This window comes from Dendrobates tinctorius, unplaced genomic scaffold (assembly GCF_039654945.1).
Source record: "Dendrobates tinctorius isolate UK_male_01 unplaced genomic scaffold, ASM3965494v1 ptg000025l, whole genome shotgun sequence".
Classification (NCBI taxonomy): Eukaryota; Metazoa; Chordata; class Amphibia; order Anura; family Dendrobatidae; genus Dendrobates; species Dendrobates tinctorius.
The window spans coordinates 18523975-18596063 of record NW_027361693.1 but is presented as its reverse complement, the minus strand read 5'-3'; positions in this window follow the sequence as shown (position 1 = coordinate 18596063).

Genomic DNA, 72089 nt, shown 5'->3' with positions numbered 1-72089 from the left:
TCAATGATGAAGGGGAAAATGAACTCACAACAGGCATTATTCTTTACCAGGTTTAACTTTTTGTTAATTTAGGCCGGGGAACAAAAACTTTAAGACAGATGCCTTGTCCCATTGCTTTCCTATTCTTCAAAAAGGGGTAGTGATGGCATCTATATGCTCCAATCTGGAAAGTAAGGTTGTTGACACTCAGGGGGACACCCCTGCTACCTGGCCACTTGGTAAACTGTTTGCTCCAGTCAATTTCTGTCTTAAAGTCCTCAGTGAACATTATGATACAGTGTTGGCTGGACACTCTGGGAATAAGGCCACCATGGATCTATTTACTTGGCTTTTTTGGTGACCAGATGCTCATAAGGGTGTTTGAGAGTATGTGGTTGCCTGCAGTATTTGTGCGCATTCTAATACCTCTCATACTTGTCCATCAGGTGCTCTCCAACTATTGGAGATTCCCAACAGACCTTGGACTTATTTGTCGGTCAATTTTATTACAGATGTACCTTTGTCTGTAGGGGACACTGTAATCCTGGTGGTGGTGGACAGATTCCGTAAAATGTCTAATTTTATTGCTTTATCAGCTTTGCCTAACACCAAATCTCTTGCGCAAATTTTTGTCAAGGAAATAAATAGAATGCATGGGATTCCTACTGGTATTGTTTCTGATCGGGGGTGCAGTTTATTTCCAAATTTGGGAGGGTGTTTTGCACTCATCTGGGGATCCATTTGTCCTTTTCTTCTGCTTTTCACCCGCAGTCTAACGGGTAGACTGAACGGGTCAACCAGAATTTAGAAGTGTATCTCAGATGTTTTGTGTCTGAGAATCAGGAGAACTGGGTTCCCTACTTACTGTTTGCTGAATTTGCGGTAAATAAACATTGTCAGGAATCAACCCGATAAGTCCCCATTTTTAGGGGCATATGGGTTTCATCCTCAGTTTAGTTCTTTCAATAGTATTTGCCCTTCTAGATTGCCAGAGGAAGAACACTTTTTATCGTCCATTTCCACAATATGGCAGGAGGTGAATAATAATTTGCAAAAGATGGGTACCAAATATTAGCGTGTGTCTGATCGGAGATGTTTGGAGGGTCTGGATCTGTGTGTTGGTGACTTAGGGTTGGGGTCCTTATAAGATCTTAGCTGTCGTCAATCTGACAGCATTCTGTTTTTCATCATTTGCTTCTCATGAAATATCTGGCAACTGCAGTGCTGATCACTTCAATATATGATATATTGGAAGGGATACGATCCCAAGGAGAGGATGTGGGTACCAACTTCTGATGGCTCATGGGCCAGACTGGTTCAGGCCTTTCATATGGCACACCCTGATAAACAGGGCCTTGTGGTTCCGGAGGTCCTGCGTAGAAGAGGGATGCTGTCACAGGGTTACCGCAATGGAACAAAGGCAGAGTACTGCAGCATCTGGTTGCTCCTACTCTGCTGCTGAGAAGAAGCACTTGTCCGGTTTATTAAATGTTTTTTTTTCCAGCAGAACAAGGGTTAATCATCCATGTTGGAAATTCCTGTGTTCAGCAGTGCTCAGTTAGCCACTCTTTTTCCCTATAAAATCTGATCTCTACTACTTAGACCTTGTCAGAGTTAGCACTTGCTGCATGACAATAGGAGGGAGAGAAGTTGGTTTGAGAAGGAGTATTGGAGGAGTTAGAAGCAACTTTTGTTTGGTTTGTATGCTTGGTTATTCCTTATCCTTTCCTGTATAGCTTTTTTATCATCTTGCATGCCCTGGTGGATTCATCTGCTATTTGTGAGTGAATATTTTTTGTGTGTGGAGTTTTCATTTTACTCTTGTCTATGTTGCCCTGTTTGTTGTGTTGGTGTACTGCAGTGCACAGTAGCACCCTGCAACCCTTGATGTGGGAAGGGGAGGAGTAAGGGCAAACTTAGGAGATAAGACAAGGGCGGAGGCCCCAGCGTCTTCATCATCTAAAGTATCCCTGGGAACAGGGAAAGCTAGGGTGCCCCCTAGTGTTAGGGAAGCATAGGAGCCCCTGGTACCAGGTCATTTGACAGCTGTGCCGTGACACTGGTGCAATAAAATTCACAAATTGCCAAAGGCAAAAAAAACCCCTAACTAAACTAGTTGGGTTTTTTTTTGCATTTGTCAATTTGTCAATTATGTTAGTATTACCCTACGCTGACTTAGTTGGACAGCAATTTTGTTGTTATACTGGTGCAACAAATACTCTGTCTTATGAATTTTTCCTTCATATCCTAATGTGATGAACATAGTTGAATTGCCCTTTTTATGATAGGACATTTTGAATAAAGGGCATAAAAACTGAACTGAACAGGAGCTATAAGCTCTGCCTAATATGTGGACAGACCACATAGAGTCACTGTCCTCGACACTGTTGGTGGCACCAGCAGGATAAGAACAGTGGCATCTGGCTGCACTGAGGAACAGGTTACATACAGTTGTGTGAAAAAGTGTTTGCCCCTTCCTGATTTCCTTTTGCCTGTTTGTAACACCTAATTGTTTCAGATCACCTAACAAGTTTAAATATTAAACAAAGACAACACAAGCAAACATACAGTACAGTTTTTAAAAGAAGGTCCTCATTATTAAGGATAAAATAGATTCAAAATTATCTGTGTGAAAAAGTGATTGCTCCCTAAACCAAATAACTGGTTGGGCCACCCTTTGCAGCAACAATTGCAATCTTGCGTTTCTGATAACTGGCAATCAGTCATTCACAATGCTCTGGAGTAATTTTGACCCACCCACCTTTGGAAAATTGTTGCAATTGAGCCACATTGGAGGGTTTCCAAGTCTTAACCGCCTTTTAAAGTTCATATCACAGCCTCTCAATCGAATTAAGGTCAATACTTTGACTAGGCCACACCAAAGTTTGAATTTTGTTTTTCTTAAGTTATTCAGAGGTGAAGTTGCTGGTGTGTTGTGGAAAATGTTCCTGCTGCAGAACTCAAGTGCGCTTAAGCTTGAGGTCATGAACGGATGGCTGGAAATTCTCCTTCAGGATATTTTGGTAAACAGCAAAATTCATGGTTCCATTTACCACAGCAATTCTGGCAGGTCCTGAAGCAGCAAAAGAGCCCCAGACCATCACACTACCGCCACCATATTTTACTGTTGGTATAATGTTTCTTTTCTGAAATGCTGTGTTACTTCTATGCCAGATATAATGGGACATATACCTTCCAAAAAGTTAAACTTTTGTCTCATTTGTCCGCAGGATATTCTCCCAAAAGACTTGGGGATCATCAGGATATTTTTTTTTGCAAAACCAAGACAAGCCTTTATGTTCTTATTGTTCAGCAGTGGTTTTCGCTTTGGAACCCTGCCATGCAGAACATTTTTGCCCAATCTCTTCCTTATGGTGGAGTTATGGACACTGACCTTAGTGGAGGCAAATGAGGCCTGCAGTTCTTTGCTTGTTGTTGTTGGGTCTTTTGTGAACAATTGGATGAGTTGCTGCTGCATTCTTGGGGTAATTTTGGTTGGCTTGCCACACCTGGGAAGGTTCTCCACTGTTCCATGCTTTTGCTGTTTATTAAAAATGGCTCTCACTATGGTTTACTGGCATTCCAGAGCTTTAGAAATGGCTTATAACCTTTTCCAGACTGATGGATCACAATTACCCTGTTTCTCACTTGTCCCAGAATTTCTTTGGATGGCGGCATGATGTCTAGCTTTCTAGTTGTCTAACTTTTGAGCATCTTTTGGTCTACCTCACTTTGTCAGGCAGGTCCTTTTTAAGTGATTCTTGATAGAGAACAGGTGTGGCAGTAATCCGGCCTGGGTGGGGCTAGAGAATAAGGACTCAGATTTCCAAATATGTGATAAATCACAGTTAATGCATGTTTTAAGGAGGGGGCAATCATTGTTTCACACAGGGCACTGTAAGTTTGGATTTCTTTTTCCCTTAATAATAAGGACCTTCATTAAAAATTGCATTATGTGTTTACTTGTCTTATCTTTGTCTATTTAAATTTGCTTTGAGATCTAAAACAATTAAGTGTAACAAACATGCAAAAGAGGGGTATAGCATATGGGTAAAATATAACTTTCAATTAACTAAGCGGTAAAAAAGTCACCTAGTGACTTCTAAAAGTGCGTAAGTGCAAGTGAGTAACGTGCAAAATGGACAAAGACAAATATCAAAAATCAATGTGTGGGTTTAGCAGCCTTGCATTTCAATGCCCTGGTGTAGCTCCACTGATAAATCCCACATGATGAAATGTGTCAGGAGACTATGGCTAGGACTTCCATCAGATACTGAATAGGGAACATTGTGGTGTATCCAATCCCCTTACACCCGGTGAAAAAATTCCTTTCACAACTATTTTGATAGCAACAATTACGGGTCTTTCTTGGAAGTTTTATGCACTTCATTTTGCTGCATATATTAAGGAATGAAGGGACACCAGTTCATTAATTATTCTGGATGCCCTCTGATGGATGTGCAAGTGGTCTCCTGTGATATGAGGTTTGATGTTTGTTTTTGTCACTAAACCCTTAGTCTGGACCTTCAGAAGCATGATTTTCAATCTTTCATGCTGACAATAGGTTTGATACCAGTAGCAGGAGAACCAGTATAACCGTGACATTAAAGTTTTGTGTATCAGAGGACTACTAGGCTTCCACTGTACCCACATTTTGATCCTTTGTTATATAGAACCAATGGGACAATGTTAGTAAGTAGGGATGAGCGAGTATACTCGTTAGGATTCCTTACTTGGTGAGTAATGAGTAAATTTCACTACTCACCTCGCAATATTCAGATCTCCCGCTGGCACGTGTTAGCCAATCACAGTAAAGCCACAGCCTCTTTTATTGTGGAGTTACTGTGATTGGCTGGCCGCGCAGCATCACTGAATTGCTGGAACCTCTGGAGAGCGGTCGCATCAGCTGATGCAGCAGCTCTCCACGGGAGAGCGACGTGGGACCCTCGTTATTAATGGGACTACGGTGGAAAGGTGAGTATAGGTTGCTTTATTATTTTATGTTAATTACAGGTGATCGATGGCTTTGGGGAATTAGGTGTGTGCGGTGAGTATGTACTCTATGTCATGTGTTGTATGTTATGTGTATGTACTGTATGTTAAATGTTGTATGTTCTCTATGTCTTTTTTATTTTACATTCACCACATTAGCCGGTTGATGGGAATACTACTTTCCCATCATCCGTTAATGCTGTCACTATAGCGGGCATAGCCGGATGGGACAAGTAGTCCAATCTGACGATGCCCACACAGGCCCCACACACACACAGCCCCACAGACCCCCGCACACACACATAGCCCCACAGACCTCCGCACACATTCTCCAAGCACACACATTCTCTGCCTATTACTCGCATTTCCCATAGACTTGCATTGGACTTGCTACTCGTTACGAGTACCCAAGTATTAGGAGCTACTCGTAACGAGTACAGTGAGTTTGAGTATTTCACTACTCGTTCATCCCTATTAATAAGCCTTAGTGCACTCTATTAGCAAGTGAACCTGTGATATTTGGGCTAAACCCACACATTGATGTTTGTTATTTGCATCTATTTTGCACATTACTCACTTGCACTTGAGCACTTTTCATGAGGTGACTTTTTTGTACCTCTTAAATAATTAAAAGTTATATTTTACCCATTTGCTGTTCCACTCTTACTACTGGGTTATGTTTCCAAGCTAACTAAATCTGCAAAATAATAGGAAATCAGGAAGGGAGCAAACAGTTTTTGACATAACTGTAATTTGTCCAGATAATAAGAATAAATATGCTTCAAAAAAGAGTCCTGGGAAAGAGAAGTTCATTAAGAATGAATTAATTCATAAATATAAATAAATTGGTTGCAAAATATTCAAATAAATTATTTCTGTATTTCATCATGTCATAAAACTTTTATAAAAAAAATTAAAACAAATGACTGGATGTTATTTCAAGTTAATGTGTCTTCAACTGTTTCATTTAGTCCAAATGGTACATCTCCCGTTGTTTGAATAAATCAAATCTATTAGTGTTTCTTGCTGGGATTTTTTCTACTGGGAGACTTTTAAACACTTTAAATTAGAAATTAATGTATCAGTACTGAATGTCTAGATATAATGTAGCCGGTGGATACAGTATGTATATATACAGTATATTAAGACTCATAGTTGGGTTTCCTATGAAGTAGAGCCTACTGATACATTCTGTATGGTAACTTACATACTGAGAAGCACATTTTCGATAGACTGCTATCTAAAATTATTTTTCTGTTACATTACTTTGAAAATGTTATACTTTATTAAACACATTCTGACAACATTAAAACTAGGCTGATGGTAACTTTACCTTCTTAAAACTTGACCTACTGCTCATACTTTTTTTGCTCGCCAACAAGTGAGTTGATAATTTGCATTGCCTGTCCTTGGCATTGATTTCTTGTTTGTTCGTTCGATGCAGTAAATTTGATCTAAAGCAACAACCTTTTCAAGACCAGAAGTTATAAAATAGAGTAGCTTTTATCTGTAAATCTTTTCTTCAGAACCTCATCCTGATTATGAAAATTTGAAGCTTTCATGTGGGTACAATTAGTTTGTGTAAAATGCCCAAATGAAAATTTGCATTACACTGTGTGTACAATTAGGTAATATTTATTTTTCATTTTTCATTTCAATATTAAATATTAAACAACTACAGTGCTGTCACTCAAACCAAAAAGGTTAACAAATCTGAAACCTGAATGTCCAAGTTAGGATTGGTGGAACGCACTAACTAAAAAATAATGGTAAGGTGCGTTCGCAACCCAGGGCCCACCGTGCGGTGATGGAGAAACCGCAGCTAGCACAATGGCGGAGGATGGCTGCGAGAAAACACTTTAAGCACACTGAGTTAGTTAAATGTCACTCAGTGTGCACAGAGTGCAAAGTACCAAGCTCTGTTACACCACAGAGCGACACTATGAAGCAATGCAAAAAGAAATATACCTTGTTAGGAGGAAAAAAGTTGTCGGATCACACAGCTGAATAATTAAAAACAATTCTTCTTTATTTCACACCATTATAAAAACGTGTAGATATATCCACAAAAAGATAAAAACAGAGTCACACTGAAAAGCGTAAGAATGTGACTCTGCTTTTATCTATTTGGGGATATATCTACACATTTTTATGATGATCATCACAAAAATGCCAGATCCAATTTTTAACCCTATACTGGGAAATGTACCACACAACTAATAAACACCTTTTGTGGTAACCTAATTACTTATAAAGGAAGGTTCCACACAATGGTACATAAAAAACAATAATCTTTATTTATCAACAATGAAATTTACAATCATTAAAAAGAAGGTGCTGGACCAAGATGAGAGACAGCAAAATACCATGAAGACACCACATTAACATTTGTCATGGAGACAAAAAACATAGGGTCCCCGCATACAATTTATCACAGTAAGGGGCTAGACTGACTATACTTCCTCTATAACCATAAGCCGACTGTCCTCCGAAGTGTCTGGCAAGATGGAAAGCATGTCACCCTCTAATGTACCCCACTCATGTAGCTAAAGCTGCTAAAGGATCCTCTATGAATATCCCTGATGAAATATATAAAAAACAAAGTAACAGCATGTGGATACCCACTATGACATACCGTGAACTGCTGGTGCTTACTGGAGCGTCTCTCATGCCCCGACACGCATTTCGCAATGCTTCATCAAGGAGGCGTGTCTAGATAGGGGGCCAACCCATTTAAATATAAAGGTGGCTCTCACTATTGGCCAGTACTTAAGGATTTATACCTGATTAAAAACATGAATGCTCTTAAAGTTCGCACCGCGCCTGCGCGCATAGAAGGTACTATGTCAGCTAAATAATACTTGGACAGCGCATGCCCAAAAGCCATGTGAATCTCCTAAACCAATAGACAGACGTTCAATAATCACATGGTCATGAATTTCTTCGGCGTCGGTTTGTCGGCTCGTTTCCATGTCATCGATTGTTGTTTAGTTTCGGGATCAAAGTGGTGGATCCAGGTCTCATCCATGGTCAAAAAACGTGACAATAAATTCTCCTTGTCTGCTTGGAACTTTTCGAGATTTGCTATTGAAATGTCAACTCATTTCTTCTTTTGCTCGTCGGTTAACATTTTTGGCACCCAACGCGCGGAGACCTTTCTCATATGCAATTCTTTTGCAAGGATTCTTTGAATACTGCCATATGAGATACCTGTGACCTCAGCTACATGCCTGATAGTCACTCTTCGATCTGCCAACACAAGTTCTTCAACTTTTTTCACGTTTTCTTCATTGAGGGACGTGGATGGGCGTCCTTCGCGATGTTCATCTTCCGTCGATGTTCTTCCCAACTTAAATTCCTTGGCCAAGCATGCAACTGTGGAATATGGAGGAGAAGAGTCCCCCAATGTTTCCACCAAGTCGCTGTGTATGTCTTTGGTAAACATTTTTTTCAAGCAGAGGTATTTGATGACAGCTCTGAGCTCGTTTTTTTCCATTTTGATGTTCACTCCTTGGCAGTTCATATTCAAATGAATGTAGCTCCCGGGAATCGTGGCCTATTTAAGTGATTTTTTTTTTCCTGGACTAGTGGGTACCTAAGAGAGAAGAAAACATTTTATTTTCATTTCCGTGTGCAATAGAAATAACCGATTATCATTACTTTTGGATCGCCCCTCGTATGTCAGGCAGGTCCTATCTACAATCGCGCTTAAAGTACATACTGCGCCTGCGCGCCTGAAGGTCCTGCGTCAGCCTAAAGTAAGGCATAAACGGCGCATGCTCAGAATCACGTGAGGTCTGTCAACCAATGGGAGAAAGGCTAGTGGTCATGTGGTCCATGTAAGGTCGGGTCCTCGATATTTCCCGGCCATCAAGGAAACACCGCAAACTCACTATGCGTTTCTCAAGCAGCTCACAATTCTGGTATGCGCACTGCCTTAATAATATGTTAACCCGACTGATATTGGCATTAAAAGGAATTCACATTCTAATTGAAGAAAAGTAGGGGAATGCCATGATAGACACAATATTGGCACACCTCATCATAAATATTAAATCCAATAGTATATCCCCATAATGGCATGCAGTTTTCTGATCCAATAAATGTATATAAAAAATAGAAAAATATACAAGGTATAATATAATAAATAATTCACTATTACACAATATCTCAATAAAAGGATGTCATCCTAAGACACCAAGCAACCATCACCCATATTGTAAATGATCACAGGGTATTCTTCATCAGTTTACAAAAATATCTTTTACAGAGATCCCTATGCCCATTGATTATCTTATATATACATTAATCTCTATATAACTATTCCTAATCTTCAATCCCGAACAATACCAAAGGTCCAATTCAGACCAATCCCTATGACCCCCATTATTGGTGCCTATCAATAACATTGTCACAAAACCACAATAAGACAGAGATAATATACATAGTCACTTTTCCAAAGTCTTAACCACTAGGACAAAAAAAGATGAGTCCATCTTGAAACCGAGTTTTCATCCGTGGATTGTCAGAAGATATCCCTCTTTCATGACTGCTGGCAAGAACCTTGTAAATGTGCATTCATCGAGCAAAATGACTAAAAATAAAAGAATAGTTTAAAACAAGTATACAAAAACAATATAATATAAAAACCCCCACTATTCAAACTTGATGGCTATCCTTAAAGGTAGGTGCTAAACCCAAAACTTTCATTTAGGCCCTGAGGTGCAAGCGTCACTAATCTAGAAATCCACTGGCATTCCCTCTTTGATAGTCTGTTTTGCAAATCACCCCCCTAGGACCCAAATCAACCAAGTCAATACCTTTGACAGTCAAAAAATGGGAATTACACCCATGATGTCTCTTAAAGTGCCTCGGGAGAGTTTTTAGGGAAGTCTCATCATTAATAGTCTTTGCTTTCTCTATATCCAAACAGTGCTCACGCACCCTCACTTTGAGTTCGCTCGTAGTCATCCCTATATAAATTTTCCCACAAGGGCACTCGGCATAATAAATAACCCCTTTTGATGAACAAGTGATGTGGGCCCTGATGTCAAATCTCCTGGATTTATCAAAATTGAAAAAGAACAAACTTTTTTCATATTAGCAAAGCCTTTGCACAATCCGCAAGGAAAATAGCCCTCATGTTTGGCATTTCTCCGTACCCTCTCCCTCCCTTTTGGATCCATATGTGCTGTGGACCAGAATATCCCGTAAATTTTGGGCCCTCTTAGCCTCAAAAGAGGGGCAGATTGGCAAACACCTCTTGAGAACAGGATCCGTAAAGAGAATTTTCCAATGTTTTTCGACACTTTGCTTCAATTCATCCCATTTGGTATTGAAGTTTGTAATAAACCTTACCTGATGTTCCGCCTTGTCCTGAATTACTACAGGTGAATTTTTATGGAGCAAATGTTCCCTCGGTGTATCTTTAGCCCTCCTATATACTCTTTGAATCACACGTCGACCATACCCTCGGCCTTGGAAGCGCTTCTTCAGGATTTTCGCCTGTTCCTCAAATTAAGATTCTTCTGAACAAATTCGTTTAGCCCATAACAATTGACCGATAGGTATGCCAGAAATTGTAGATTTAGGATGGGCCATTGAAGCGTGCAGGAGAGAGTTAGTTGATGTGGGTTTTCTGTAAATAGTAGTAGAGAGACGGCCATTCGGAAGAGCTGAAATCGACAAATCAAGAAAATCGATCTTGCGTCCTTATTTGTAGGTCAACCTGATGTTTTGATCGTTGACATTAAACCTACTCATGAAGAGTTCTAAATCATCACTTGGACCCTCCCAAATGAAGAGGATGTCGTCGATGTAGCGAATCCAGTTATGGACCCGATCCACACCGACTACATCCTCCTCCTGGAAAATAGACCACTCCCATGCTCCCATAAAGAGGTGGGCATACGAGGGGGCACATGAGGCACCCATCGCAGTACCCCTCTGTTGCAGGAAGATTCTTCCATCAAATGTGAAGACATTGTGAGTCAAGATAAATCTTAATAAAGTAATAATAAAAGATGCCGTATCCGCGTCAATATTACTTTGTCCCAGATATTTCTCCACTGCCTTTAAGCCATTGACATGCTCAATAGATGAATACAGAGCCTCCACATCTGCTGTAACCAATAGCATCTGATTAGTCGGTTGGACATCCTCCAAATGTCCCAATGCTACTGTTGTATCTTTAATAAAAGAAGGCAGTTGGATGACAAGTGGTTTTAAAAAATACTCAACAATATCACAAAGTATCTCGCATAAGCCCTCATTTGCTGAAATAATGGGCCTTCCTGGGGGATTTAGAGGGTCCTTGTGTACCATTGGGATAAGGTGAAAGGAAGCTAACCTGGGTGAAAGTTTTGGTTGACGGACCTCACGTGATTCTGAGCATGCGCTGTTTATGCCTTACGTTAGGCTGATGCAGGACCTTTAGGCGCGCAGGCGCAGTATGTTCTTTAAGCGCGATTGTAGATAGGACCTGCCTGACATAGACCATGTGATTATTGAACGTCTGTCTATTGGTTTAGGAGATTCACATGGATTTTGGGCATGCGCTGTCCAAGTATTATTTAGCTGACATAGTACCTTCTATGCGCGCAGGCGCAGTGCGAACTTTAAGAGCATTCATGTTTTTAATCAGGTGTAAATCCTTAAGTACTGGCCAATAGTGAGAGCCGCCTTTATATTTAAATGGGTTAGCCCCCTATCTAGACACGCCTCCTTGATGAAGCATTGCGAAACGTGCGTCGGGGCATGAGAGACGCTCCAGGAAGCACCAGCAGTTCACGGTATGTTATAGTGGGTAGCCACATGCTGTTACTTCGTTTTTTATATATTTCATCAGGGATATTCATAGAGGATCCTTTAGCAGCTTTAGCTACATGAGTGGGGTACATTAGAGGGTGACATGCTTTCCATCTTGCCGGACACTTCGGTGGGCAGTCGGCTTATGGTTATAGAGGAAGTATAGTCAGTCTAGCCCCTTACTGTGATAAATTGTATGCGGGGACCCTATGTTTTTTGTCTCCATGACAAATGTTAATGTGGTGTCTTCATGGTATTTTGCTGTCTCTCATCTTGGTCCAGCACCTTCTTTTTAATGATTGTAAATTTCATTGTTGATAAATAAAGATTATTGTTTCTTATGTACCATTGTGTGGAACCTTCCTTTACAAGTAATTAGGTTACCACAAAAGGTGTTTATATTTTAATGATGGTGTGAAATAAAGAATTGTTTTTGATTATTCAGCTGTGTGATCCGACAACCTTTTTCTTCCTCTCATAGTGATCCGACAATCAGATGGAATTTTTTGGATCACTGCTGGCAAATTCAAGGCTACCAGGCACATTGACACGAGTCATTCCGTTTTTCCCTGTATTTTTTGACTATAACTTGTTAGATTGCACAGGCGTATAGAAAAATACTAATTGGGGTCCCTATAACTTAACCCCACAGGGAAGACTAAGCTGGTGGTTGAGCCTGCTCTGACACATGGTGTGCTTTCGGCACACATGCCTGAGGATGCCCGCTGCAGATGCTAAGTTCAGGCAGGAGTTCCCACCCTTCACTGCCTGTCTAGACAAACATTTGCAGTGCTATTAGCGGCACATGAGCACACAGGGTGGTAAGGTAGCCACCAACACACCAAACTCACATGATACTAGCGCACAGGCATGAGCTCCAGAGGACCTTTTATACATACAGCTCAGTTCCAGACAGACAGGACCTGTGGACCAATCAGAAGTTGCCACATAACCGAGCACCAATGAGAAGGTGCCACATCCCAAACATTCAGCTGCGGTGCCAAACAGCTGATCATCGGTATCGCTCCAGGTATTCGGGTTTCCAAAGCAGCTTCTGTAAACGCTTTAGCTTGCCGTTTAGGGAGGGAGCTGATGATGTTCCCTCATCTACAATGATGATATGGTAAAAATACTACCTTACCCAATATTTGTATACACACAGTTTAAATATATATATATATATATATTATTTCTGCAGGTTTTAAAGTTTAATAAATGTCTAAAGAGGACTGTTTAAAAGTTTTCTTGATAATCTTTTTTTTTCATTCATACAAGGACATAGAAAGCAATCCTCTTGTCTAACGATAAGTTTGCAAGCTATAGCCAGCCCCCACTGTTTCTTATTAAGATACAAATAAAAAAAATGTAGACACATGAGTATCAACAAAATCATCAGTTTTTTCTACTATGTTATAATTGTTTAAGACTAACTTTTGTCAGAATTTATGTATGAATTTTCAGTCATCAATAAAAATGATAGCAAAATGATGTACAAAGCAAATGCCCAAAGTGATGTCCCTACTTGATAAACAGTTTGCCTTTAAACTATCAGATTTCAAAATGAACCGTGGAATGATTGGCATGAGATGGTCGCCAGCAAGGCAGCTGATGAAAAAGGGCTACAATGTAGCTAAGAAAAAATAAAATAGATTGTATATTGTTCTTATTGCTTTTAATTATAGCATAATTATTGTATTAAATTAAAAATGTTGTTAAGGAAACAAGTGTTTATATACATAAAGAATTTACAGCTCTCTCTTGAGAAGAGATTTTTCTTTACTAATTCCTCAGTTGATCTGGGAGTTGCAGGTAGAGAGTTGATATTCCTCTCACTGCATTCAGAAATCTTTAAAATCCAAGTTAAGATCATTAATCCTTATGCAACAACTTCAGTGAGCTAGGATTGTTTGATGCTTTAGGGCCATATTTAAGACACAGCAATTAATATTTCTCTTTATACTGCTATCAATTTTCAAATATAGTTTTATCAATAATATTGATTAAAATGCTTTTATGAAAGACACTTATTTTCTGTTTTTCTAAATTTTACATGCACTTGAACAAATCTCCTCTGCACCCAATAGGCCCAATTAAGAATCAACTAGGAGTCTGTTTTATTCAGACAGAAAATTCAAAGATATCACTAAATTTCCCTGTCTAAACAATTAAGCAAGAATTAGGGATCCAAAAAGTTTTAGCAAAACATAGTAAATTTTATTACACAATAATTAAAAACAGAGCATCATTGCTAGTGCAGGCAGTGATAGGCATAATTGACACAAAATCACACCTAAATAAATAAATCAATGCATACAATCAATAGTGAGGAATTTTTATCCCACAAAGTGCATAGTAAAGAATCACACCCGCTAATTGAATTAATCTACAGGGTGCTGTGCTAGTCACATTTGCATAATTAGATGGTACACATAGTAGCAGGAATTAGCCCGCTAATATTAATTTCATAGTAAAGGGCCTGTCACACTAAGCGATATCGCTAGCAATATCGCTATAACTTGTGACGTTATAGCGATATTGCTGGCGATATCGCTGTGTCTGATACTTACCAACGACCGGCTCCCCCGCTGGTTATCGCTGATCGCGCGAGAACGTCCTGGACCGCGTGGATGCCGGCGGGAGGACGCAGGATCGCCTGGTGTGACAGGTAAGTAGCGACCCCCGTCCCCAGCGATGTCGCTGGTGAGATCTGCCTGTGTGGCAGCTCACTAGCGACCACTTAGCGATGCACCAGCGATCCTGACCGCGTCATATCGCTGGTCGGGATCGCTGGTACATCGCTAAGTGTGACAGTACCTTAAGAGTTATCCCAGCAACTACTAGCAGGGATTAGCCCGCTACTGTAACCATCAGAGCAAGGGCTAGCCCGCTGTTATATAGTATACATAAAGACGTGAATGTCATGAACAGTTTTCATTGCATGAAAATAATAATAATAATAATTTGAAGGTGCTGAGATACACTTACAAGGAGTGACAAAAGTGCTGCCGCTCCCTGCCGCCCCATTAATTGAATTAATCTACAGGGTGCTGTGCTAGTCACGTTTGCATAATTAGATAGTACACATAGTAGCAGGGATTAGCCCGCTAATGTTAATCTAAGAGTAAGAGTTATCCTAGAAACTACTAGCAGGGATTAGCCCGCTATTGTAACCATCAGAGCAAGGGCTAGCCCGCTGTTATATAGTATACATAAAGACGTGAATGTCATGAACAGTTTTCACTGCATGAAAAAAGTCTAACTGCATACATATAAATAAAACAAACTTTGAATAATTTGAAGGTGCTGAGATACACTTACATGGAGTGACAAAAGTGCTGCCGCTGCCTGCCGCCCCTACGCGCATTACGCCGTAGCTTCTTCAGGAGCTTCTTGCTTAATTGTTTAGACAGGGAAATTTAGTGATATATATTGTGTTTTGAGTTGTGCTATTATGTGTTTCCAATGAGTAGGGGATATTCTTGTATTTAAGGAAATTCAAAGAATAGGGACGAGTTGGACCAAAAATGTTATTGTTATCAGTTATCTCTTTTGCCCTGTTGCTGTTTCATCATGCTAAAAAAAGCACTGTTCATCACCAAAATACTCCTAGATTGTTTAGAAAAACTCATTTTGTAAAGTCTTTAACCCCTCTTTGACCTTAGATTTACTATTCCGTCCATGTGACCTGGGACTTAATTCTCATGGATGGAATAGTATGTCATGTGCGATTAGCTGGGCTCATGGAGAGAGTGCGGCTGATCATGGCCGGGTGTCAGCTGATTCTCACAACTAACACCTGGCACTAAGTGCCAGGAGCAGTCACGAACCACTTCCTGCACTTTAACCCCCGGAACACTGCGATAAAACATCATCGCAGCATTCCAGAGACAGCAGAGAGGCTGACAGCACATTTGCCTTTGGATCGGTGACCCCACGACATGATGAGGGGTCCCGATCGCTCCCATGGTAACGTGATATAGTCATGATGACATCCAGTTTACCAGAGCTGAGAGACTTCCTGTTATGCGCAGTGCATGTCAGGAAGTCTCTGAGGTCAGTGTGCACAGACAGCAGCGCTGACAGCTTATAAGGCATGCAGATCTGCATGCCATGTAAGCGATTAGCCTGCACAAAATGAGTGTCCCGTAGTGGGACAAAGTGCAAAAGTAAGAATGAAATAAAAAAAATTTAAAATAACTGTAAAAATATTTTAAAAGATAATAAAAAAAATTAATATTTATTCCATCAATAAATAAATATATTAATTAAAAAAATCTAAACAATAAAAGTACACATATTTAGTATTGCAGCTTCCATAATGACCCAACCTATAAAACTGTCCCACTAGTTAACCCCTTTAGTGAACACCATTAAAAAAACAAGGCAAAAAAACAATACTTTATCATCATACCACTGAACAAAAAATGGAATAACACGCGATCAAAAAGACAGACATAAATAAACGCGGTACTGCTGAAAACATCATCTTGTCCCACAAACAACAAGCCACCATAAAGCTGCATCACCGGAAAAATAAAAAAGTTATAGCTGTCAGAATAAAGCGAAGCAAAAATAATTATTTTTTATATAAGTTTTTATTGTATAAAAGCGCCAAGCCAAAAAAATGATATAAATGAGGTATCGCTGTCATCGTACTGACCTGAAGAATAAAACTACTTGATTAATTTTACCACATGCGGAATAGTATAAACTCCCCCCAAAACAAATTCATGAATTGCTGGTTTTTGTTCATTCTGCCTCCCAAAAATCAGAATAAAAAGCGATCAAAAAATGTCATGTGCTTGAAAATGATACCAACAAAAACATCAACTCATCCCACAAAAAACAATACCTCACATGACTCTGTGGGCCTATTTTTGCAATAAAAAGTGTATTTTAGTGTATGACAGATGCAAAACATAAAAACCCACTTTTGAAACACGCTATAAATGGTAAATTAAACCATGTATCACCCCTTTAGTTAGGGAAAAATAATAAAATATATAAATGCATTTATTTCCATTTTCCCATTAGAGTTAGGGTTAGGGTTAGGGCTAAAGTTAGAGTTAGGGTTGGGGCTAACGTTTGGGTTAGGGTTGGGGCTATAGTCAGGGTTAGGTTTGGGGCTAAAGTTAGGGTTAGGGTTGGGGCTGAAGTTAGGGTGAGGGTTGGGGCTAAAGTTAGGGTTACGGTTGGGGCAAAAGATTTTGGTTGCGGTTGGGATTGGGGTTAGGGTTGGGATCAGGGTTGGGATTAGGGTTAGGGATGTGTTAAGGATTGATTTGTGTTTAGGGTTATGGCTAGGGTTGGGATTAGGGTTAAGGGTTTGTTGGGATAAGGTTGGAGTTAAAATTGGGAGGTTTCCACTGTTTAGGCATAAAAGGGTCGCTCCAAACACAACATGCATCTGATCTCAATTCCAGCCAATTCTGCGTTGACAAAATCAAACGGTGTTCCTTCCCTCCCGAGCTCTGCCATGCACCCAAACAGTGGTTTACCCCCACATATGGGGTATCAGCATACTCAAGACAAATTGCACAACAAATTATGCAGTGCAATTTCTCCTGTTACCCTTGGTAAAATAAAAAATTGGAGCGAAAAGATCATTTTGCAAAAAAAATATGATTTTTTTATTTTTACGGCTCTACATTATAAACTTCTATGAAGCACTTGGGGGTTCAAAGTGCTCACCACACATCTTGATAAGTTCCTTAGGGGGTCTCATTTCCAAAATGGTGTCACTTATGGTGGTTTTCCACTGTTTAGGCACATCAGGGGCTCTCCAAGTGCCACATGGCGTCCGATCTCAATTCCAGCCAATTTTTCATTGAAAAGTCAAACGGTGCTCCTTCTCTTCTGAGCTCTGATGTGCGCCCAAACAGTGGTTTACACCAACATATGAGGTATCAGTGTACTCAGAAAAAATTGTACAACTTTTGGGGTCCAATTTCTCCTGCTACCCTTGGTAAAATAAATAAAATGGATCTGAAGTAATTTTTTTGTGAAAAAAAGTTAAAGGTTCATTTTTTTAAACATTCCAAAAATTCCTGTGAAGCACCTGAAGGGTTAATAAATTTCTTGAATGTTGTTTTGAGCACCTTGAGTGGAGCAGTTTTTAAAATAGTGTCACTTTTGGTTATTTTCTTTCATATTGACCCCTCAAAGTGACTTCAAATGTGATATGGTCACTACAAAAAAATTGGTGTTGTAAAAATGAGAAATCACTGGTCAAATTTTAACCCTTATAAACTTCTAACAAAAAAAAATTTGGTTCCAAATTTGCACTGATGTAAAGTATACATGTGGGAAATGTTACTTAAGTATTTTGTGTGACATATCTCTGTGATTTAAGGGCATCACCAAATTTCCAATTTTTTCACAAATAAATGGAAGTCGTATCAAAGAAATTTTACCACTATCCTGAAGTACAATATGACATGAGAAAACAATGTTAGAATCACCAAAATCCATGGAAACGTTCCAGAGTTATTACCTCTTAAAGAGGCAGTGGTCAGAATTGTAAAAATTAACCTGGTCATTAACATGCAAACCACCCTTGAGGGTAAAGGGGTTAAATACCATTCTTAATTGTGACAATGTTCTTAGGCAAAATTGTGAGTGATGAAAAGAAACATTGCCCATGAATGGTCTCAGAATGCTTTATTGTTGGCATGACACAGAATTCATGGTAGTGTTCATCTATTCTTCTCTGGACAATCGTTATTCCAGATATTCAAAACAGTCTGATGGGTGCTTCATCAGAGAAAACATATTTACCTCCAATTCTCTGCAGTCAAATACCTGTACTTCTTGCAGCAATATATTCTATGATGAAACCTCTTTCAGACTTATTGGAGGATCTGAATGAATGATTGTCTGGACTAGAAAAGGTGAGTGGTACCATGGTACAGTACCATGTACACCATATTGTGAGGTTGCACCCAAAGATACAGCAAGACTTGAAGCTTCCATTTATTAATTTCCTAATTAAGTGTGTTTATTTGTGCCAATGGTTTGCCCAGTAATTGAAGGTGAGAGCATATACCATTAATAATTTCTCCCAATAAGAATTGTGTCTAAGATTCAATGCACTTTACTACCTAATATTCCCTCTTTTTCTCTGCAAATGTATTCCAAGTTGATCTTGATTTCGTTTATTTCTGTTGCGGCCCAAGTTTGCCAATCATATCATTTACAGCATATAAATAATTGTTGCTCACCGTGCTTCTCTATCCTACTTGCATTTTTCCCTGAAAGTCTACTATCCTTATGTTTGGGTATGTGGGCTTCTTACCTCTGTAGACATTGAATGCATATAGCAGTTATGTGCTACCAAATGAGACTGTTGGGGGACTCAGCTAGTGTGATGGAGAATGAAGTGAGTATATTTGAGCCATAATTAAAAAATAAAATAGGGGATTGGAAAATCCATTTGAGAAAAATTGGACAAGTTTGGTTAAATATTAGAGGACAGAGGATTGAATTTGCATGAATCCGTTTATTTGAATTTGTTAAATTTTTCCAATTCCCCCAAAATATTGATTATTTTCTGGTGAATTGCTTAATAGACTTGCCCCATATTACAGATATAGTATGCAACAATTCACTGTCTAATTTAATTGGAGTAATAATAAAATATAACATTTAATAGTAACAGCATATAAAATGATAACTAAATACGAAACTAAAAATTTAGATATATGTTTTTCCATTTTTGAGTGTCTGTTTTTTTTCTCCCCTTCTTCCCAGAGCCATAACATTTTTATTTTTCCGGCAATATGGCAATGTGAGGGATTATTTCTTGTGGGATGAGTTCGTACTTTTGAAAGACATCATTGCTTTTACCATATTGTGTATTGGAAAGCGGAAAAAAATAAAAGTGTGGTGAAATTGCAAAAAACGTGCAATTACAACAATAGTTTTTTGTTTTTCATTTTTGCCATGTTCACTAAATGCTAAAACAGACATGCCTGTCATGATGTGTTTTGAGTTTTGGGTAGGTAATGTAGGAGTTAACTTTGAGAGCCTCTCTGTGGATCTGGGGAGGGATTTTATAGCTTCAGGGGAGAGCAGTCCCCTGTCACTTATACTCCTATATGAGTGTGCCCGACCCTGCTCTGTCCATGTGTCACGCCAATCATTGTCTGTCTGCCTGGTATTCTGACCCTGCTCTGTTATGGTTTACGTCTCTGGTTTGCTGACTCAGTACCTGCTTTGCCTGTGCTGTGTATGACCCTTGGCTTTGTCTGACCTCCCTCCTGAATATCCCTCCTGTACCGTGCTTGCCCGTACTGTGTATGACCTTTGGCTTTGTCTGACTTCCCATCTGTATATCCCTCCTGTACCTCGCTTGCCCATACTGTGTATGACCTCTGTTCATATGTTCAGGTTTTAAATACATTAGATAGGGACTGCTTCAATACGGGTTACCTTGACGAGGTGGAGCAGCATGGCATACATTTTTTTGCAAAAAAAGTATCGACTAAATACAGTGTATTTGTTTTTACCTTTTATCAGCACTTGCTGACTACTGTCATATTTCTTACTGCAAGGTATTTTTGCACATTTGTCATTCTGTGCTTTTTGTTTGTGTTTCAGTCAGGGTGGTGTGAACATTGTCTAACAGACTTGTTCACATTTGTGCATGTCACCTGTGTGTTTTTAATCCAGTTTTTTTCATGTTTATGCATTATTTGAGAGACCATACCCCTCTCTTGTGTGACATGCACATAAGGAGCTGTCTTGTACCACGTGCCCATACCAGAAAGCGCCTGTCTTAATCCTGCTCATTTAGACACTGTTCATATGTTCAGGTTTTAAATACATTAGATAGGGACTGCTTCAATATGGGTTACCTTGACGAGGTGGAGCAGCTTGGCATACATTTTTTTGCCAAAAAACATATCGACTAAATACCATGTATTTGTTATTACCTTTTATCAGCACTTGCTGACTACTGTCATATTTCTTACTGCAAGGTATTTTTGCACATTTGTCATTCTGTGCTTTTTGTTTGTGTTTCTGTCAGGGTGGTGTGAATATTGTCTAACAGACTTGTTCACATTTGTGCATGTCACATGTGTGTTTTTAAACCAGTTTTTTTGTGCTTATGCATGATTTGAGAGACCCCACCCCTCTCTTGTGTGACGTGCACATAAGGATCTGTCTTGCACCATGTGCCCATAATAGAAAGCGCCTGTCTTAATCCTGCTAATTTAGACACTGTTCATATGTTCAGGTTTTAAATACATTAGATAGGGACTGCTTCAATACGGGTTACCTTGACGAGGTGGAGCAGCTTGGCATACTTTTTTTGCAAAAAAACGTATCGACTAAATACCCTGTATTTGTTGTTACCGTTTATCAGCACTTGCTGACTACTGTCATATTTCTTACTGCAAGGTATTTTTGCACATTTGTCATTCTGTGCTTTTTGTTTGTGTTTCAGTCAGGGTAGTGTGAACATTGTCTAACAGACTTGTTCACATTTGTGCATGTCACATGTGTGTTTTTAATCCAGTTTTTTTCGTGCTTATGCATGATTTGAGAGACCCCACCCCTCTCTTGTGTGACATGCACATAAGGAGCTGTCTTGCACCATGTGCCCATACTAGAAAGCGCCTGTCTTAATCCTGCTCATTTAGACACTGTTCATATGTTCAGGTTTTAAGTACATTTGATAGGGACTGCTTCAATACGGGTTACCTTGATAAGGTTGAGCAGCTTGGCATACATTTTTTTGCAAAAAAAGTATCGACTAAATACCCTGTATTTGTTATTACCTTTTATCAGCACTTGCTGACTACTGTCATATTTCTCACTACATGGTATTTTTGCACATTTGTCATTCTGTGCTTTTTGTTTGTGTTTCAGTCAGGGTGGAGTGAACATTGTCTAACAGACTTATTCACATTTGTGCATGTCACATGTGTGTTTTTAATCCAGTTTTTTTCGTGCTTATGCATGATTTGAGAGACCCCACCCCTCTCTTGTGTGACATGCACATAAGGAGCTGTCTTGCACCATGTGCCCATACTAGAGAGCGCCTGTCTTAATCCTGCTCATTTAGACAATGTTCATATGTTCAGGTTTTAAATACATTAGATAGGGACTGCTTCAATACGGGTTACCTTGATGAGGTGGAGCAGCTTGGCATACATTTTTTTGCAAATAATTGTATCGACTAAATACCCTGTATTTGTTATTACCTCTTATCAGCACTTGCTGACTACTGTCATATTTCTTACTGCAAGGTATTTTTGCACATTTGTCATTCTGTGCTTTTTGTTTGTGTTTCTGTCAGGGTGGTGTGAACATTGTCTAACAGACTTGTTCACATTTGTGCATGTCACATGTGTGTTTTTAATGTCTATATGTATGTATTGTGTGAATGTATGAATGTATTGTATGTAGTATGTATGTTGTATGTCTGTAGCATGTTTTATGTATGTTGTATGTATGCGTTATGTACTATGTATGTATGTTGTATGAATGTAGTATATATGTAGTATGTATGTTGTATGTATGTTGTATGAATGTAGTATATATGTAGTTTGTATGTAGCATGTAGTATGTATGTATGTATGTTGTATGAATGTAGTATATATGTAGTATGTATGTTGTATGTATCTTGTATGAATGTAGTGTATATGAAGTATGTGTGTAGTATGTATGTATGTTGTACGAATGTAGTATATATGTAGTATGTATGTAGTATGTATGTTTTTTTTTTTTTGCATTCAAGACATTAGCCGGATGATGGGACTACTAATGTCCCATCATTGGCTAATGTGTCAATTACTGTCATTGCAGCAGGCATAGCCCGATGGGACTTGTAGTCCCATCGGACGATGCCTGCACACACACACAACCCCGGCAGGCCCACACAGACCTCTGGCAGCCCACACAGACCCTCGGCAGGCCCGTACAGACCCCCGGCAGGCCTGCACAGACCCCCGACAGTCCGCACAGGCCCCCGGCAGGCCCGCACAGACCCCCGGCAGGCCCGTACAGACCCCTGGCAGCCCGTACAGACCCCCGGCAGGCCTGCACAGACCCCCGGCAGCCCGCACAGACCCCTGAGAGGCCCGTGTAGACCCCACCCGCACACACAGACACGCACAGTGTCCGCCCACACACCGCCCACACTCTTCCCCCCTCCCGAATTGGATGTACAAATAAAGAAAGGGTTTTTTTAATTCCGATATTTCTGTCCCATTTAATTGAATGGGGTTTCCGGTATCGGAATCGGCGATACCCGATACTTTTTGGGTATCAGTCCGATCCAATCTGATCCGATATTTCTCAATATTGGAAAGTATCGCTCAACTCTACTGAAGACGTAAGACCCCGCCAGCAACAGCAACACCGGGTTCGGTAAGGTGTTGCAGAGATCGCGGTATGCGTTCAATGCTTACGCATACCTCGATTTCCTGGGGGGATGCATCACTCTGTGGGGGATGCGTCACTCTGGGTCCAGACTGTGCAGGCACTTCGTGCTTGCGCAGTCTATAAAGGCTTCAGACAGAGTGACGCTCCCCCAGTTATATTACAGATGCCACTTTAATACTCTCCAAATAGATGCATGAATCTTTCACCCCAATATAGTCACATAGATTAACATGCAATAAAGCTATAATGGATCAATATCTCAATGAATGACTCTTACCTGAGGCCATATTGGAGAAGGATGAAGAGCTACTGCACAACGCGATGTGCGTTTCACCGCCTCCTGTGGTTTCATCAGGGGGTGACAGAGCACATTGTAGTTGGTGTTATATGGTGTGATCTATTAAGCTAATTGCCATACCTGTAATACAGTGAGTCCCCAGCATGATGCCGTGTCACTGATGAGTCAGCGCTCAAAGCAAACATCACTTGAGCACATGACAAGGTCAGCTGACCTGGCCTGTTCCCCAGGGCAATGCATCACACTCCATAAGCACCAAACCATGGCATATGAAGCAGTACATGTGTGGCATGCGCTAACAGATGGCAGTCAGTAAGTAGAGTCATGTCAGATAATCTACCATGATTGCATTGCTTATAATACAAGTTACATTGTTCTAATGATTTGGGATGAATACAGGATTATAGTATTTTGATTATATATTTTTCTTGCACATATTTTTCATAAAGTTGTTGTGCAGCCACCTACATGTGATTTTGGCAAAGTTCATTGTCACATTGAAGTTTGCTGTAGGTCAGCAATGACTATACTTTCACATATCTATAACCATTATATAGATCTATTTATTAGCATTCCAGCTTCATAAATGTCATTGTTCTATTCACTTTTGGAGCTATATATGTCCAACCATCATTCCATAGACCTAGATACCATGTAGCATATATTATTGTTTGAATGGCATATGCAAACCAGGTACAAAATTGAAATGTGGAATAAGTCTTCTGATTTGTATTTACCATCTAGAATATTACTGCAGTCCCTGAGGTCATACTATTGCTTTATGTATGTAGGCACACGGACACCAAAAGTGTCATATTTATTATAGGAAGCTCAGCGATCAAGCCTTCAATAGTATTGTCAGTACAAAGATATAGTTGACAATCCTAGATAACATATCTCATAGTTTATACCATATATTAATCAGATTAATTGGTGACAGCCATTTAAAAGCAACAGGATCACATAGTACAGCACAGATATATCCCTATCTGCAGCACGGCAGCAGAATGATCCTGATAGAGCCACAAAACTGCAGTTCATGTATTAGTTGGAAGCAATGATCTTGTACAGATCAAGTCCTCCTATCATATCACAGCAGATTTACATAGACACATAAAGGTGTGCTATTTAACAAGGTTCCCAATGACAGGCAATCATAACCCCTTTACACCCCAAAGTGATAATGATGAAGCCAATTTTTACTTTTCTGACCAGTGTCAATTTATGAGGCAATAACTCTGGTATGCTTCAATGGATCCCACTGATTCTGAAGCTGTTGTTTTGTGACATATTGGATTTCATTATAGTGAGAAAAATTCTTCTATGTAACTTGCCTTTATTTGTAAAAAAATGGAAATTTGGCAAAAATTTGGAAATTTTTTGCAATTTTCAAACTTTGAAAACATATGTCCTTAAATAGAGAGATGTGTCCCATAAAATAGTTAATAAATAATATTTCACACATGTCTACTTTACATAAGCACAATTTTTTAAACAAATTTTTTTGTTTGCAAGTTATAAGGGTTAAAATTTGACAAGCTATTTCTCCTTTTTACAATAAAATTTACTAAACTTTTTTTTAGGTACCACCTCACAATTGAAGTGAATTTAAGGGGGCTATATGATAGAAAATACCAAAAAGTGACACTGAGCATGCCGATACCCCATATGTGGGGCAAAACAACAGATTGGGCGCATGGAAGGGAAGGAGAGACATTTGACTTTTTGAATGCAAAATTTGCTGGAACAATTAGCAGAAGCCATGTCTCATTTGGAAAGATGCTGATGTGCCTAAACAGTGAAAATCCCCCACAGGTGACATCATTTTGGAAACTAGACCCCTAAGGAAACTGTTCTATATTTGTGGTGAGCACATTGAACCCTCAGGTGCTTCACAGAAATTTATATTGTAAAGCCAGAAAAATAAAAAAAAATACATTATCTTCACAAAAATGTTTTTTGCCCCAAATTTTGCATTTTCTGAAGGGTAACAAGAGAAATGACACCATACAATTTGTAGTGTAGTTTCTTCTGAGTTCACCAATAATTCATATGCATGGCAGGGCTCGGAAGGGAAAGAGAGTCATTTGACTTTTTGAATTAAAAATTTGATGGAATCATTAGCAAATGCCATGTCCCTTTTTTGGAGATAACCTGATGTGCCTAAAGGGACAGCATTTTGGAAACTAGATCCCTCTAGGAATATATTTAGATGTGTGGTGAGCACCTTGAACCCTCAGGTGTTTCACAGAACTTTATAACGTTGAGCCATGAAAATGAAAATATATTTCTAGCACCAAATTCTGCATTTTCCTAATGGCAAAAGAATAGCACCATACAATTTGTTGTGCAAGTTCTCCTGAGCACGCCAATACCCACGATAGGAAGCGGAATACTCCTTTTGAGGTACAGCTCAAACCTCCAAAGGAAAGAGGCACCATATTGGAGTTCAGATTTTGTTGGAATGTTTTAAGGGTGCCATGTCTCATTGGCAGAGCCCATGAGGTGCCATAACAGCAGAAACCCCCATATGTGAAGTCATTTTACAAACTAAGCTCCCCAATGATTTCATCTAAGGGTGCAGTGATCATATTGACACCAATTGTGCCTCGCAGAATTTCATACCATTGAGCGGTGAAAAAAAAATTACATTTTTACAACTAAAATGTTGTTTTAGCCTCAAGTTTTTAGTTTTTCAAAGGATTAATATTAATAGGAATTATTTTTACAAGTTGAGGGTTCATTTTTTCCTGAGTCCACCAAAACCATACATGTAATCGGGAAATATTTTTCAGGCACAGTGCAAAGCTCAGAAGGGTAGGAGCGCTAAAATATAGTGCAGATTTTACTGTTATGGTTTACGGGTACCATGACCCACTGGGAGAGCCCCTGAGTTGCCAGAACAGCAGAACCTCCTTAAGTGACCCCATTTTAAAAACTACAGCTCTCAACAAATTCATCTAGGTGTGCAGTAATCATAATGACACCACGGATGTGTTGCTGAATTTTATACCATTGGGTAGAGATGAGCAACTTTGCCTTTTTTCGGGTCGAGTCGGGTTTCATGAAACCCGACTTTTGCAAAAGTCGGGTCTAACGTAATCGGCCGATTATTGTGAAAAGTCGAAGGCCGACTGAAACACGAAACCCAATGCAAGTCAATGGGGAAGAAAAGTTGGCAGTGAGTGGAGTACAGGAAACACACCTACAGTGCCCATTTTAATGCCAAAAACATCAATTCTTATTACGTAAGCTTGTCAAACTTAATTTACTTAATAAGTTTGGCATTGAAAACTGGGGGTTATTTGACTAAAGTTGTGGGGGGGTAGGGCTGGCTCCAGATTTTCGTGGGCCCAGGGCCAAAGAGTGTTACTGGGCTCCTTTAACACATGACACAATTCATGATCCTCTGATATGGCAGAGAAATAGCGGTATAGTACAATGAAAAATACTTCACTTCTTACATCACATGACTGATCTCCATTTTAAATTCTCCAATAGCTCCAAAAACGGACAATATATTACTCCATACAGTATTATGGCCACCACATAGTGCACTATACAGAGTAATGAGGCCCATATATTTCTCCATACAGAATCATTGGTCCCATATATAAGTTCGATACAGTATATGATGAGCTCCACATAATGCTACAGTATATGTTGGTCCCCATGGATGAAGCTCCACTGTCTTATCGGCCCAAATAATGCTCCATATATAATGGGCCCCATTTCTAATGCTTCAGTGTATAATGGGCCCTGTAAATGCTGCTCCTTTGTCTGATGTCCCCATATGGAAAGCTCCAGCATATGATGGGCCTCAAGGATGATGCTCTAGTGTACGACTGGTCCAAATAATGCTCCATATATAATCTGCCCCAATTATAATGCTCTGTTAGCGTGGGTAGTCTGGAGCCGGAAACTCCAGGAGTGGACCCTCTGGGCCGTGGCACCGAGGGGCCCCGGGCGAGCTGCCAGGTGGAACCGACCCCTATACAGGGACCGTTAGGAGCAGGCCCAGGGGTTCGAGTACCACGGTAGCCGGTACCGAGAGGGGCGGCTCAGGATGGACCGGAGTAGGACTGTGGGACAGAAGTATAGATGACGGAACAGGAACACTGGAGGCAGGACTGGAGTAGGATGGAACAGGAACACTGGAGGCAGGACTGGAGTAGGACGGCAGGACTGGAGCAGGATGGAACAGGAACACTGGAGGCAGGAATGGAGTAGGATGGCAGGACTGGAGTAGGATGGAACAGGAACACTGGAGGCAGGACTGGAGTAGGATGGAACAGGAACACTGGAGGCAGGACTGGAGTAGGACAGCAGGACTGGAGCAGGATGGAACAGGAACGCTGGAGACAGGACTGGAGTAGGATGGCAGGAACACCGGAGACAGGACTGAGAGGCTGCTGTGGAGAGCAGGCAAGAACAGAACTGCAGGAGCTGAGAGCACATGATGCAGCGAGGCCAGTGTGCTTGGAAACACAACGATCAGGCACCTCCCACAGGGGGAAGCAGCCTGATATGCTCCTGTCTGGTCTGCCATTGGTCAGGGAGGTGCTTCCGGGTCAGGGCATAGCCGGAGCACAAGAAGCAGGAGGGAGGCGCGGCCGCGGCCTATGGCGCATGCGCATTGCATGCAGGGACGCCGCCGACCGTGCACCTGCCAGAGGCGACCTCCGTGGATGTCGGGCGGTGGGAGGCTGTGGCGTGAGAGCGATGGCCGGGTGAGTACGCAGGGACGGTGTAAATGTACCCCCTCCCTTAAGCCGCCCTCCCCGGACATTAGCAAGAAATCTCTTGAGGATACGGGGAGCATTGATATTCTCCCGAGGCCCCCAGGATCTCTCCTCAGGACCAAAGCCCTTCCAGTCAACAAGGAAAAATGTCCTACCTCTAACCTTCTTCATGGCGATAATGTTCTCCACTTCAAAGACATCATCGGCACCCACAGGCTGAGGACCGGAATCAGGCAAGGAATGGAAGCGATTCAGCACCACAGGTTTCAGGAGAGAGACATGGAAGGTGTTCGGGACCCGGAGCGAAGCAGGCAACCTCAATTTGGAGGCGACTTCATTGATACGTCCAATAATTTCAAACGGACCGATGTAGCGTGGCCCCAACTTGTAAGAAGGCAATTTCAACTGGATGAATTTGGATGAGAGCCAGACCTTGTCCCCAACACAATAGGGTGGAGGATCCAATCTCTTCTTGTCGGCAAAATTCTTCATCCGATCAGCGGATTTCTTGAGTGACGTGTTGGTCTCGGCCCAGATCTTGGAAAACTCGGAGGACAAAGCGTTGGCCGCGGGTACCTCGGAGGCAGGAGTTATCGGAAGAGGAACACCAGGATGTCTGCCGAACACAATGAAAAACGGAGACTTGGCCGAGGACTCACCGGCATGGTTGATGTAAGCGAACTCTGCCCAGGGAAGTAAGTCAACCCAATCGCTCTGGTGGGCGTTGGAGAAATGACATAGGTACCCAGTCAACGTCTGGTTGGTGCGCTCCACCTGCCCATTGGACTGTGGATGGTAGGCTGAGGAGAAGTCAAGGGAAATGTTCATGAGCTTACAAAGCGATCGCCAGAACTTGGAGGTAAACTGAACCCCTCGGTCCTACACAATGCGTTGAGGTAGTCCATGGAGTCTGAAGATTTGGTGGACAAAGACTTTAGCCAGCTCCGGAGCCGAGGGGAGACCGGAGAGAGGGACGAAGTGGGCCATCTTGGAAAAACAATCCACCACCACCAATAGTGACGCGAGATAAGATCCAGGGTCTTCTTGATCCCGGCATGGCCAGCCAGTTTGGAGGAGTGCCCCCATAGGAGGACTTTTCGCTTGAGGTTCTCAGGCACAAGCGTTTTGCCAGGAGGAGGAGCCAGCCAGTTCATTGGAGCCACTGTGATGATCCTAGTGGGGTCAATGATATGTGAGGGTTCCTCCGTGGTTTCGTGTGGCTGAAAGACCCTGGACAGAGCATCGGCTTTGGTATTTTTGTTGCCAGGACGGAAACGGAGCTCAAAGTCAAATCGGGCGAAAAACAAGGACCATCTGGCCTGACGAGGGTTAAGTCTCTGGGCAGACTGGAGATAGGCCAGATTCTTGTGATCCGAGAAGATGATAAAGGGATGGACAGCTCCTTCCAGGAGGTGACGCCACTCCTCCAAAGCCAACTTGATGGCCAGGAGTTCCCGGTCGCCGATCGAGTAGTTACACTCTGATGGAGAAAAGGCCTTCGAGAAAAAGCCACAAGGGTGCAGAAGACCGGAGGCGGATCTCTGGGACAAAACTGCCCCGGCACCTGTCGAGGAAGCGTCCACCTCGAGTACAAAAGGTTGGTTGCTCTCGGGGCGATGCAGAACCGGAGCTGTGGAGAAGGCCCGTTTTAGGGTCAGAAAGGCCTCTTCAGCCTCCGGAGGCCAATCGTTGGGAGTAGCCCCTTTACGGGTGAGAGCAGAAATAGGTCTTGTGATGGCAGAAAAGTGAGAGATGAATTGCCGGTAATAATTGGCGAATCCGAGAAATCGTTGAATTGCCCTTATTCCAATGGGGCGAGGCCACTTGAGAATGGCAGACAGCTTCTCGGGATCCATCCTTAGTCCAGCGTCGGAGATAATGTATCCCAGAAACGGCAGGGAGGTCTGTTCGAAGAGACATTTCTCAATCTTCGCATACAGGCGGTTCTCCCGAAGACGCTGTAACACCAAGTGGACACTCTTTCTGTGAGACAAGATATCCGGCGAGAAGACGAGGATGTCGTCCAAGTATACGACCACACAGGAGTACAAGAGGTCCCGCAAAATCTCATTGACGAACTCTTGAAACACCGCAGGAGCATTGCAGAGGCCAAAGGGCATGACCAGGTACTCGTAATGGCCATCTCGAGTGTTGAAGGCCGTCTTCCACTCGTCTCCAGCCCGGATGCGGACCAGATTATAGGCTCCTCTGAGGTCCAGCTTGGAGAAGACCCGGGCCCCTCTAAGATGATCAAACAGCTCCGGAATGAGTGGAAGAGGGTACCTGTTCTTAATGGTAATTTCATTCAGACCCCTATAGTCAATGCACGGCCGTAGAGCTCCGTCCTTCTTTTTGACGAAGAAAAACCCGGCTCCCGCGGGTGACGAGGATTTCCGTATAAAACCTTTGACGAGGTTCTCTCGAATGTATTCGGACATAGCTGTGGTCTCAGCGGGAGACAGGGGGTAGATTCTGCCCCTTGGGGGAGTTGAACCAGGAACAAGTTCAATTGGGCAGTCAAAAGGCCGGTGTGGAGGAAGGACCTCCGCTTCCTTCTTATCAAAGACATCGGCGTAGGAACTGTAGGCTGGAGGAAGACCCGGAAGGTCTGGGAGCGGCTGAGGAGCGGCCACCAGGTGGACAGGAATCAGGCAGCGAGCTTGGCACGGGTGCCCCCAGTGGAGTATCTCCCCAGAAGACCAATCGAGAACAGGCTGATGAGTCCTTAACCATGGGAGTAGAATGGCATGGGAGAGCTTAGGCAAAACGTAAAAGGCTATCTTCTCTCGATGTAAGGCACCAACTTGCAACTTCACTTCCTCAGTGACCAAGGTGACGGTCACCTGTAGCGGTTTGCCATCCACCGCGGCAATCTGGAGAGGGTTAGATAGAGCCACCACGGGAATTTGGTATTTGTCCACCTCTTCTGGCCGAATGAAGTTACCTGCCGAACCAGAATCCACGTAGGCCACCTCGGACCCACGTCTCTCCCCTGAAACCAGAAGCACAGAAATAGTAAGAGGTTGAGAGGAACCATCGTCGCCTAGGGAGGCCTCTCTTACCTGACCTAGGCGGAGGAGTTTCCCTGTCTCTTAGGACAGATGCGGATATAGTGCGATGAAGCTCCGCAATAGAGGCACAGACCTTGTGCCCGCCTCTCTTGCTGACGCAACTCGGTCAAGTTGAGATGGTCAATCTGCATGGGCTCGACTGACCGAGGACTGGCAGAACGGATGAAAAAGGGGGCTGGCCTGGTGGATCTCCTCTCTCTCGCTGACTCCCGAGCGCGCTCCTGGAAGCGTAAGTCAATGCGGGTAGCCAGCGAAATAAGGTCCTCTAAGGAGTTCGGGGTCTCTCGACCTGCGAGTTCATCTTTTATTCTGCCTGAAAGACCGCGCCAGAACGCCCCTACCAAAGCCGTGTTATTCCAGCCGAGCTCGGAGGAGATAGTGCGAATAGCGTACTGACCGACCGTGAGAGAACCCTGATGTAGATTAAAGAGTGATTCAGTGAGGACAGCTAACCGGCCCGGCTCATCGAAGACCCTGCGAAAAGTATCCAAGAAAACCGGAAGACTCGAGACAATGGGATCGTCACATTCCCAGAGGGGATTCAACCAGGACAGGGCTTCTCCCTCCAGATGGGACATAATGAAGGCTACTTTGGCCCGGTCAGAGGGATGTTGCTGTGGCAACCATTCAAAGTGGAGACTACACTGATTTAAAAACCCCCTGCAGAGGTTAGGATCCCCAGTGAAGCGAGGCGGTTTGGCGAGGTAGGGTGTTGGGAGAGCTGTAGGAGCAGGGGGAGGAGTCAGAGCTGCGGCGGCAGAACATAGGGCCGACAGGCGGCTATCAAAGGAGGCCATGTGAGACAAAATATGGGCTTGGGTATCTTGTTGCTGAACCAGCTCCTGTTGAAGACTGGTCAGTAACGTGGCAGTTCCAGGATCGGTCACCTGCAGGGCCGACAAACGGGTGTCCATGGACTTCATGACGGACATAATGCGTCCCTGATTCTCCCGCAGGAAGAGTAACTCTTTCTGGGTGGCAGCTGTGGTAACGGCGGGATCCATGGCCTGATCGTACTGTTAGCGTGGGTAGTCTGGAGCCGGAAACTCCAGGAGTGGACCCTCTGGGCCGTGGCACCGAGGGGCCCCGGGCGAGCCGCCAGGTGGAACCGACCCCTATACAGGGAGCGTTAGGAGCAGGCCCAGGGGTTCGAGTACCACGGTAGCCGGTACCGAGAGGGGCGGCTCAGGATGGACCGGAGTAGGACTGTGGGACAGAAGTATAGATGACGGAACAGGAACACTGGAGGCAGGACTGGAGTAGGACGGCAGGACTGGAGTAGGATGGAACAGGAACACTGGAGGCAGGACTGGAGTAGGACGGCAGGACTGGAGCAGGATGGAACAGGAACACTGGAGGCAGGACTGGAGTAGGACGGCAGGACTGGAGTAGGATGGAACAGGAACACTGGAGGCAGGACTGGAGTAGGATGGAACAGGAACACTGGAGGCAGGACTGGAGTAGGACAGCAGGACTGGAGCAGGATGGAACAGGAACGCTGGAGACAGGACTGGAGTAGGATGGCAGGAACACCGGAGACAGGACTGAGAGGCTGCTGTGGAGAGCAGGCAAGAACAGAACTGCAGGAGCTGAGAGCACACGATGCAGCGAGGCCAGTGTGCTTGGAAACACAACGATCAGGCACCTCCCACAGGGGGAAGCAGCCTGATATGCTCCTGTCTGGTCTGCCATTGGTCAGGGAGGTGCTTCCGGGTCAGGGCATAGCCGGAGCACAAGAAGCAGGAGGGAGGCGCGGCCGCGGCCTATGGCGCATGCGCATTGCATGTAGGGACGTCGCCGACCGTGCACCTGCCAGAGGCGACCTCCGTGGATGTCGGGCGGTGGGTGGCTGCGGCGTGAGAGCGATGGCCGGGTGAGTACGCAGGGACGGTGTAACATGCTCCAGTATATGATGGGCCCCATGGATGATGCTCCAGTGTCTTATGGGCTCAAATAATGCTCCATATATAATGGGCCCCATTTCTAATGCTCCAGTGTATAATGGGCCCTGTAAATGCTACTCCAGTGTCTGATGTCCACCTTTGGAAAGCTCCAGTGTATGGTGGGCCCCATATATCATTCTCCAGAGTATAGTGCTCCCCAAAAATTGCTCCCAACCTTTAAAACAATTAAATAAGTCTCCTCGCTAGGGAATCCCTGTACTAGTCTGGACTCCTCGTTGTCCCCATCTTCCATCTCTCTGCACTTGGACTGTTTAGGCAGAGGGCATACAGACGTGATGTCATCGCGCTCTCTGACCAGAATGTCACTGTCAGGAAACGCGGAAGATGTCACGGCGGTGGAGCAGGGAGAGGTAAGTATTTCAACTTTGCAAGTGCTGTGATCCTGAGCAAGCGGGGGGGCCCACGCATTGGCGATGGCACTGGCACAGGGCCCCTCATATTACGGCGGTGTGTCTGACGGCGGGTGATGGGCCCTCCCACTGGCAGAGACACTTTTGTGCACTATGAGGGGCCCTGTGCCAGTGTCATCGCCCATGAGTATGCCCCCTCCACCGGCTCAAGGAACCTGCACTTTCATCTGCACCTTCCTCTTTGTCACTATGTAAGGTGGTATAGTATGCGGGAAGGGGCACCTGAGTTTCATCAGGGTCAGATTCTGGCTCAATACACTGTGAGGACAATGTAGTGCTCTGAGTGAATGTACCAGCAGAAAAATCTAGCAGTGGCTGTGCATCAGTGCACTCCATGTCAGATTCATCTTGGACTGGGGAATTCACGATTTTACTTGATAACCCAGGCATGGTATGTGAAAAGAGCTCCATGGAGTAATCTGTAGTGTGGCCCGCAGCATCCTTCACTTTTGGTAGGGGTGAAGGACACAAGGAAAGGTGTTGTTCCTGACCAGGAGCCTCCACTGACAACTCAGTGCTTTTATTTTTTGAAACTTCAGAAGAGGAGGCGATAGAGCTGGAGGCTGTGTCAGTAATGTAAGTCAAAACTTGTTCCTGAAGCTACGGCTTTAAAAGCGGTTTACCTACTCCCAGAAAAGGGAGCCTTCGAGGCCTTGTGGAGCCAGATGATGACCCAGGCTCAACACCTCCTGCCTTAGGTGTTATTGTGCTTTTGCCACTACCAGCAGATGCACCACCACCACCATCAGTAGAAGCTGGCATCCCCCGCCCACTTCCACGGCCTCTTCCACCATACTTCCTAATTTTTGGGAAAATGTACCCAATATACCACCAGCTATATGGTACTGTAAAACAAGGTACAAGGTGTGTATAGTATTGGGGAGAATTTGAATCTCCCTAGAGATTTTAGGAGGCTGAACAATTATCTCAGGCCCACTATAGATTACACCTCAATTTAACAGGCTGAAATAGGCTGGTGTATGAGAAGGTACAAGGTTTATATAGTATTGGGGAGAATTTGAATCTCCCTAGAGATTTTAGGAGGCTGAACAATTATCTCAGGCCCACTATAGATTGCACCTCAATTTAGCAGGCTGAAATTGGCTGGTGTATGACAAGGTACAAGGTGTATATAGTATTGGGGAGAATTTGAATCTCCCTAGAGATTTTAGGAGGCTGAACAATTATCTCAGGCCCACTATAGATTACACCTCAATTGAGCAGGCTGAAATTGGCTGGTGTATGACAAGGTAGAAGGTGTGTATAGTATTGGGGAGAATTTGAATCTCCCTAGAGATTTTAGGAGGCTGACAATGATGCTCTCAGTCCAAGTATGGCAGCAGGTAGCCTAATAAGCAGGACTGCTGCACACAAAAGTGTGGAAAAATTAACGCTTGGTAACTGTGCAGAAAAGAGGAAGAAAAGTATTTTTGCTTTTAAAAAAGCAGTTTGCACAGCAGTGTGAAAACAGCAATGCAGCTATCAGGGAGCCTTACAAGGCAGCCTAATAACCAACAGAGCTGATGCACAAAAATATATCCTCCCCTGTCACTGCACACAAACTGTTGTGTTGTACAGTGAAAATTGCTACCAGAAGAAGCAGTTTTTTTTTCTTCTTCCCTGCCTAACGCTCTCCCTTATTCAGAATCAGCAGCAGCAACCTTTCCCTATGCTAAGATCGGCAGAAGTAAGATTGCAGTCGGCGTGCACGCCCTTTTATAGCCCCTGTGGCGCCACACAAAGCAAGCCAATCACTTGCATGCCATTCTCAAAGATGGTGGTGACCACTGCCCATGTCATCGCATTGCCCACAGTGTGCTTCCTCCATCATTGGCTGAAAAAGGACGCTGGAAGCATCATTTGAAACGCGACTTTGGCGCTCTGGTCACCGACCTCATGGCTGACCTCACGCTATGGTTGGGTTTCGTTTCATGAAACCTGACTTTAGCGAAAGTCGGCGACTTATGAATTTGACCGACCCGTTTCGCTCAACTCTACCATTGGGCAATGAAGAAAAATCTGTACATTTTTAACACCAAAGTGTTGTTTTAGCCCCAGATTTGACATTTTTTACACAAGAAGTGAGTAAAAAAGGCAGCATAATATGTCCCACAATTACTACTGAATGTGGCAATACCCCATATGATTGCTGTACAGTACTGCTTAGCTATACAGAGAGAAAGAGCACTGTTTTCCTCCTGGAGTGCAGGTTTTCCTAGAATAGTTTGCAGACTCCATATACAGAGCCCCTAATTACTAGAACAACAGAATACCCCCTCAAGTGACTCCATTTTGGAAATTATACCCCTTTGGGAATTTATTTACAGGTGTAGTGATGATTTTGACTCCTTGGGTGTTTTCCAGAAACAATATTAATGAATATTGCTGAGTGAAATTTTCAAGCTGAGGTTGTAGTGACCAATACGCTGCAGTGACCATTATGTTGTATTGACCAGTACATTGAAGTAACCAGTACGTTATGACCAGCTCATGCTTCTGGAGACATGCATGCGTAAGCTATGTGGACTGTCATTGCTTCAGAAATTCCTAATATGTTGACATGATATGTGGTTTAGGCACACAATGGGGCTCAGAATGGAGAGGAGCATTTCTATTTGGGAGCCCAGAATTTGCTGAATTTCTTTTGAGGGTCGAGAAGCCATTTAACTTTTCCAGAGACTTTGTGCTACCAGTAATGTGGAAGCCCCCTATATTTCCTTTAACAGGTGACAGACCTGAGTGGGGGCTGTTTTTTTGTGGATTGAGTGGAAGCTTTTATTGGGAACATTTTGCATAATGTTTGGGATCACATTTTTCCGGCGCTCTATGCGAAACACATACCTTGGGGTTTCCATCGAATTCTCCGAGGGACATGATTCAGATAAAACCCCCTGAGAGATCTATTCACTGTAATGAGGCAGCAGAGATACTCGGGATTAGCGATGGGTGGATCCATGGATGTTCAGGTCCGATGAGTTCTAGCAAACAGTTAAAAAAGTTCAGGTTTGAGTACCAGAACAGAACCCGGATCCGAACCGGAACCTTGACCCCATTCACTTGAATGGGAGGCTCGAACATCCAGTGTTTGCCATGCTATAATGTACATGACAGCATGGCAAACACTGCTTCTGATCGACAACAAAATCAAATGACAGCGTGAGCCTGCAGCTGTTATTGGTGGTATAATGTTTACCTAAGGTCACTGATATTGGCTGATGGAACTACAGCTGCCATTAATAACAGTGAGAGCAGTAGCGACTGATGGTAGTATTAGCCGGCGCCTAAGCTCTAAATAAGTAATAAAAGAAAAAAAAGCTTGGGTTCCCCTGTATTTTTGATAAACAGCCAGACAAATCTGACAGTTGAAACCTGTTTCTCTCAGCTGTCAATTTCAGCAAAGCGGTTATCAGGACTAGAGGAGTCCCCTCGCTTTTTAAAAAATGGTGTGGGGTCCCCGCATTTTTGACAATCAACCAAGCTAAAGCAGATGGCTGGGGGCTGGTATTATCAGGCTGGTTAGGGGCCATGAATATCGCCCCCCCATCCTAAAAATATCAGCCCCCCAGCCACTCAAAAAAGGCACATGTATTAGATACGCTAATTCTGGTGCTTTGCCCAGCTCTTCCCACATGCCTTGTAGCAGTGGCAAGTGGTGTATTTCAGCTCTGTGTTATAGTTACATAGTTAAATAGTTTTGAAGGCTGAAGTAAGACCTTATGTCCATCTAGTTCAGCCTATTTTTAGTGCAGCTGTTCTGCATTGTTGATTCTGGGGAAGGCAAAAAACCCACAGAGTAGCAGCCAATTTTCTCCATAGGGAAAAAAGTTCCTTCCCCTAAGCTGGGTCAACCATCTACCTATAATATTCTGTTATTCGTAACCTTCTATACTGTTACTCACAAGAAAAGCATCCATTCCTTTCTTAAATTCATTCATTGAGTTGGCCATCACCACTTCCTCAGGAAGAGAATTCCAGAGCCTCACTGCTCTTACCATGAAGAACCCTCTTCTATGCTGGTGCAGAAATTGTCATGGTCATGTGAGTGCTTGTTTTTTGTGAGATGAGTTGATGTTTTTATTGGTACTATTTTCAGCCACATGACATATTTTGTTCACTGTCTATTGAAGATTTTTGGGAGGCAGAAAAAACAAAAACTCAAATTCAGGATTCGTTTATGTTGTTCCACGTGTGGTAAAATTGATAAAGCAGTTTTATTCTTGTGGTCAGTATGATTACAGTGATATCCCAAGCAAAAATAAACTTGGCACTCAAATTGATGAAAGATGAGGAAATTTCATTTATTTTGCATTCAAACAAAAACAGAAGAAATAACTGAACGTTTTCGGTCCCACATTGGACGTTCATCAGAGTATCTTGCTACAATATACAAACATAAAAGAAAACTTATTAATAAAATAATGAATAAAATTAATAAGAACAGTCATATGATGCATTTTCTCATAAATAACATAATTAGAACTATATTGAGTTACATTCTGTCTTAACGGAACAAAATGTTGTCGCCACAGCAGAAAACATATCTCACGATGAGACCTTATTTGGTCCAGATAAAATAACTAGGAGTCGCGAGTATATGGTAGTGTTAAGAAAAGGTGTGTATAGACAGGAGTGCACATGGTATTAATATATTTCTTATAACTGTAAAGGATATCCGTGTGCAATGCGAGGATGCAATTTTCTCGCATCAAAGCATCCGTGTGACATCCGTATAGCATCCATACGGCGAGATTTTCTCACTGGCTTGCAAAATGGACATATAATGGATCCATGGCTTCAAATATTCTTGAAAACATATATACAGTCTATATATACAGTAGCAGGCCTTTGGTCCTGATATATTGAGCAGAAATCATCAACTCCCATGAGCCGGCATTCGTAGGAGATCTACAATGACAAGCATGGGGGTCTTCTTCAGATCACCAGCTGTCATGCCAACTAATTTGTGTCCCACGATCAAATGACACTGGCGCCGATGGGCTGGTCTTGTGACAAGCTTTCAACGTGCTTGCATTAAATGCCGCTGTCAGCCCCACTCTTCTCTCCTCTCCTCTCCTATCTACAGCTCTGACTCTCTTTCCACAATCTTAAGCATTCACTCTCACCATACAACACAAGAGATGCTTACACAAATCCATTAACCATCTGCTCACTCTATTCTCCTTCTCCTAGTCACAGGAGATATCTCTCCTAACCCCAGCTATTCTTGTAATAGTAAGTATAATTACTCCCCTGCAAATCTCATTACTGTTTTATGCATGCCTTCTGTCTTTTTTAACTGTGTCCTTTGGAACTCAAAGTCAGCATGTAACAAATTCTCCATGTATATTACATTTTTCTTTCAACTTCCGTTAGCCTTCTGGCTCTTATTGAAATCTGGAACCAGCAGTTCAACACCACTGCTCCAACTGCTCTTTCATATGATGACCTACATTTTTCACATGCCAACCAATCTGACAATAGAGCAAGTGTAGGTGTTTGTCTGCTCCTTTCAACAAAATGTACTTTTCAGGTTATCCCCCAGTAGCCCCACTTATCTTCCCCTCTTTTGAGCTCCATACTGTCAGACTCTATCAGCACTTCATGCTGAAAAGCTGCAGTTGTATATAGCCCTTTGGTCCCCTCCTGTCAGTTCCTGGATCACTTTGCCACCTGTCTTCAACATTTTTTATCCTGTGACATCCCTGCTCTCATCATGGAAGACTTTAACATCCCTTGTTGATCCCCTCTCCCCATCTGCCACTCATCTTTTATCTCTAACCTCCTCCTTCAGCCTTAGAGAGCAAACAAGCTCTCCTGAGGATGGGAATACGTTTGACCTGGGCTTATCTCGGCTCTGCTCAATGTATGACTTTGCTAACTCCCATCTGCAGCTCTCTGACCACAACTTTCTTTCAGATTTGGTCAAGAACTGTCACCCCAATCAAGAAGAACACTCATAATTTTAGAAACAACAGAAAGGCAATCACTGGTACTAATGCAGAGGTGATGTCAGGAAACAATATGTGTAATTGGGTGTCATCAGTATAGAGATGGTACTGAAAACTGAATCTACCGATTGCTTATCAAATACCTTTGACCGATATTAGTTCTTCTGTGTGTGGTTCTACCATTACTCCCTAGCAACAAGATTGCTGTCTTGAGGTCATATTTGACTCAGATGTTTGCTTGACTCCCCACATTAGATCACTCACTTGCTCATGTCACCTACACCTCACAAACATCTCTAGAATTCAACATATTCTTAGTTTTTGGCGCTGCAAAAACTTTCTGTTGCTCTTATTCATTCTAGTGAGAACTATTTTAACTCTCTACTTATCAGTCTCCCTTTTACTAAACTCTCCCTTCTACAAATAGTCCTGAATGCAGAATCCAAGATCATATTGCTTTCCAACCTCTACACCGATGCCTCTACCCTGTACCAGTTGTTGCACTGGTTGCCCATCTGCTACAGAGTCCAATATAAAATTGTCAGTCTCACGCATAATGTGCTCCATGGTTCCACACTATCCTACATCTCCTCCCTCATCTTAGTCTACCACCCTACCCATGTCCTCTGTTCTGCTAATGATCTAAAACAAACATTTAATACAAACCTCCCATTCCCGCCTTCAAGACTTCCCCCGTGCTGCACCATTTCTTTAGAATGCACTACCAAGGACAATTTGATTAATTGCATTAGTATTAATTGTGTCCTAAAAATGTATTTCTATAGACTGGTCTCACCTCACTTATCTAGCTATCCTTGTTTTGCCCATGCAACAATTATTTACAAATCAAGTCCCTAGCAGTATCTGTTCACATACCCACTATGCACTAAATAACCCTCTGTGACTGTACTTGTAAACATACTGGCTGGTGACTGATTTATGCAGCTTTAAATGAATACACTATTTATTATATTGATGACTGTATCATGCTGGACCATGCAATACAAGCACACTTTTTAACCATTCACCTTTCATGTTTCCCATATTTCCTCATAAATTATAAGCTTGCAAGCAGGGCCCTAACTCGTCTTGGTATCTGAGTTGTGGGTTATTCTCTAATATCTTTATGGTCTGTAAAAGTATCCTCTAAAATGTAAAGTGCTGCAGAATATATTGATGCTATAGAAGCAAAAATTATTATTATTATTATTATTATTATTATTATTATTATTATTAAGTGCAAATGCATATTCTGGTGTCATACAATTTAAACATAGAGCTCATTATCTTAGTGCACATGGGTATTTGGATGCTTTTGCGCCCATGATACTCTCACAAAATGGGACAAATATTTGTATATATGATAGTGCATTCCAGGTTTGAAAGCTCTGGGCCCTTTGTGATGATGTCAAATGAACCGAAAAATGTCCTCACTAGATGTAATTAATTGGTATCATATCTATTAAAAGACTTGGATCTGCTAATGCTATTCAGTTTGGCACATTCACCAAACTCCCACTCGACAAAGCAACAAGAGAAACATATATTGGGTCAGGCACATAACTGTGGTCTTTTGAATAATGATATCCTCTTATTAGCGCTACTACTTAGGCCGTCAGCTGTGCATAAAAACACGTCTGTGTGGAATGTTCCATTTTATCCATCCTTGTGTATGTTTTTCAGTCTGTGTGTCATCCTTGTTCTATCTCTGTGAACATGGGTATCAGTGTGACACGTACTGGAATATAATGCATTCAAGAAATTACTGAATTTCAATTCATAAAGATGTGCAATTATCATAGATAAATGGATAGATAGACTTATCTATAATGTAATCTGTTTTCAAATAATTTTATTGTTTTTTTTTAAATAAACAGGGTAGGGAAAGGAAGGTAAGAAGGGAGGGAAGGGAGTGGGGAATAAACAACCTTGTACAGGTACAGAAAAAAAATTTAAAAACTAGAGAACCCACAAACAGGCATAGAATAATATATATCGAATAACAACATAAAAGAAAAAAAAATCTACAATCCTTATTATGGGGTAACATTCTTGGAAGGAGATACAGCATCCCAGTACTAAAGCTCCCAGGTTTAAACTTCAAAATATAGTGCCTCTTGTTAAGTTTAGTTGATATGAAATTTGTTGTTCCAGGTCTTCCATTTTTTTGAGTATTTGTGAATGTGATTGTTGTTAATCGCAAATCTGCATTCTAAATCGCTGTGTTGGCCTATCTTGTCAAGTATGTCTGAAAACTTGGGAACCTCTGCTTTCTTCCACCATTGTGCTAACATGGTCTTGGTCACTAAGAGGATGTGTATGATAATGTGTCTTACCGAATCATCAAATTGTTCCATGTCTAAAGAAAGAAGTGCTCTTTCGGGTGTAATTATGAAGTCCTTAGCAATGAGGTTAATGTGCTGTGTGACTTGAAGCCAGAGGTTTTTGATTTTTGAACAACCCCAGAAAATATGGTAGAGGTTCCCTTGGTGACCACAATCTCTCCATCTATAATGTAATCTAAGCTATAATATATAGCTTGTAGTGCTTTCTTTTAACCCCTTCACGACCCATGACGCCTACGTAGGTGTCATGAAAAGTCGTGCCCAAACGACCTATGACGTAGGTGTCATGCTATAAATAGCCCCCCTGCGGGTCCGGTGACCGGGGTCACTGAAAGGTCACCCGACCCGCACACAGAGGACACTCTACAGTTAATCCCAGGGGGGTGGCTTAGCCCCCACGTGCCTACGATCGCTCTGATTGGCTGTTAAAAGTGAAACAGCCAATCAGAGCGATTTGTAATATTTCACCAATGAAATTTGGTGAAATATTACAATCCAGCCATGGCCAATGCTGCAATAGCATCGGACATGGCTGGACACCGACACCCAAACCCTCCCCACACCGACTGGCATGGCCGATCGGCCCCTGCCACCGATGGATGGCGGCGATCGGTCGCCGCCTTCATCATCTGCTCCCCCTCTCCTTCCTATCGCTCCCTCCCACCATCCGATCCCCCCGGGACCTCCGATGGTGCTCCCGGTGTCCCGCCGTGGCTCCCGGCATCTGGATCACGGGCGCTGCCATCTTGCAAAATGGCGGGCGCATGCGCAGTGCGCCTGCCATTGTCCAAGATGGCGGCGCCCATGAATTTGCCGGTTGCCCGTTCATTTTTCATTTTGATCACTGTGATACACTCTCACAGTGATCAAAATGAAAAAAAAGTAAATACACCCCCCTTTTATCACCCCCATAGCCAGGCGCAAATAATAAAATAAAAAAAAAATTTTTTTTTCCATTTAGGGTTCGAACTAGGGTTAGGGTTGGAATTAGGGTTAGGGTTGGAATTAGGGTTACAGATAGGGTTAGGGTTAGAAATAGGGTTAGGGCTAGAATTAGGGTTAGGGTTGGAATTAGGGTTAGGGTTGGAATTAGGGTTAAAATTAGGGTTAGGGTTGGAATTAGGGTTAAGGTTGGAATTAGGGTTAGGGCTAGAATTAGGGTTAGGGTTGGAATTAGGGTTAGGGCTAGAATTAGGGATGGGGTTGGAATTAGGGTTAGGGCTGGAATTAGGGTTTGGGCTGGAATTAGGGTTAGGGGTGGGTTGGGATCAGGGTTAGGCTTGTAGTTAGGGCTAGAGTTGGGATTAGGGTTAGGGGTGTGTTGGCGTTAGGGTTGTGGTTAGGGTTATTATTAGGGTTGGGTTAGGGTTAGGGGTGTGTTGGGGTTAGAGTTGGAGTTAGAATTGAGGGGTTTCCACTGTTTAGGCACATCACGGAGTCTCCGAACGCGACATGGTGCCATGATTTATTCCAGCCAATTTTGCGTTCAAAATGTCAAACAGCACTCTCTCCATTCCAAGCCCCGACGTGTGCCCAAACAGTGGTTTACCCCCACATATGGGGTATCAGCGTACTCAGGAAAAATTGCACAACAACTTTGGATGTCTAATTTCTCCTGTTACCCTTGGGAAAATAAAAAATTGGGGGCTATAAAAATGATTTTTGTGAAAAAAAAAATGATTTTTTTTGTTTTCACGGCTCTGAGTTATAAACTTTGGTGAAGCACTTGGAGGTTCAAAGTGCTCATCACACATCTAGATAAGTTCCTTGGGGGGTCTAGTTTCCAAAATGGGGTCACTTGTGGGGGGTTTCCACTGTTTAAGCACATCAGGGGCTCTGCAAACGTAACATGACGCCCGCAGACCATTCCATCAAGTCGGTATTTCAAAACGTCACTACTTCCATTCCGAGCCCCAATGTGTGCCCAAACAGTGGTCCCCCCCACATATGGGGTATAAGCGTACTCAGGAAAAATTGCACAACAACATTGGGAGTCTAATTTCTCCTGTTACCCTTGGGAAAAAAAATATTGGGGGCTATAAAAATGATTTTTGTGAAAAAAAAAATGATTTTTTTTGTTTTCACGGCTCTGAGTTATAAACTTTGGTGAAGCACTTAGGGGTTCAAAGTGCTCATCACACATCTAGATAAGTTCCTTGGGGGGGTCTAGTTTCCCAAATGGGGTCACTTGTGGGGGGTTTCCACTGTTTAGGCACATCAGGGGCTCTGCAAACGTAACATGACGCCCACAGACCATTCCATCAAGTCGGTATTTCAAAACGTCACTACTTCCCTTCCGAGCCCCGATGTGTGCCCAAACAGTGGTCCCCCCACATATTGGGCATCAGCGTACTCAGGACAAATTGGACAACAACTTTTGGGGTCGAATTTATCCTGTTAACCTTGTGAAAATAAAAAATTGCGGGCTAAAAAATCATTTTTTGAGGAAAAAAAGATTTTTTATTTTCACGGTTCTGCATTATAAACTTCTGTGAAGCACTTGGGGATTCAAAGTGCTCACCACATATCTAGATAAGTTCCTTGGGTGGTCTAGTTTCCAAAACAGAGTCACTTGTGGGGGATTTCCACTGTTTAGGCACATCAGGGGCTCTGCAAACGTAACATGACGCCCGCAGACCATTCCATCAAGTCGGTATTTCAAAACGTCACTACTTCCCTTCCGAGCCCAGACGTGTGCCCAAACAGTGGTCCCTCCCCACATATTGGGTACCAGCGTACTCAGGACAAACTGGACAACAACTTTTGGGGTCCAATTTCTCCTGTTACTATTGTAAAAATAAAAAATAGCGGGCTAAAAAAATCATTTTTTGAGGAAAAGAAAATATTTTTATTTTCACAGCTCTGCATTATACACTTCTGTAAAGCACCTGGGGGTTCAAAGTGCTCACTATGCATCTAGGTAACTTCCTTAGGGGGTCTAGTTTCCAAAATGGGGTGATTTGTGGGGGAGCTCCAAAGTGTAGGCACACAGGGGCTCTCGAAACGCGACATGGTGTCCGCTAACGATTGGAGCTAATTTTCCATTCAAAAAGTCAAATGGTGCTCCTTCCCTTCTTAGCCCTGCCGTGTGCCCAAACAGTGGTTCCCCCCACATATGGGGTGCCAGCATACTCAGGACAAACTGAACAGCAACTTTAGGGGTCCAATTTATCCTGTTACCCTTGTGAAAATAAAAAATAGCGGGCTAAAAAATCATTTTTGAGGAAAAAAAAAGATTTTTTATTTTCATGGCTCTGCGTTTATAAACTTCTGTGAAGCACTTGGGGGTTCAAAGTGCTCACTACACATCTAGATAAGCTCCTTGGGGGTCTAGTTTCCAAAATGGGGTAAATTGTGGGGGGTTTCTACTGTTTAGGCACATCAGGGGCTCTGCAAACGCAACATGATGCCCGCAGAACATCCCATCAGTCTGCATTCCAAAATCGTGCTCCTTCCCTTCTGAGCTCTCCCATGCACCCAAACAGTGGTTTCTCCTGACATATGGGGTATCGGTGTACTCAGGACAAATTACACAACAGCTTTTGAGGTCCAATTTCTCCTGTTAGCCTTGTGAAAATAAAAAATAGCGGGCTAAAAAATCATTTTTGAGGAAAAAAATATTTTTTTATTTTCACTGCTCTGCGTCATAAACTTCTGTGAAGCACTTGAGGGTTCAAAGTGCTCACCACACATCTAGATAAGTTCCTTGGCTGGTCTAGTTTCCAAAATGGGGTCACTTGTGGGGGAGCTCCAATGTTTAGGTACACAGGGGCTCTCCATACACTATATGGTGTCCACTAAAGATTGGAACTAATTTTCCATTCAAAAAGTCAAATGGTGCTCCTTCCATTCGGGACCCTGCCGTGTGCCCAAACAATGGTTTATGACAACATATGAGGTATTGGTGCACTCAGGAGAAATTTCCCAACAAATTGTAGGATACATTTTATCCAATTGCCCATGTGAAAATGAAAAAACTGATGCTAAAAGAAAATTTTTGTGAAAAAAAGTCCTTTTTTTTTACGGATCAATTTGTGAAGCACCTGGCTGTTCAAAGTGCTCACTATGCATCTAAATAAGTTCCTTGGAGGGTCTAGTTTCCAAAATGGGGTCACTTGTGGGGGAGCTCCAATGTTTAGGTGCACAGAGACTCTCCAAATGCGACATGGCACCTGCTAAATATTCCAGCATATTTTCCATTCAAAAAGTCAAATGGCGCTCCTTCCCTTCTGAGCCCTGCCGTGCGCCCAAACAGTGGTTTATGACCACATATAAGGTATTGGTGTACTCAGGAGAAATTGCCCAACAAATTTTAGGATCCATTTTATCCTGTTGCCCATGTGAAAATGAAAAAATTGATGCTAAAAAATTTTTTTGTTGGAAAAATTAAAATTTTAATTTTTTCCTTCCACATTGCTTTAGTTGCTGTGAAGCACCTGAAGGGTTAATAATCTTCTTGAATATAGTTTTGAGTAGCTTGAGGGGTGCAGTTTTTAGAATGGTGTCACTTTTGGGTATTTTCTGCCATATAGACCCCTCAAAGTGACTTCAAATGTGAGGTGGTCCCTAAAAAAAATGGTTTTGTAAATTTTGTTATAAAAATGAGAAATCGCTGGTCAACTTTTAACCCTTATATCTTCCCAACAAAAAAAAAATTTGTTTCCAAAATTGTGCTGATGTAAAGTAGACATGTGGGAAATGTTATTTATTAACTATTTTGTGTCACATAACTCTCTGGTTTAACGGAATAAAAGTTCAAAATGTGAAAATTGCAAAATTTTCAAAATTTTTGCCAAATTTCTGTTTTTTTCACAAATAAATGCAAACATTATTGACCTTAGTTTACCACTAACATGAAGCCCAATATGTCATGAAAAAACATTCTCAGAATCGCTAGGATCCGTTGAAGCGTTCCTGAGTTATTACCTCATAAAGGGACACTGGTCAATATTGCCAAAAATGGCCAGGTCATTAAGGTCAAAATAGGCTGGGTCATGAAGGGGTTAAGCCAAATACATAAATAAATGAAAAAAATAATGTGGAATCCCCCCTATTTAATTAAACCAGCAAAGATAAAGCAGACAGATGAAAGTTCATATTGTCAGGCTGGGAAGGTCCCTGGTTTTGGACCCTTCTCTGCCTTAAAATACCAGCCGCCCCAGTATGCTTCAAATCTGGTGCTTTGCCATGTCTCTTCCCTATTGCCCTGGTGCTTTGGCAATCAAAGTAATGGTTTTTGGAGTTGAAGTAACCTGTGTAGTGTCCAAAATCACAGGTGGCATCCTGGCATCCAGCCCTAGTGTAAGTAATATAGAGTTGTCTATCATACACCCCCATTACTAACTCAGCACTCCAAACAAACCACACACAGAATATTAAATATTTTAATTAAATACATAGTTATCAACAATTTCCCTCATTCATGACTTTATGAAATAATGAAAAAATCCCACACAGGTCCATTGTACTCCACTGAATCCAATGAAGTCCAGTGATTCCGATGAACAAATTCTATGGAGCTTTGTTCTGATAATCCATAGTCTTTGCATACAAACAATTTTGGGTTCAGCTGGGTAGCGCGAGAACCAGCGACTCTTAAGAACCTTGATGTCAGTATATCCTTACAGTGGATTTCACCAAATATTTCCCCCTACAGCATCCCTTGCAGGCAGAGCTCAGAGTAACCACATACATTATACTGATGGGGGTTGGCTATGTGGACATCATATTGAGGTATGATATTCTCACAGTCCCCTGCATGATGGCCCACAGCCCCCTATATGCAGTATATTATCCTCACAGCCCCTTTTACACATTATGATGTACCATCAATAAGCCCCCACTTAATTTTCTCCATCGTTGCCGCCCAGACTTGATGATCCCCTCACAATATAATGACCTTTTCCCTCCACATACAGTATTATACAGTATGATTCAGCATTATGCAGTATTATGCTTTCACAGACTACCAAACATGTTGAGGTAGTACGATGTTCTAGTCACCCCCACAAAGTATAGTGCCTTCACACACTCCTATATACAATATAATGGCTTATGCACAGTTTGATGGCTTAATAGACCCCTTATATGCAGTATGATAGCCCAGTGCTCACCTATGTTCAGAATGATGACCCCACAGCCCCACTGAATACAGTATGATAGCTCCACACACCCCTTGAACACAATATGAAGCTACCATATCATCCTTATTTGAGATGTGAAGGCCCCACAGCCCCTATATGCAGCATAATGGACTTTCAACCCCAATACACACAGTATAATGGCCCCTTTACTCTCCCTATGCACAGAATGCTCGCCTTTCACCCCCTTATACACATTTTGAGCCCCCCCACAGTTTCCACAAGTACTGACAGACAAAATAATTAAAAAAACTTCTCACTGATCTGTTTTCCCTGTATTTAGTTTATTTGCAGGTCACTCCTGCAGAGCAAGCTCTCCTATCATACATAATAGAAAAACTGACCTCAATTTCAAAGAAACATACTGGATATATAAATTACAAAGTTTTCACCCAGATGGCATGAACTAAATGTTGGAACAGATATAGTTTGCTTTGGGTTGGGGTATTCCCTACATTTCTATATTGGGCCTGGGGATGTACACCTGTGCATGGAATCCATCTGCATGGTTTTTAGATTTTGGGAGGATGTGAGGGATGGTTGCCGCAGAATTGTTATGCAATAGTGTAGTTGCTCTCTTTCGACAGGTTAGATAATCTGTCCAATTGTTACAACAAACGGAAGATGCACTGACAGTTGTGTACAAACAGGCAACCCAGCAAGATTTCTGTTCCCCGTATGTATGTGAAAAAAATGTATTGTGAAAAATACAAACAGATCACAAACTTTTCATCAGTGGGGTGTATATATAGTCTTATTGCCGAATACTTGCGGACTATCTGTCCCTTTTGTGCATATAAAAAACATGAATACGAATGTATCAAATGTGTGCAAACTAGTCTTTTTGGCAGGATTCACCTATTACTTGGTAGAGAAAGTTCCTCCCATTGATAAATTTTCCTCAGGATATTCTTTACTAACCCCGGGGAACTGTAAGTCACATATGAATTGTAACAGATGACAGTTTAAGGATTCTATATGTATTATTTATACTGGTCAAAAAATAAAGGGAACAATATTCCAGTTGCAAATTTCTGTTTGTTACATAGTGGAATGCACTGAGAACAATAAAACATAAAAATGATTAATGTAAATCAAAATTGATATCCCATGGAGTTTTGGATTTGGAATGATACTCAAAATAAAAGTAGAAAATCAAATTACAGGCTGTTTGTGCTCCCTTTATTTCTTTGAGCAGTGTATATTTTATAGATTTCATTATGTTCACATTTACATTTCCTGTAGTGTGTTTTTTTTCATTTTGTCATCATTTCATTCAAATCCCCTAATAGTTGTTTCATTTTGGGGCAACTGACATAAGGGCAGCTAACACTCTCCTAATTTCAAGACGCTACCTCCTCTAGTTGGATAAATGAGAGGGTTGGAGATACAATGTGGGATCTGTGAAAAATCACCAACACTCACCAGTGAGTTTAATTCCAAACATATAACAATGGTCCAAAAAAAATCAAACAAAATTATTCCAGCTAACAGCCTAATAATTAAAATTGAAAGGTAGATAACAAAGGAAGCGAGCTCCTTGATTGTATTTGGGAATTCATTAGGATAACACAAATATATGGAGAATATATAAAAAATAGGAACATAATTTAACATATCAATAATCCTGTGTTTTATAAGAAAAAATAAAATCTACTCATTTATTAATTACAGGAAACAAAAAGATGTCACATCACCTATCCCTTATGCAAAAGATATAGTTTGCATGAAAATCATGTCTGTATTAGTATTTTATTAAATATTTTATGAAACAAGTCTTTCAACACTCAGAAAAAAAGCTTTTTCTTAAAACCAAATTAAACCAAGGATTGGTACAAAATGTTGTTAATATGTTGTGTAGAGGTGGTGGGCCGGACTAGGGGGGTGATCCCTCGTTATACCGTGCAGAGACATACAGAGACAATTGGAGGCAACATTCGGGTACAACAGGTCCATGTTTATTCGCTTGCCGTCCGCCTGACGGCCTCTGAAGTACACCGCACTTCACTTCAATTCACTTCACTTTAATTCACTTCACTTTCCTGGGCCTCCGTTTCTAGGCCCGCTTTACACACCGTACCTTAGCACCAGGGACGTACATGCACGTATCGTCCCTACTTCACTTGATGACGCTGCTGACAGGTCCGTCACTGTGGCCTCCTTAGGCCCGTACACCAACAGTAATTTTACTGGTCAGACGTCTTCTTCCACACGGTATGTTTCGCCTCTGTCTCATCCTTTTTGCGGTACTTTTCTGTCAGGACCACCCCCCTGACGTTCTCTCTCCTCAGTCCCCCTGGTCTGGATTCTCCTCACAGCGCACAGACTGTCGTAGTCCTCCTGTCACTGGAGCTCCCCCTGGGGACTGGAACTTTCTGGAACCCTCCCTCAGTATTTATAGCTCTCCCGGTCCCCTGTCACTGTAACCTCGCCCCCCATGACCAACGGTTTCTAAAGCCCTAAGCTGTTGTCAAGTCCTTTGCTCACACTCCTCCCTGCCATCTAATGGTCAACCCAAGGTACTGCACGTCCACTACACTTTCCTAGCTGTTTCCCCACTGTAATAACTGACACCTACCTACACTGTGCAAACGTTTCCTTCTTCACTCTGACTAGTCCGTCCGTCCGTCAGGTCACCTTCCCTACAGTTGTATGATCAAATATGTGAGATTAAATCCATGTATGTTGTAACAATTTTTTGTTTTTATTACAATATATATATACACATCTGATGTAAGAAAAAAGGAAAGGTAAAGAAAAAAGAAAAAGTGAGGACAAGTGCTCTGAAAGCAATTTCTATGCAAATGAGCTCCACCCTTTACTAGCACCAGAAAATGTATAAATAAGGCGCATGTTTCATTATTGAGCTATACAACTGATGAAGGCTGACTCAGCCAAAACACATTGTGTTTTTATCTGCACATTATAATAAATCGTATTGAAGAATCCTGGAAACGGAGGGTAGAAGCGCTGATTTCTTGTATTTTTGTATTTTTTTGTAAAAAAAAACAGCTTGTTTGCAGGATTTTTCACCCTATTTTCTGAATGATAAAAATAAAATTAAAAAAATACATAACAACAAAATAAAAAACATAGATAAAAAAGGAATTTTGATGTAGCATTTTTCCTGCCAAGAGACACTTTTTCGATGCAGAAATGTCTGCAACAAATAATTAACATCAGCACATACTTGAAAAATGTAGAGGCTCCTGTGCATGTTTTATGTTTAACTGGTTTAGCTGGTACGCTCCTATATTTATAAAATACAGTATATGCGACCTTGATTCTTGCTTATCTCCAATGATTTCCTTAGGCTAGGTTCACATTGCATTAGGGGCAACCGTTTAATGGATCCATTACACGGATACGCTAACGCTGATGTCATTTTTTACATCTTTTTTACCCCTAGTGTATGCGCTAAAGCATGGTAGCATTTCGTTACCATGCATCAGCAATACAGGTCTATCCACAGCGACCTAATGCATCCGAAAACGCGATAGACTGCGTCCTCAGGTGCGTCACAAAGTAATGCATCATTGCTAACGCATGCAGAATTTGACATGTGTTAGGATGCGTTACTACAATGGAAGCCAATGGGTGCGTGAACACATCCTTTATATAGGGTTAGTGCCGCTAAGTAACGGACGCGGTAAGCGCATGACCATAACGCAATGGGAACCCAGCCTTAATGTAGACTTTGTTCCTTATGATAGCTTTGACTTTGCTTTGCAGAGGAGGGGACATTTCATTACATTGCACTTTGCTGTTTATGTCACTTCTTCAATGGAATAATGTGTCTAACAGGTCTGATGCATGAAACAGACACATATTTATTAGTGCAGTCATAAGAAAGCGTTTGATATGCGTTCCCCTACCAGCTCTTCCAGCCAGAGTAAAGCTACTCTACACAGAAAACTCTAATTAGAAGATTCAAATTTAGTATTATTGCAGTGAATAGACAAGTCAACAAAAAAGTCAGTTCGATTTGCAAAAATTACCAAAAATATTATAAAATTGTTACTCCTATGTTAGCTAAAACTTTAAATGATATATGTTAGTTCCTGCTACATCAGGTAACTCACCTATTTTTTGACCTTATGCCTTTAAAAAAAGAATGATTAGAGGTTGGTCCTGGCTGTATCCTTCACCTATTGACAGTAGTATAGTATACAGAGAAGTCATCAAAATTATTCAAATATATTTGCATATAACTTAGTGCCCAAAGAGTGTTGCTGCAATTTTCAGTTTGTGTGATTATGCAAATACTATGACATAGACTAAAACAATGGTGAATATCATCAATGGCACGGAAAGCTAACAAATGGATCATTGCCAAGTATATCTAAATCTTTCACTGGAAGCACAAATCATCAGTCTAAAGCTATATCGTTTTTGACATATTATTAGATTACCCAACTCATTTATCAAACAATTATGCTCAGAAAAGTTGAAGAGAGAAGTAATGTGATCAGCAGCAAGAAGAATGGGTAATGTCTATGTGAGTAATAATAAACACAACTCCGAGAAGCCTGAAAATAAAAATATTTAACAATGTTTTCTGCAGAGAAAAAAATAATAGTACTATTAATAATAGGAAAACAACAATAAAAAGTTATATATATTATGTTTTAATTATTGAAATCTGTTGTAAAAAAACTGAACTTGTAATGTAAATAAGCTTTATGCTATGATCGAACATTAAGGGGAAGTTCAACCATTATATGGTACAAGGCTAATTAGCATGAAATATAATAAAACTGAAAATCTCTCACTGGAAGTCTTTTGTAGAGCAGTGATAGAGCTCAGTAATATTGCATTTACAGTTAGAAGGAATATAGCTTTTTAATTTCAAGAAATATTTCAATTAGAGATGGGCAAATTTAGTGGAATTGAATTCTATTTGAATTTTACAATAATCCATATTCTCCAGAATACGGATTTTTTGTAAACCACTCTATGCGAATGCAGCTGGCTTTCATTTTACCAAACTATAGAGGGTTTGGTTAAGAAAAAGGAGAAAAACTTCCCTCTCCCGGCTGGAGAAAAGCATCCCCACAGCATGATGCTGGCCATCTGTGGTGGCTCAGGTATTGACCATTACTGTACATGGTATGATAATCATCTTGATTAGAGATAAGCAAACCTTTCAAGGTTCGGGTCAGTTTGGATTGGCGAATGTGCTGATATTCGCCAAATATGTTCACCAAACCAAATGCATAGACAGCACTTTCGGGGGGAGGGGAAGGACATAGCAAGGAATTATCTCACAATGAAACGACCATACTCTCAGTCTTACATTGTGTACAATCTGAGTCAGAGCTTTCTGTGCAAGTGTGGTTGACTCGATGGCGAAGATGGGAATAGGCTTAACTCAGGCACAGCAAGAAAGTCCATGAGTTCTAGCAAACTACGCATCAATCATACTGACTCCAGCTCCACTGTCAACAAACACAGAAATCTCCTTGGTTTTGCTCTGTAGCATAACATCTGCTGTCAGGACAAACTGGGAACTGAAAGTTGGCAATACATACACCTCTTGCTTATTCAACTCCACACCACCAAGGGTTAAATAAGTCTCCTTTTGCTTAGGCATCAAAGGACAGGCCCCAATGAAATTACATTTTTTTCCAAAAAAAAACACATTCCCTTTTTTTTGTGAATCTATGTGGAAATGTATGATGCAGATACAACCCCAAACTACGTGGGTTCCTCCACCTTCCCCAGAACTGGTTCACCCCTAGACCAATCCCCTGGCAAAGAGGCTCCAGATAAGGTGGTTTGACCCACCAATCCCGATGGTGTATATCAATGCGAATAGCCAATGACATAGCAGCCTCCAAGGACTCAGGGTTTTCATGCACTACTAATGCATCCTTCAACCTTTCAGTAAGACCCTGAAGAAATTGGCTTCTGAGAGGCGGTAATTCAATTTAGCATCAGTTACCCATCTGCGAAATTCAGAGATTTATGTCTCCACTGACCGATTCCCCTGCTGAAGGCAACACAATCTGGACTCAGCCAAGGCGACTCAGTTAGGGTGATTATAGATAGGTATTAGAGCTCTGAAAAATCTCTCCACAGAGTTGAGACAAATTGAATCCTGTGTCAAAGAGAAAACCTAGGATTGAGGATCTCCTTGTAGCAGAGAGATCTCAATACCAACTCATAGCTCTTCATTTCCGATGGAGTGAGGACGAAGTTTGCAAGCTTCTCTGAAAACAAAAAACTTGTTTGTCCCTCTGGAAAACCTGTCCGGGAGGGCAAACTTGGGTTCGAGCTGTACCACCCTACCGGCAGAGACCCCAAGATGAGCAACTTGGAGCTACTGTTGCTGCTGCAGAACCACATGGAGGAGGTTTGTCACCTCCAAAGCCAGACAGTGCAGCTGCACTGCCAGCCCTGCAACTGGATCCATAATCAAGGGAGAAAAAGAAAAAAAAAACACCTGGGGAAAAAAACATACACAAATAAAATCATGTGTTTCCGTAAGACAAAGCAAAATGACTGAAGGTACTCTCTGCCAGCCAATCTAAAACCACCATTCATCCAACAGTACTTGACCTACAAAATTACAAGTAACATCCTTTCATGTGCTTGCATCAGAGGAAGGTGTTAGATTTGAGTGTGTAGCAGACAGAGATTGACCATGCCCTCTCTCTCCCTGCAGCATTCCAAAAAATCAATAAAATAAAAGTGATTGCATATAAAAACACCAGCAAAAAAATCTCAAATGTCCATGCTATACGGCAACTCAATATCATACTTCAAACAAGGAGAAACAGCGAGTATATGTTTGCCAAAAATTCAGAGAAAATTGTATCTATCAAAAAATCGTATTTTTAATAAATATTATACAAAAATCATGTAATACATCAATCACAAAAATGCAGGGACATATATAAATATCATGTGACTAATTCCATGGGTCAATATGATGACCAGGAAATACGGGACCTAATTACATAGCAACACATGTGCCAATCAAAAAAGGTTACCATAGAAAATCATGGGTTACTCCAAAACATGTGCTTAGCGATGAGGAAAAGAGCAAATAAATGAAAGTTCACAATGCTAAAATCCCCTAATACATATAAATCACTATACCGCTAGGTGAACACCATATAATAAGAGTAAATAAATATAACCAATGCTCTAAATACCTCCCATTGACAAAACATGGCGTCTTTACATATACATGATCCAGTGCATGGTAAAGGAGGAATTAGTGAGGAATAATTACCCATAATGATGTGTGTAAAGTCCCATCTGGAATCAGGTCATGTACCCCGACGCACGTTTTGCGTACACAGGATGTCGCTTTCTCTTTTCCTCATCGCTAAGCACATGTTTTGGAATAGCCCATGATTTTCTATGGTAACCTTTTTTGATTGGCACATGTGTTGCTATGTAATTAGGTCCCGTATTTCCTGGTCATCATATTGACCCATGGAATTAGTCACATGATATTTACATATGTCCATGCATTTTTGTGATTGATGTATTACATGATTTTTGTATAATAATTATTAAAAATATAATTTTTTGATAGATACAATTTTCTCTGAATATTTGGCAACATATACTCGCTGTTTCTCCTTGTTTGAAAAATAAAAGCAGTGTTGGCTACCTCCTCAACCTTCTGTTCCACTTGGACCTCTGCCTCCTGATTCAAGAATATAATTTTTTCTTTTTTTTATTCTGTGTTATTTAAAGTATATTTACTATCCACATTTGTGTGCAGGACAATTGTTATGCTCTTACTCCCATTTAACTTCTTTTTTGCAGCCTCGCAGCTCTTACTATGACCATTTTACTACCTTTGTAAGCACTGAAGTTTGGGTCCCCATTGACTTGAATTGGGCTCAGGTCTGGCTCATCTCTGGCTATATCTAGTAAGCATAAATTGAATTATGGAATAATACAATCAAACAAGATCAGCCTCTGTACATATCTTCAAATGGGGAAATTACATAGGACACCTGTGCTTAGCCCAACATTTCCAGCATTAAACTCTCATAGTGAGTGTACCTCTTGCTTTAAAGAGCGGTATTGGATGATGAATGTTGTGGGTCTATGCAATTCTGCATTAAATAAAAATGAATATACAGGTACTTATCATGCAAAATCATTTCATGTATATATACTGACATTTTTATGTTCATTAAAAAAGCAATTAACTTGATATATGTAGCGTACATAAGAAAACATATATTTTTCACTCCCTAGAATGTGTTTTATTCCAATTTTTATGTTTTGTATGGACCATCAATATTGTGGAAATTATGTCAGTTAAATTTTTATTTAATTAAGAACCGTTGGCTCTGAAGAACAGTGTAAGTCATTAACTGTACTTTAACTACAGTGTTGTGTTGTACATTATGCACAGAATTTGTCCAGATGTTTGAAACATGCTCCATTTCAGGTAAATTACCTAAACATAATTCTCTCCAGCATTTATTGCTACTAAAATCAGCCTATCCAATTTCAGAAAAAAATGACTGAGCCATTAGTGCTGCTCAGGTAACCAACCATATGCCTCTGTAAGCAGACATTCCAAAATTACAAAATCAAAGATCTTATCTCCAGGTGCAATTTCTCGTCAACCTTGTCACAAGTATAGGTTAATTATTATTTGATGAGTTCTCTGTCAATTTGTCATTGTATGCTAAAAATCAACAACTTGCAGGTGGGCCTAGCCCTTTATTTTACTGAAAAATACTTTGAAATGAATAAGACAAGTGCCATATACAGAAATCTGCTCGCAAGAAGTGAATAAAATAGTCTAATTATGAGTCTAAAATATTGCTAACATTATTTGATCACTGTTATTATTGGTAAAAGAAATATATGCAGTACGATTTTTTAGTGAATATTTAAAATGTATATATAAAATTTCTTCTCACCCCCCCGATGGGGGTGGTCTTTTTTTTAGTTCTTCCTCATCCTCGGGTCCTTTATCAGAGGCCTGGGAGTTTTAGGGTTCTGCGCAGGATCTTAGTTGTTCCCAGCATTGTGATTTTCTGGACAGATACTTCAGATGCTGCTCCTGGGATCTGTTGTAGCCATTCTTCCAACTTAGAGGTCACTGCTCCAAGTGCTCCTATCACAACTGGAATCACTGTTGCCTTCATCTTCCACATCTTCTCCAGTTCTCCTTAGATGCCCTGATATTTCTCCAGTTTCTCATATTCTTTCTTTCTGATGTTGCTGTCACTTGGCACTGCCACATTATCAATGCAGTCATCTGATCCTTTTCTGCTATCACAATGTCTGGTTGGTTAGTCAACACCTGATTATCTGTTTGGATCTTGATGTCCCACAGGATTTTAGCCCTTTCCGTCTCCACCACTTTCTCTGGGATCTCCCACATGGACTTAGGGGGACTTATCCCATATGATATGCAGATGTTCCTGTATACAATTCCCGCTACTTGGTTGTGGCATTCCTGCTTGCATTCTGCATCCTGCCACTATGTGTTGGACTGATTCTGAGGTTTCTTTGCATAGTCTGCATCTTGGGTCTCGTCTTTTGTGGTACATCCTTTCTTCTTTGGATCTGGTACTTACTGTTTACTCTTGTGCCGTGGCTTGCCTATCCATGGTGCTTCATGTTCCGGTTCTTCCTTCCATATTTGTTGTTGCTGCCTTAGGCATTCTCTCAGCATCCCATTTTTTGGTGCCATTTTTCTGATGCATTCCTGGATACTCCTTGCTTCATCCGTGATAGTGGCTTGGATGCTTATCAAGTCCCGACCACCCTCCTTTCTGTTGGTATACAACCTTAGGGTGTTAGACTTAGGGTGGAGACCTCTGTGCATTGTGAGGAGCTTTTGTGTCTTTGCATCTGCAGCTTCCATCTCTTCTTTTGGCCAGCACACTATGCCAGCAGGGTATCTGATAACTGGCAGGGCATATGTATTGATGGCACAAATTTTATTCTTTCCATTGAGCTGGCTCTTCGGACCTGTCTTACGCTTTGATGGCATTCGGATGTTGCTGCTTTCTTGGCCTCCTCATCATGGTTACCATATCCTTGTTGGATGCGAGGTACTTGTAGCATGTCTGAACATCTGCTATGTGCCCTGATGGTAATTCCAGTCCATCAGTCAAGACTACATTGCATCTCTTTATTACCAACTGGCCACACTTCTCCAGTCCTAAGGACATCCCAATGTATTCACTGTAGATCCTTTCAGCTGGATCAGTGAATTGATGTCTTGTTCATTTTTCGCATACAGCTTGATGTCATCCATGTAGAGGAGATGGCTGATTATGCTTTCACTTTTGAATTTGTATCCATAGCCAGACTCTGTAATTAGTTGACTGAGGGGGTACAAGCCTATGCATAACATCAATGGGGACACATTACCACATTTGATGGTCACTTGTGCTAGTTGTCTTGAGTTCACTTACAATGCTGTTCTCCATAGCCCCATTGAGTTTCTGAGGAAGGTTCTTAATTTCCTGTTGACAATGTAGAGAGCCAAACATTCACAGATCCATGTGTGTGGCATAGACTTTCATGTAGTCAATCCAGGCTGTGCTGAGATTGCTCTGTCTGGATCTTGAGGGCGACTACTATATCTACTAGTATCTGGTGTTTAGAGCCTCTGATGTTGGGCCCAATGCTTTTCTGAGCTGGATTCATGTACTAGCTGGATTCATGTACTGGTTCATATGGTTCTTTATCTTGGTGGCTATGATGCTTGAAAGGAGTTTCCATGTTGTTGTAAGGCAGGCTATTGGGCAGTAGTTGGATGGAACTGTTCCTTTGTGATAATCTTTCATGATCAGCACTGTTCTTCCTTGTATTAGCAAAGCTGAGTGGTGGCCTGCTTATAGCAGTGGGTTTATCTGCTTTGCCATGCTTTGTATAGCCAGTAGGTGTGGATGATGTCTGGGCCAGGTGCTGTCCAGCTCTTCATATTCTTGACCCGCTGTTGAATGTCTGTGCTTCATTCTCAGATCTTGCAGCCACATTGCACTGGTGTTGTGCATCTTTTTCTTCTCCCAAAAGTTCCTCCAGTATTGTTCAGTCTCTGATATTGGTGGAGTTGCTGATTTTGTGCTGGAGAACAGGGCATTTATATTCTTGGTCTCAGCTTCTCTAGTGTATCTCCTTTGTTTTGCACCTAGCGCTGAGAGTCTTTTTTCAGCAGTCTCTAGGGCTTCAGCTAGGGAAAGGCCTCTGCACTTGTCCAGCTTAGTCTCGATCTTTACATCTTTCTGTACATCTTGATCCTGTCATGATCTGACAGTTTTAAATTGCATTGGGTGAACTTTTTTTACTTTGGAAAGTTCCAAGGTGTCTTGACTGTCCCCGGTGGTGGTTAGTGGTATTGCACTTTAGGTTTTTGTGCACTTAATTATGGATCAGGTGTGACACCCTATAAAGGTATGCTAGGGGTTTGCAATCACTGCCTGTGATATTGTGAGAGTGTGTTCACTCTGAGTTGGAGAGCCTGGTGGAAGGATGGAGCTGAAGAGGAGTCCTGCGCAGCTTAGCCAGGGGGGAAGAGTGTCAGTGATGTATTGTCTCTTTCCTCATGTGTGTTATTAGTGCAGTGGTGGGATTAGTCTCCGCACCGACCCATTCCCTAGTGAGGGTTTAGGGTCAGGGTGAGCAAGGGCGTTAAGGTACGCGTGCTGCGACAGGTGCGGAGCCTGTATAGGGAATGTAAGGAGTGCAGGGACACTGGCTCAGGGGAGCTTAGGAGGTCTCCACGTCCCCCATTTCCTATCGCAGGGCCCACCATTGTTAAAGTTTCCCAGGTTCCCCTTTATTATTTAAATTCGCCTTACTGGAGGCGGGGTTTCCAGAATTATTGTATAACGTGTGATACCTAAATTCGCCAGGTGGAGGCGGCGTATCCACCGGCACGTTTTATTAGTTAAATGCGCCCCACTGGAGGCGGTGTATCCAGGGTCACGTGTGTCACATGGGTTCGCCTTGCGGAAACATCTGCGTCCTGACACACGTGACCATGACATTTTCTATCATTTATCTTTATTTATATCTTGAAGATGTAAAGATCAAGATATATATATATATATATATATATATATATATATATACTGAAAAAAGAGAGAGGACAGCACCTCCAAAAATCATACAATGATCCAATGCCTCTCGACAAAAATATACAGTACGGTTGTGGCCAAAAGTATTGACACCCCTGCAATTTTGTCAGATAATACTCAGTTTCTTCCTAAAAATGATTGCAAACACAAATTCTTTGCTATTATTATCTTCATTTAATTTGTCTTAAATGAACAAACACAAAAAGAATTGTCCTAAAGCCAAATTGGATATAATTCCACACCAAACATAAAAAAGAGGGTGGACAAAAGTATTTTACATTGTTCGAAAAATCATGTGATGCTTCTCTAATTTGTGTAATTAACAGCACCTGTAACTTACCTGTGGCACCTAACAGGTGTTGGCAGTAACTAAATCACACTTGCAGCCAGTTGACATGGATTAAAGTTGACTCAACCTCTGTCCTGTGTCCTTGTGTGTACCACATTGAGTATGGAGAAAAGAAAAGAAGACCAAAGAACTGTCTGAGGACTTGAGAAACCAAATTGTGAGGAAGCATGAGCAATCTCAAGGCTACAAGTCCATCTCCAAAGACCTGAATGTTCCTGTGTCTACCGTGCGCAGTGTCATCAAGAAGTTTAAAGCCCATGGCACTGTGGCTAACCTCCCTAGATGTGGACGGAAAAGAAAAATTGACAAGAGATTTCAATGCAAGATTGTGCGGATGTTGGATAAAGAACCTCGACTAACATCCAAACAAGTTCAAGCTGCCCTGCAGTCCGAGGGTACAACAGTGTCATCCCGTACTATCCGTCGGCATCTGAATTAAAAGGGACTGTATGGTAGAAGACCCAGGAAGACCCCACTTCTTACCCCGAGACATAAAAAAGCCAGGCTGGAGTTTGCCAAAACTTACCTGAAAAAGCCTAAAACGTTTTGGAAGAATGTTCTCTGGTCAGATGAGACAAAAGTAGAGCTTTTTGGGCAAAGGCATCAACATAGAGTTTACAGGAGAAAAAAGAGGCATTCAAAGAAAAAAAAAAAACAGTCCCTACAGTCAAACATGGCAGAGGTTCCCTGATGTTTTGGGATTGCTTTGCTGCCTCTGCCACTGGACTGCTTGACCGTGTGCATGGCATTATGAAGTCTGAAGACTACCAACAAATTTTGCAGGATAATGTAGGGCCCAGTGTGAGAAAGATGGGTCTCCCTCAGAGGTCTTGGGTCTTCCAGCAGGACCATGACCCAAAACACACTTCAAAAAGCACTAGAAAATGGTTTGAGAGAAAGCACTGGAGACTTCTAAGGTGGCCAGCAATGAGTCCAGACCTGAATCCCATAGAACACCTGTGGAGAGATCTAAAAATGGCAGTTTGGAGAAGGCACCCTTCTAATATCAGGGACCTGGAGCAGTTTGCCAAAGAAGAATGGTCTAAAATACCAGCAGAGCATTGTAAGAAACTCATTGATGGTTACCGGAAGCGGTTGGTCGCAGTTATTTTGGCTAAAGGTTGTGCAACTAAGTATTAGGCTGAGGGTGCCAATACTTTTGTCTGGCCCCTTTTTTGAGTTTTGTGTGAAATGATCAATGTTTTGCTTTTTGCTTCATTCTCTTTTGTGTTTTTTCATTTAATACAAATTAAATGAAGATAATAATACCAAAGAATGTGTGTTTGCAATCATTTTCAGGAAGAAACTGAGTATTATCTGACAAAATTGCAGGGGTGTCAATACTTTTGGCCACAACTGTATATAACTGAACATGCTTGTTCATGGCCACTGTGGCGATGGTCGGCGCATGCCGCCGCTCCATTAGGACCCACTACAAGGTTGGCAGTGGGCTTCATACATTCGGATCAGAATGCTAAACTAAGAACCCCATGTTCAGTTATATAAATTTAGATCAACATAGGATTTTTGAAGGTGCGGTTCATGCTCTTTTTTTGGTGTACATCTAATATATAAAGCTCAATGTATGTGTGTGTATGTCCGGGATTGGCATCTGCACCGTCGCAGCTACAGCCACAAAATTTTGCACAGTCACATGTTTGGACCCTGAGAGCATCATAGGCTATGTTGTGAGGCAAAATTTTAACCCCACGCGTTCCAATTCACCAAACAATTTAGCCCCTATCTACATAATGTGGAAAAAGTGAAAGGAAAAGTGTTGGAGGCAAATTGGCAGCTGCCCGATGTGAACAAGGGGGACTTAAATAATGAGAGCTATGGCGCCAAAGAGTATATACCATACAGTTGCTAAGGTGGGGCCCTGACGTGGGATACTCACCACACACAGGGGATATGAACACACACACAAAATGTGCTACACACTACCACGTGCTTCAACACATATACCACCCTCAGCACACATTTTACCACACATACACCAACCACACCACATAAAAGTCGAAACACAAAAGTCACCACTCAAAACCCACCACGCGCAGAATTCGCCACATGCAAAACTCGCCACATGCAAAACAAGGCTCACGCAAAACTCGCCACACGTGCAAAACTCACCTCATGGGAAACTCGCCACATGCAAAACTTGCACACGTGGAAAAATTGCTACATGCACAAAAGTTGCAACACATGCAAAAGTTGCCTCACACAAAACTTGCACATACTCACCACACGCACCACATATAAAACTCGCCAAACGCCAAACTTTCTGCACACAACTTGCTACACTAACCTGTCACATGCAACTCGAGACACAAAAAGTTGCTACACGCATGTCGCCAAACAAAACTCATCTCACAAAAGTCGCTACATGCATGTCACCACACGCAACTCAAAACACACAACTTGACACATGAAACTCGCCCTAAAACACACTAGTCTGGTATTATCCTTCAAAAATAAAAATCTGATAAATAAGCAGACAAGGTACAAGAGCAACAAATGTACCATATAGGAAATACGGCAGCTGTCAGTCACATGACCTGTCTATTATGTGTATGTGTGAGCTAATATATACTGCCAGGGTGAGGGCTTCCTGTTGACTGGGGATTTATCAAGCTGCCAATAGCAACCAATCACAGCATAGGTTCTATTATTGCTACAGTTAATTAATCTGAGTTCTGATTGGTTAATATAGGCAACAAAGGACATTCTTAGTATAACAAAGCTTGTGTGAGGTAATAGCATGTCAGTTAGGGTGTGTTGGTGGAAAGGCTGATGTCAGTCACATTACCTTTATGTGAGAGGATATAGAAACTGCAGTTACAGACTATTTTTACAACAATAATGCCTCATAAGAAAAGGAATTCCATGGCACGAATGTCAGCTGATGCAAAAAGAAAAGCTGTATTACGGGCCAATGAAAAATGTGAAGACCGAGAAACAAGGCTGACACACATGAGAATAGCAGCTGCTTCCTCAAGAGCCAATGAACTTTCTGAGCAGAGGGAAGCGAGGCTTGCAGACAAGAGAAGAAGAGCTGCTTCCTCAAGGGCCAATGAACTTTCTGAGCAGAGGGAAGCGAGGCTTGCAGACAAGAGAAGAAGAGCTGCTTCCTCAAGGGCCAATGAACTTTCTGAGGAGAGGGAAGCGAGGCTTGCAGACAAGAGAAGAAGAGCTGCTTCCTCAAGGGCCAATGAACTTTCTGAGCAGAGGGAAGCGAGGCTTGCAGACAAGAGAAGAGCTGCTTCTTCAAGAGCCAATGAACTTTCTGAGGAGAGGGAAGCGAGGCTTGCAGACATGAAAAGAAGAGCTGCTTCCTCAAGAGCCAATGTTGTGAAATGCTTCTATTAGCTTAGTTTTTGGCTTTTAATAATAATATTTCTATCTATTTGTTTTGTGGTTTTTGTGTGCAGAATAAATTTTTGTTAACACATCCTATTTTGCTAACAGCAGTTATTAACCCGGGCAAAGATGGGTAGCACAGCTAGTATATTTATATAATCACAAAAAATAGAGACAGCACACCATATAGATGAAAATATGAAGTGCTATTTAACTCCTTTCCAACTTTGGATGTATTCATACATCCCTGTAGCCTGATACTCATCGAACTGGGAAGTATAAATGCGTCCAAGCAATTTTGTGCACACAATCACTATGCACGCGATCACTACCAGGTGTCAGCTAATTCTAACAGCTGATACCCAGCACTCAGTGCCAGGAGCAGTCCCATACTGCTCCTGGCACTTTAAACCCTGATGACTGCATTTTGGGAGCAAGCAGAGGGAAGAATTTCTCTCTTCCCTTGAATCAAAGACAGTGCTATGTCATCGTGGAGTCCCAATCATTGCCATGTGGACCTGATGTCGTCATGGCGATGTCTTGGTCACTAGGCACTAGGAAGTTAGTTAGAATTTGTGCAGTGCATGATCTAACTAACTAGTGTCTGCAAGGCTGACAGGCTATAAGGTATAGCAATGCTCTATTGCCTCAGGTAATTGAGTCCACTGACTTATAAATCATATTACAGAATGTCCTGAAGGTGACCCATGAGTGATATCATTTGCGGGGTTACAAAAAGTGGTACAACCCCTGAAAGGAGGAGATTTACATAGATTCCTCCTCAGGAGAGAAGCTAGATGGATCCTGTGGACAGGGGCAGTACAATCCACCAGCTTTAATGATATGATTGACATATCTGTTTTTCTTTCATTCTTTGTCTTTGTTTGCTCAAGATTTTGTTTTTAGCCTTGTCTTGTATTTTGTTTTTTATACCTGTAATTCTATGTGTTTTTATCATTATGTTGTTCAGTTTTTTGGGGGAGGTGTGTACCTTGGAGCAGGTATATACCTCCATCATTTCCCTTGACCTGCTGACCCATAGAAGCTCAATAGCGCGACACAGCCATCGTCACTCGCACGCTTCTTCTCCCTTTCTCCCTGTGAACATGCTGTGAACTGCTTGCTTAATAAAGTATGGACTTTTACTGGTAAGTGCACCCTACTTTTTCTTCAGTGTATCCAGCATGCATACTCTTTATTCTTACTTGGTGAGCACCCGAAGTTCCGGATGACATGTGCAGGTCATGGTGCAGTGAATTAAAATGCACCTTAATTGTTGGCAGTCTGCTGCTTTGGTGCATTGTTTGAATTATTATATATGAGTGCACCTTTTAACAGTGCCATCATAGTGTGGCATTGGAGGAAAGATATCCTTCCTGGCTATCAGAGAATGTTTCACTGTGAGAGATGATGTTTGATTTGACTGCTTGATCTTAACTCAAGAGTAGTGATGAGCGAGAATACTCATTGCTCAGGTTTTTCCGAGCATGCTCGGATGTCCTCCAAGTATTTTGGCGTGCTCGGAGATTTATTTTGTGGCTGCTGGACAGCCTGAATACATGTGAGAAATGCCTGTTTGTTTGGGAATTCCCACATGTATTCAGGCTGTCTAGCAGCCGTAAATCATGCAGCTACTTCAGCAAAAAATAAATCTCCAAGCACGCCAAAATACTTGGAGGTCACCCAAGCATGCTCAGGAAAACTCGAGCAATGAGTATACTCGCTCATCACTACTCAAGAGTATTTTGTTCAGCGCTACTGGTTGGATTGTCTATAACATGTAAGCGAATGATAAATAGTGATAAGTGAGTTAGTAACTAATAAGTTTGTGAAACCTATAAATTAATAAATAACAAATTTTAATATGTACTTGTTCTATAGTTTAGAATTTTTTCATAACTTTCTGAAACACTATCTTTTCTTACATTTTTAAATTTGCCCTTGAGCGTTTACAATGCCGCTTGACCAACTATTTCACTTTTATATTTTCTGCCAAATAACAGCATTGACATATTTTTCCCATTTTACTATATTTTGAGACACATACATAAAGCATGTCAAAGATAATCATATTGTGCTAGCAGTGATTATTTTAAAAGCTTATGTGAAGCATGTGAACATATTGAATAACTATATAAAAGACATAGTTTTCTATGTTCAGCAATCTTTGTATTATATTGGACAATAAATACGAAAAAAAAAAAAACTTTGCCATGTTTTCAAAGTGATGGCAATAAGAAAAAGGATTAGGAGGTTCAGAGCAAAAAGACTAAAGGTCAACAAAGGTAACACACAATAGTATGTATAAGTGTAAAATAAAATAACTTTAAAGGGATAAGAGGAATAATAGAATATATCCAGATTACATTTTAATTCATATAAGATGATCAGTGAGACATATTAATGCTGTCCACAACCAGGTTATTGAAAGGTCCCAGAGATACCCATTTGAATAGTAGGGAAGATTAAATTACACATCAACTATCAGCACAAAATGACTATTAAATCTAAGAACAGCACCTCGAAGCAGGCAAAGCCCAAATAAAAATAGATTTTCTTTGTGTGTGAAAACACATAAAAATGTTTTGCAGAAATCATTCTTTAACTAGCTAAGTTAATGGGGTTTGCAGTATATCCTTTAAGTTTCCGAGCAATTCAGTGCACATTCCAAACTACCTGTCTTGTATATATTTGCACCCTTCTTTTCCTTCACTGACAGGTCTGGCATTACAGGAGCCATAGAATGGCAATGATGAACAAGAAACAGGTAAGTAACATTAAAGCATATTCAATTCTAATAATTGCCAAAGTATATTTTAAAACTTTAGTGATGGAGCAAATTTTGAGCTTAATGACCAAGCACAATTTTTCAAATCTGACTTGTGTCACTTTTTGTGGTAATAACTATGAAATGCTTCTATATATTCAGATGATTTCAAAATTCAAAACGTGGCATTCATCATGTTTCATCTTACTGGTGAAGCTCTGGCATAGCTCAATCCTCTATGGGAGAGGGGGGGTTCGTCTTGTCTCTAATCTCCAGATGTTTCTTGAGGCCTTGCACAAGGTATTTGATGAGCCAGGCTGTATTTCCTCAGCAGCATCCTCCCTCCTCACATCTCATCCAGGAAACTTCACAGTAGGCCAGTACATCATATAGTGTTGTGAGTTCATTTTCCCCTTCACCGTCGATGTCTGATGAACTCCCTCTTCTGGTGAAGGAAGGTAGTGAGGCTGATTACCAAACACCTGATCTGGTAGATGATGACTGGGTAACAGGAAATTCTGACTTGATATAAGGCAGCCGACGCCCTTCTGAGTCGCTGGTGATTTCTCTGCTGGATTCTTGGAGACCAGTCTGATTCCTGCTTCCCAAAGATAAGTTTTTGCTCTGCTAGTGAACTTATTAGTTTTATTTTTGTTTTTTCCTCCTTCGGTGACTCATTCATAACAATATAGATCATGTCACAATTGTGCAAAATGTAGATCAAGAATGTCACATACACATTAATTAAAATCCAAAAATACTTTATTTCAAAATCTAAAATATGACAGACATAACTAATATTAATAGGGTTACCTCAAAACCAAATAACACATAAATAGGGAGAATCTCTAGGGTACATCATTTCTGAGACAGGACTGAGTATGGACCCCTAGAGAGTGTCCGCTATCCTAAAGTGGCTTTGTCCTGATGGTCTGAAAGCTATACAACAGTTTTTCAGATTCGCTAATCACTACAGCTAGTGCACATTTCTCCTCTCTGACTGCTCCAATCTCTGCCCTGACTCACAAAGGAGCTAACCCTAAGGTGGTGGACTCTGGAGTTTAAAAAAGCCTTTGTCTCCTTAAAGCACACCTTCTTCTCTGTTCCAGGGCTACACCAACCTGCCAACAAGAAATAATTCTTTTTGGAGGTGGTTGCTTTTTCCTCTGGGGAAGGATCCATTCTACTCAGAAGTCTCCTTCCAACCATATGGTGAACTGCATTTTTTTTGCCAAAGTGTTCTTGGCTGCGGAATGCAACTACTTGATTTGCGATCGAGACTACTTGGTGAATCAAATGGTTTTAGGGTAGTGCTGCTTTCTGCTTGAAGGAGAAATGCATTCAATAATTATTTACACATATCACAAGAACTTAGCCTCTTTTCAGTCTGCACAGCTGTAATTCATTACCGATCTCCTAGTATTGTCCGGATGTGGATCGCTTCTTTAAGATGGGACATTTTACTTCATTCTCTGGATTCCCATCTACTCCTGTGCTTGCTGAGAATTCCATCCAGCATATCTCCCTCATTGGCTTACTTCTCCATATAGTCTCTGATAGAGGCATCAAGTTTACATCTCGCTTCTCGAGGGCTACCTGGAAGCTACTTAATATCACTTTGGACTTTTTCTTCATCCTATCATCCAAAATCCAATGGTCAGGTAGTGCGGGTCAATCAGATCCTAACCAACTTCCTATGGCATTTTGTCAATGTCCACCACAGTAATTAGGTCAGTCTCCTGCCTTGGGTGCAAATCCATTATAACAACCATGTGAGTGAATCATCAGCTAAATCTCCATTTTCCATTGGGTATGGTTAACACCCCAATATTTCATTCCCTGTGTCTACTATCACTGACATTCCTGCTGCTGAAATACTCATCAAGGGCTTCTCTAAAATCTGGGAGGACACCAAGACTACCTTAATTACATCTTCTGAATGGCTGAAGACACATACAGACAAGAGACATCTGGACCCATTTCTGCTTCATCCTTGGGGCAAGGTTTATGTGATGAATCCCAATACACAATATATTCTTAATTATGCCAGAGGTACATTAAATAGGCCCAGGGACATGAGCTGTTCTCAATATGAGTCTGAACTTGACTCTCATTGAAGATTGAATTGATGTTTGTGAATTATTGAATGTTGAATACTGCTTACCATTTGTATCAGTCCTTGCAGCTTATTGTCCTACTATCCTGGGACTAAAAGGCCCAGGATCATTGAACAATCCATGCTTGTTAATATGTTGATTAGCCATTGTATCAGTCCATTTAGATTGTTTTTCTGCAATTATTGAAGGATAAACTATGCAGGTTATTTCAACACTCAAACAATGAAAGATGAGCTCCCCCCACCTTCCCCAAATCCTGTGGAAAAATGCCTGAATCAGAATAAATAATAAAAGGAGGATCTACCTTTGTTTTCCAAAACTCTTCATGACAGTAGCCATGACACCATGGCTCCAATCAGAGGAATACAGATTTGACACGCTATAGGATGTCAGCTTAAGGGACCATGGCCCCAGCTGGAGGAATACAGACCTGCTACATTGTCGACTACTGAATCCTTAAAAACATTTGGAGAATCCAGGTTGTGACAATCTGGTCACTTGGCCACATACCTTACTGCACACAGTCAGCTTCCTTAGCTTGCCTTTACCTCCTCTCTGGGTGACTGCCAAAAACAGTCTGCTCTGCTACTTTTGGGGTAGTAAGCCTTGACTGCCAAGAAGTTACTGCTGCTCTAATCCCGGCGAGCCAGCAGAAATAGGAGATTCTGTATTTTGCCCCATCTTGTGTATTTGATGAATCTGTGCTATATGTTATTGTCTATTGGTGGATCAATAAAGTAATGCCAAACTGTATTTCCCTTACTCTGTGTTGTTTGATTAATATTCTGTGCAAGGGAAAGGAGTATGAGCATTCAGTAGGATGAGCCCTGGTCCATGCAGTGTTTCTTAAGACAGCCAGGTCTGAAGATGAGAGCACCCACTGAGCCTCATGTCGCCACAGTTATACCAGCTGAACTTGAGTGAACTTTTTGAAGTGTACTCACTGAGCTCATCTTTGCAACGGGTAAGTGTCAATGTGTAGCGCTGAGTGAATTCACCTCAGTGAGTTCACTGGCTGAAGTGGGGTGAATGTATTGAGATCAGTGCTGCACAGTGAATCTTTTTCTCATGGTGCAGTGGTGATGTCACTGAGGTCACTGCAGTTTATTGGCTGAGCTGGGAACACATCCTCAGTGAACTGCGGTAATCTCAATGACATCACTGCTAGTCACTGAGGTTGCGATCGCAGTTTCTCATTCTCACTTTTCTTTCAGCCTGGATGGTCACATCGTGGCACCAGCCAGGTTGAAAACTGTTTATCCTTAGACATGGATTACAACATGGGACAGAACAATGGACAGATGAGCCATATGGTTGTTTTTTATTTTTTTGTTTTCTTACAAGAGACCATGGTTTCACTGGAATGGATATTAGGTGAGCATTTTTGTTTATTATTTTAAGTAATTTTCAGGAGACCAGTGTCTTTGTTTGTTATAAAAACCAGAAATTAAGGAATAGTTTTTTATTGTGAGATTTATGCCATTCCGCTTTTGATAAAATTGATATTTTGTGGATCAGTACATTTACAGTGAAACCATATTTATAACTTATTTATGCTTTCACTTTTACATAATAAAAACTATTTTATAGAAAAAATATTTGGTTTTGCATTGCTGTATTCTGAGAGCTATAGCTTTTTCATTTTTCCACTAATGGAACCTTTATGGTGGCTTGCATATTTGTGGGAGAAGATGGCATTTTCAGATATACTATTTTTATTTGTCATTTTGATCTCGTTTTATTCCACTTTTTGTTTATGATGTGTGATAAAACACTCCGGGATCGCCTTTGCTGGATTCAAAGGTCACGTGCGTTCAGCATTAAACTCAGGCGCAGAGCTGGGATTCGTGTATAACTGACCCTGGGTCAGGTTTATTAACGGTGAAAGCAATGCAAAAGGAAATAAAACATAAAACAAATCCTTGCCTGTCCGGCACTAACTAAACAATGGACAACCTAACTACCAACTGGCGGGCTTCTCCCGTCCAGCCAAACCACAGTTGCAGTGGGCACTGCTTCCACTCACGTGTGTCTCTCACACAGACAGGCTCTCTGTGTTCCCAGGCTGAGACACTCACACAACCACCTTGCATCCTTTTATATCCACCTCCCATTATTCATTAGCAAGCAGGTGCGATACTGACCAGACTAGGCCACATAGGAAAGGAATCTGGGCGAGATATACCTGCCCTCATCCACTATTCCCACCTGATTCTCACATATCCCCCCCCTCTGCTCAGACCACTCTGGTCGAGCAATGACACCCGCCAAACAGTGCACTCGGGACAGGGCATCTGCATTCCCCATCTGTACCCCTGGGCGGTGCTCCACCGTAAAAGTGTAGGCCTGCAGGGCAAGGAACCACCGGGTCACCCGGCTATTCCGTTCCTTGTTCAAGTGCATCCACTTGAGAGGGGCATGGTCAGTGATCAGCCTGAACTTTCGGCCCACCAGGTAATATTTGAGGGCCTCTAGAGCCCACTTAATGGCAAGGCACTCTTTTTCTACGACTGCATACCTTTGCTCATGTTTATTCAGCTTCCTGCTGAGATAGAGGACTGGGTGTTCCACTCCGTCCCTCACTTGTGAGAGTACGGGCCCGATACCGGTATCAGAGGCATCCGTTTGTACCACAAACTCGCTGCGGAAGTCCGGAATCACCAGTACGGGCTGAGAGCAAAGTGCCCGTTTTAGGCTATGGAAGGCTTCTTCAGCCGCTAAACTCCATTTAATCATGACGGAGTCTTTCCCTTTTGTAAGATCCGTCAGGGGGTAGCGATGGCTGCAAAATTGGGTATGAACCGGCGATAACAGCCGGCTATCCCCAGGAAGGCTTGCACCTGCTTCTTGTTGAGAGGTTGTGGCCAGTCCTGAACCGCCTGAATCTTATCAACCTGGGGTTTAACAACACCCCTCCCAATTACATACCCCAAATACCGGGCTTCTTCTAGCCCGATGTGACATTTCTTGGGGTTCGCGGTTAGACCTGCCTCCCACAGGTCATCAATCACAGCTTGTACTTTCTGGAGATGAGTCTCCCAGTCCAAGCTGTAAATGACAATGTCATTCAAATAGGCCGAAGTGTACCGCCTATGTGGCCTCAAGACTCGATCCATCAGTCTCTGGAAGGTCGCCGGTGCCCCGTGCAGTCCAAACGGCATATACACATACTGAAATAAACCTTCCGGCGTAGCAAATGCCGTCTTTTCTCTGGCCGCCTCAGCCAGAGGGATCTGCCAATACCCCTTTGTTAGATCTAGGGTCGTAATATACCGGGCTTTTCCTAACCGATCTATTAACTCGTCGACCCGGGGCATAGGATAGGCATCAAA